Source organism: Lagopus leucura, unplaced genomic scaffold (assembly GCF_019238085.1).
Source record: "Lagopus leucura isolate 7727_CA_CO unplaced genomic scaffold, USGS_WTPT01 Super-Scaffold_54, whole genome shotgun sequence".
Lineage (NCBI taxonomy): Eukaryota > Metazoa > Chordata > Aves > Galliformes > Phasianidae > Lagopus > Lagopus leucura.
In genome coordinates, this window is record NW_024962251.1 from 1 (window position 1) to 63,725 (window position 63,725).

Sequence of the window (63,725 nt, forward strand, 5' to 3'; positions counted from 1 at the left end):
AAGCGGTGGAAGGCCACAAAGTCCCCTTCGTGGCACCTCCGGCATTTGTGTGCATGCCTCTCCAGGAAGGCAGCACACTGACAGTGAATGTTGATCTTCTGCCTCGTGGGCCACAGCTTGTAAGTTGCCTCCCACAGCAGAGGGGTGCAAAAGGCCAGGATTTTAGACTCCTGCTGCATGGTCTCCCTGCTCACAGAGGGCCTCTTCATCCCTGCAAGGCAATGAGTCCTGGCCTCAGACAAAGCTGGGGCCAGACCTCCAGGCCGCCCCAGCTGGGGCAAAGGCCACACTTTGCTGCGTGCTGCTGTCTAAGCCCAGCCTACGCTCTGCCTGCAAGCACGGTGGCAGAGGCTCTTCCAGCAGCCACTAAGAATTTCCCTCTGCACAAAGCCAGGTGAGCAGGGCCCTGTGGAGCCACACTGCTCCTGGATCCACGCTGCACCACCGCTTCTTGCCTGCCCAGAGGTGGGCAGCCTCTTTGTAGCACCTCACTTGCCTTCTGGCTTCTCGATGTCCAGTTGCTTCAGGATGTTGTCCTCCACCAGCTTGTCCAGCAGTGAATTAATCCCGTGCCTTTTGCTACTGGGAATAATGTGAACCAGCTGCTGGGTGGTAAACACCGGCCCTATGATGGCTGCAAACTTCAGAACCATCTGCTTCTCCAGATTGATCCGATCCAGCTCAGCCAGCGCAATCTCTGCCAAGAAGAAGCAACACGTCTTCGTCTTGCCTGTCCCTGAGCCTGAGGTTGGAGAAGCTGGACGGTTTCTCCAGAGGAAACGGGGAAGGCTTTGGCCTCCTCTCCCCAGGATGGAACCCGCTGGGCAACCAGAGCCCAGGATCGGTATCTTCAAGATGGCTCTGCTCCTCTCACACTCACAGGCCACAGGAGCCAGGGAAAGCAGAGACACTCAGACAAATGTTCCCGACCAACGATGGGGAAGGCACAACCAGCAGGTATGTGTGTCCCACTGTGCGACCTACTAGATCTGCACTGGGTTCGTGCCCAGCAGTGCACACAGAGAGCACAGAACATTCTCACCAGCCCAGAGCTGGACTCGGAGTTCCCCCACCCACGGTGTGCAGCGCACAGTCGGCTCAGAGCTGGTCTACTGCCCACAGAGGAAAACCACAGCCCGCAAAAGCGCAGGACTCTTCCTGCTTGGGCTGGAGTCACCTTCCTGGCAGAGCCCCGAGGCTGAGAGAGCAGCTCTGCAGCACACAGGTGCCCAGCCTCTCTTATCTGCACCCCAGGAAAGGAAGCTGGGGCACAGCCACAAACCGCTCAGCTCCTCACCTTTCAAGGCCACCGGCAGCATGGGGTTCTCCAGGCTCACGTCTGGTCTGATGGTACAGATCCTTTCGCTGTCATTCCTGGTACCCAAGCTCGAGGCAGCGGTGACAGCAGGTGACGCCTTGGCTGCAGAAGATGGGAAGAACAGGGGGAGCATGAGTAAGATCCGACAAGTCGTACCTGTTCATAGTCAGGCACACTGCCTGGCGTGCACTGAGCAGGGCCAGCAAACAAGGCAAGCCGGTCGATTCCCAATGCAAGCTTTCATTTGCATTGCCCACCCAGCTCTCTTCTGTCTTCACACCAGCTTCAGACCAAATGCCATTCAGTCAAAACTTCTGGGCTCCTCAGATGGAGAATGAACGTTGCACGACAGAATGTGGTGGTGATGCTGCCTTCAACAGCACTACCTCCAGAGCCAGGGAAGTTGCCACTGGTGCTCCAGAAGGCAAAGCCCGTGCAGGCTGCCCCTAAGCAATGATGCTCTGCTTGGCATTGCTCTTGCAGTGGCATTCCCACCGTGCTCTTCAGTTCCCAAGGCCCTTGTGAGGACTTGAGGTTTTGGAGCAGTTTCCCGCTCCCCCAGGTGGGCTTTGCTCTCACAGGAGCTGAGCTGGTGTTTTGCCAAGGGAGCAGCAAGGTGCGCAGCAGCCCACACCTCTGCCGTGGCAAGTTCTGCCCTGCTGCAGGGTCAGCCTCCGCCCACAGTCACTGGGGAGACACAGGGCACGGCTGTGTGGGAGAGGATGCGCCACAGCAAACAGCTGATCGGCAACAAGGGTGCTTACCAATCAGGCTCTGCCAGTTGTCCTGTCCTTCGTCCGGCCTCCCAGTGTGCAACAAGAGCATGTTGTTGCATCGCAGGTAGCGCAGCAGTTCCTCACAGTAATATGGGATGCCAGAGCTTCTCTGGATCAGGAACCTGGGCAGGAGCACAACCCACAGCAAGGAAGTAAGGTGCAGCACAGTTCGGATGGGCGGTGAGTCGTTCAGACCTCGCAGGCTGACCAGCCTCTTCAACATGGCTAAACCTGGCTTCTGGAAGGCGCTTGGGTGTCTGGGGCCCCCCCAAACTACAGCATTCCCAGGAATCCATCAGGAAAGGCTGATGGACAATGCCCAAAGCACAGAACAGCAAGCCACGGCAACAGCAAAGGGCTGACACCATCCAGACTCTGCTGCCTCGTGGCAGTTGCCCATTCTTAGCTCCCACCTGCTATGGCCAGGCTTGAGGAGAGACCCATACCCATCAACCCCCTTTTGGCAGGGCGCTTCCCAGCCATGGTCAGCGTAAGTGCAACCCCTCCAGAAGAGCTCCCCAGGCTTGGGCTTACCGTGCTAGCTCCCTGGGGATGCTGCTCACTCCAAGGTCCTGGCAGGCTTTCTGCACTACAGCTGAAGCTTTCAGCCCTTCCAGACGAACACAAGTGATCGTCTCAGATGTCTTGCAGTCTGCGGCAGCTTTGAAAATGCTCTCTGTTCTGTCATGGCCCGGAACTAAGCTCATGACCGTAAAGACCGTGACACTTTGAAGCAGGGGCCACATGATAGACCAGGACCTAGTGTCGAGGAAGTGGGCGTTGTCGATGAAAAATATGCCGTATTTCCCCCCAAGCACCTGAAAAAAAGGTGGTTCTGAGTGGAATCTGGTGGATTCTTGAGTGTCTTCCAGGGAGGACACACAACCTTTCTCGCTCTCGAGACAAGGGGATATTAAGCAGTCTCTCCCCAGCCACCTCCTTCTCCAGGAGTTTACCAACTTTGTTTCTGCGAGACTGCAAAGTCTCCTCTAACATCAGTTGCCCGGCAGAAGGAGAGAACTTGGGCAAAGTTCCTGGAGGGCCATGACCCAGGTGCATCGTCCTGCCGCCCTCTCTGGCAGCTCCAGCGCGGAGCCAACAGCTGGCACAGTTGTTTGCCTGCTGTGAGGCAGAAGGAAGGAGACGTGCTCACCTTCTGTAGCACTTGTGTACAAGTCAGGTGGAACGCGCTGGCCCTTTCAGCGGAACACATCTTGGAAACCTCGTCCGTGATGGGAAACTGTCCAGGAAAGACAGAGAAGAACATTGCTGCAGATCTGGGCACACCTATCTCCCAGAGCAAGACTGCAGAGCAAAATGCCTCTGCTTTTTCGTGTGGCCAGCACCAGCCCCTTTTCAGTGCCTTTTCCAGGGTGCTGAACAAGACACGGGGCACGTGCACAGCACAGGAGCGCCCCATGCACAGGGGCACAGGAATCAGACAGGTGGGGTACGGCCTTCACAAGTCCCAGCCCTGAGCTGAGCCACTCCCAGCGGAGCATCCAAGCAAGACAGCCTCTCACTCTCACCTCAACTAAGAAAACATCGTTTAGCAGGCAATAGCTGCTCTCTTCCACTGTGTCTTGGAGCACGGTCTGCAGAGTGCGCTGCCTGTCACTGGAGGTTTCATCACCCTGGAGACCCAGCGCCCTGGCCACCAGTAGACGGATGGCAGAGAAGGGCTGCTTCATGTTGTCCTCTGTCAATTCCATAGTGTTGACCCTGCGGTGCAAGAGCGGAAGGCACTGAGATCCAGAATTGCCTCCTGGTAGCTCAAGCCCGCCCAGACAGCAGTGCTCGATGGGTGAGGCGCCTGGTTCTTTCTGCAGAGGAAAGCAGGACCCTTCGGCCACCCATCTCCAAGTGCTTCCTGGAGAGGACCAAGCTTTCCACTTATAGGATGAGAAAGAGTCCTGAGGGGCGGCTGCAGGCCGATCACTGGGGGGGGTGACCACGGCCTCTAGGTCAGCCCGGGTCACACTACGCACGCCCTGCAGCGGCCCTCATTGGGCTAAGAAGGAAGGCCTCAGCAGGTGGCAGGTCTGCGTCTGCCGCTCAGCCCGCAGCAAGGCTTTTCTGCCCCAGTGCTCCTTCTGGAAAACAGGCAGAGGGCAAGCAGCGCTTCTGAGACGGGCCACCTTGCTTGCCCTCAGCTCCAGAGCTGGAGCTCTTTCCGTCCCTTTGTGCTTGGCCCAGGGACAAAGGAGAAAAGCAGTGGCTCACAAAGCCAGCTGGAACTCTCCGAGAAGGCGGGTGCTGCTCGGGAGGGTCTACAGTAGGCTTTTTTAGGAGGCTGCAGCGCAAGGGCTGGGTACAGTGGCACCCGGACTGCAGTGTTTCATAAACAGCAGGGACAGGCAGGGGAGGGGTGCCAAAGTGACAGCTCCAAAGTGCTTACTTGTACTTAGTAGCCCGGTCTAAAACGGCCAGCTCGGCAAGTAAGTGGCTCTTTCCGGAGCCTGGAATGCCCACAAATGCCAGGATCTGTGCTTCTTCCAAAAGCTCATAGGCCTCCAAGCAGCAATCAAAGGTTTCGATCTCCGCCTCACGACCTGTGCAGATCCACAAGAAAATGAGCTGCTGCAGCATGCCGAAAAGCGGGGAGCCCCTCCAGTTCTCTCCCCTATCCCGCAGCAGAGAGGGAGGGAGCGAGCAAGCGGCTGCATGGGGCTCAGCTGCATGCCAGGGCAGCACACAGCACAGCCCCTGGCACTGGGCAAAGGGAAGCAATTGGGCTTCAGATAAGTTCTCCACCTACCCAGCAAGGGACCATAGTGCGACCTCTCCCTGGCAAGGCCCATGTCATTTTGGCTAGAAGGGGGAGAAAAAAAAGTCACTTAGTTGGTCGGAAGCTATTGCACCCAGAGCCTGCTGTGGAGGGGTGGGAGAAGCCTCTCTCGAGCAGCATGTTACCCAGAGCCCATTACCCTGGCCAAAGCTCAAGGTGGCACACTAGGACAGCTTCAAGCATAAAGAAGTCCAGCAGCCACGGCAGGACAGCTGAAACTAACAGAAGTCCCTTGTTGGATGCAACAACCAAAAAAATCCAAGATGAGGAAAGAAGCCAGGCTGCACTGCTGGCTAGCTGACTGCTCTGCCAGCCTGGACAAGCAAAACAAGCCTCTTGGAAACGAGGACCTGTGTCTCTCAGTGGCTTGGGATGCCCAAGCTGCTGGCACCTTTGCCTCAAGTCTTGCAGTGCTTTCCAAGAGACGGTAGCATTCACGTTCAAAAGGCCTTCCAACAAGGAGGTCAAAGACAGGAAGGAGGAAGACAGGAGGAGGCAGAGCATGTCAGCAGCCCATCTTTCCCCAGTGGAATACGACTGACCCACAGCTTCCTGCTGGGAAGCAGCTGGGGAAAAAAACCCACCCCATGCAGCAGAATGACCTGCTGGCTTAGTCATACAGATGGTAGAAAAAAGCACAACACAGCAAGCTCAGAGGAAAGCTGCTCTGACAAAGCCCACAAGGCTAGCCTGTGTCTCCAAAGCCAAGCCAGTCTTCCCCAACCCAGTGCTATCACTTGCACTCTCTTAGCAGCAAGAGGCACAAGGGCAGAGAGGCAGAAAGCAGACCCACACCAGGGCTTCCGATCTTCTCAGCCACAGGCAAGGGAGGTCTGTGGGAGACCAGCCTGGTCTCACTGCAGAACTCCTCTCTGCCAGCCAAGGCTGTACCCTTGAGGCCCCTCTCCCCTCACTTGCACAGCTCAGAGAACACTTACTGCTCGGTGATCCCCATGTATTGATAGATGGTGACGGGATTGGTAACACCTTTCATGTCTCTCTGTGGCAACTCTTTGAAGCAGTAGCTGGGCAGGCGAGAGGCCGCGTGGGTCTCTGCATCACAGGACACCATCCCTGGGTAGGCTATCATCATGCGGGCGGCCAAATTCACCTTAAAGCCAAGGGCTGCCAAGAGAGAAGAAACAGCATACGTCAGCGCAGTTGGGAAACCTTCAAGGCCAAGGGCAACCTCCCCTCCCGGGCACCGGACTACCCAAATGCAGGGCAAGCGGACCCGAAGGGAACCACATGTCTCTGAGCCCATCCTCCCGCCCCAAGGCCCCAGCGGGCTGCACCGTGTCCTTGCCTCAGCCCATCTGCCTTGTCCAGTCTGACGGGCTGAAGCAGACCCATGCCAGCCTCACATTCCTAAGACAAAGGAGCCCTACCTGTGTGTTCACACCTCTCAGGATGGCCAGTGAGGCCGCAGAACGCCGTCCCGCTGCTGACCCCGACAGAAACTTGCCTGGCACACAGAGAGAGTAACGTGCATTCAGCAGCAGCCCTGCTGCCGTCCTGCTCGCCCTATTCCATCCCTGCCCACCTCTCCCCTCCTTGGCACTGGGACCACAAACGCACCACATGGGTCTTGGGGACGTGGAGAGCTTGCGGAGCAACACGCCCCGGTGGCAGGGGACGTAGGTAGGGCACACGCAAGACCACTGGGCCCTTTCCCAAGGCCTGATGGCTGCAACCTGTGCCAGGCCACAGGCTCTTCTCCTTAGTGGGAAGGCTAGCAGGTACGGCCTGCACACTACCTACAATGGCAGTGACTGGAGGTCGAGGGACCGGGCCCAGGCCTTGTTCCTGGCCCCATTGCCCAGAGGAGCCTGCCTCTGGCACTGAGGAGCTGTGTGCCCTGGTGAGGGCTCGCTCCGGCACGGTGACTGGCAGGCAGCGCTTGGGGGGACTGTGCCTGGCTGCCGTGGGCTAACCTGCCACCTCTGAGACGCTGCCTCCTTCCCACCAGGGGCGAAGCAGGACGAGCCAGGGGGGCACGTCTCTTGCTCATCAGTCCCCTCGTGCCATCCCAGGCAGCACACACACCCCGTCCCATGCACTCACTGGAGTTTTCTCAGCCCCGTGGAGGCCTTGTGGAAGATCTGCATAGCACATTCCAAGGTGTGGGTGCTCTCACAGGCCAATTTTTCTCCAGGAAATCCAAACACGCAGAGAAAGGTGCAGCCCTGCAAAGAAGAGGTGCAGTGCGGCTTGTTTTACAATAGTGATGGCCAGCAGCTGATGCATTCTGCCAGAGGCATCGGGGAGACCAGCGGAGCTTCAGGTCAACCCACAGCCACAGATGCCAGCAGCACGGCAGAGCTGCTTCCCATTCCCGTGCTGCCAAACAGACAGAGGCATCCTGGGGATAGGATGGCTACCATGCACTCACTTTTTCAAACAGAAGAGTTTTGTTGATTTCACCCTTGTGAGGGCTGATGATTTCTGAAATCATACTGCTGCTATCACTGAGGCTGCTGCTGAGCTCCGCTATGCTGATCGTGTCAGGAAACTGCAGCTGGACAAAGAGGGCGGTGACCGGCCGTAGCTCAGAGCACAGCTCCAGTGGCACGTCCTGACGAAGCTGCAAGAGAAGAGCGCATCAGCTTTGCCAGCCTGCTCTCCTGGGGGCTTCTCTGGGCCCAGAGCAGACACCAAGGGACAGCGGGCGTGCTGGCAACACCAGGTGCTACTGGAGGATGGGGAAGTCTTCCCAGGTACGGAGTCCTGGCACCAAGCTGCTCTGGCAACGCTGTCCTGTGACACGTGCAGGCACGAGGGGAGACTCTTTGCCATCCTCTAGGCACCTGAGCGGGATCTTGTCCCCCTTGCTCCCTCCCCCAGGCCTGTGCAACCTCCAAAACTACAGCCATGCAGAAGACAGGGAAGTCTGCCTCCCACCATCCGTGTCTCTCAGAGGAACAGCACAAAGGGACAGCTTCCGGGCACGTCTGGCCCCAGCAACCCTGGCATCTCTTTTCCTCGGGCTCTCGGCTCAGACTGCACTTTCCTCTGGCTGCCCGTTTTCCCGAGGGCTCCACACCGTCTCCTGCCCTCCCTACACGCAGCCGCCAGCAGTAGTGGCCATACCTTGTGGAGAACTGCTGTCGGTATGTGCATCTCCAGCCTCGCTGCCACTTCAGGATCACCAGAGCTCCTAAGAACCGGCCTTTGGAGGGCTAAAGAAAGGAAACACAGGCCGTCACTGGCAGGGCAGGACTACAGGGGCTTGGGAAGCTGGACACAGCAAGGGAAAGATTCTTCTGTGCTTGCTCCTGTTCCTGACTGAAGCAGGCAGGACCCAGCTTTCCAGCCAGTCTCAGGACAAGGAACTCACCCGTCCCTTTCAAATGCCAATCCCCTCTGTACATGTTCAGCTGGCCTATAGCATCTTGGTATTCTTGGCGAGCTAAGTGCATCATTCTCACAACCTGAAGACACACAGGAGGAAAGGAATGCCACTGCCCTCCCCAGAAGCCCCAGGGCACACGGCCTGCCCCTCCACTCTCACTTCCCAGACAAGGGCAAGCCCACCTCCCTGGACTTTCAGCTGTGGCGCAAGGGAAGCAGCCTTGACTCTCTGCCTAAGCTTATGGTTAGGGCTGTGGCCACATTCAGCCTCTCAGCCGCTCCCCGCCCAGGTGCAGGTCTTCCAAAGGGCTCGAGGCCACACCATTCACCCACCTTCATGGCCCTTCTGTCAGCAATAGATTCGGCCTTGATTCGTTGCTGCCCACAGAGCTCCCAGCAGGTCTGTGACATCATGATTTCATAGTCAGCCGAAAGGCTCTGGGCCTCAATAACTTCGTCCAGGGCCTGGCTGCAGATGAAGAAGTACTGATGATCCCCACCTCTGACCGATATGAAGGAGAGAATCCCGGCCGAGATCCCTGGGGAGAGAAAGACCAGCAGTGTTAACACAGGGAGCCTTTGGAACTCGGTAGCCCCCAGCTCTGCACAGAAGCTCAGCTGATGCCCAACCTGGAGACAGGCACCAGGGAGGGGAAGGGCCTTGGGCATCCTTTTCGGGGCCATACCCACACAGCTCCCAGAAACGGGCGTCTACAAAGGGGCAAACAAAGCCAACACTGACAGTGCATTGGCACTGCCGGGCGGCCTACAGCACAAGCCCAGCAGAGCAGCAGCTTTGAGCAGCGTCTGCTCTGTTTACGCGAAGGCGGGTTGCAAGTGTCTGCCTAGCAAGACAAGAGCCTTCCAGAGAGTGAGGGGAAGAGAAAGGAAGAAAAGCAAACAGGGAGACCCAGAAAGAGGAGGATAGAAGAGGTCCTGTGGATGTCTCAAGTCAAGTCCCTGCCCACAGTCTGCTGCCCAGGCATGCTGTCTGTGGTGTGAGGAGAGCCTGCAAAAGCCCGGCTCAAAGCCATTAGGCAAAGCGGCTCCCCTTTGCTGGCCATGAAAAGCAGCAACCCTTGGCTGTTCAGCTCCTGGAACTTGAGGAAGCGTCCCAGAGGTGACACATCCCTTATCCAAAGGGCAAGCGGGACAAAAGGGCCCGTCTGGGGACCGGGTCTGGGATCTACGTCCCAGTGTGGTCAGAAGTTGGGGCCCCCAGGGACAGCGCAAGCTGTGCTCTGGTACCCTCACTGGGAGCAAGGGGCCTGTGCTACAGCTGATGTGGGGCAGGCAGGGAAGGAGCCCTTGCCTCCCCTGCCCTCACTACCTCCTGCTCGCCCCCTGCAAATGCTGGCAGGGGAGGCTATCCATCGGCTCTAGAGAGTACCGGGGCTGACCCATCCATACCTATCTTCAGGTGGAGCTTGAGACCCATGTGCGTGTCATGAGTGCCGTACTTCTTCTGGATTTTCCAGGAGCACTGCAGCGCCACGTTGATGGCCATAGGCATCTGAGGCGGTGCTGCTCTCCAAAGCACCAGCACAGCATCCCCTGTGGAAAGGGAAGGGAAGGTGAAGGCTCTCCCAAGGGCTGACTCTCCCCGACTTGCACCCAGCCGCAGGGACAGCAGCAAGCAGCTGGCCGGCGTGCCGAGGAAGATGGGACTGTGGGAGGCCATCATCCTGAAGGACCTCCGGGCAGCCTGGCCTCAGCGACCCCTCCCATCCGCCGGGCCAGCCACAGCGACCACCAGGGCAGCAGAGCAAGAGGGTGGGTGGTGGGGGGCGGCAGTGAGGCTGACACCTCCCACCGCCAGTGCCCCTCGGCACTCAAAGACAGGGCTCCCTCCCCCCCACCGCTTCTCCCACGCCTCAGCGCTCCTGTAGAAGCCCTGCTCAAAGCTGGAGACAAAGCAGTTCCCCTTTGCTCTCCGCAAAAAGCAGGGTGGAATCCAGGAGGCTCCCACGGAAGACGCTGCGCATCAGCAGAGCGCTGACACTGCCTCCTCCTAAGGACCCACCTGCAAACTTCAGGATGTCTCCTCCAAAAGCCAGCACCACTGCAGACAAAGAGAAGGAAAAGCAGAGTTACGGGGATGCCTTCTTCCAGGAGCCACGGGAAGAGCCACTGTGCCCGGAGAGGACCACCGTGGCGGTGCATGGCTCCAGAAAGCCCTGCTCCCAGGGCCGCTGCGGCCACAGCCCTGGAAGCTGCACAGTCAGCAGGGAGGCAGCGCCTCGAGATACGGTGCACAGCATGGTGAGAGCAGGAGGGCACCTCTGGAGAGAGTCTGCGCACCGCTCCACTCAAGCAGAGCCACCTCTTGCCCAGGGCCACATCCCCAGGCCTTGTGAGGACCTCTGGGTGGGCAGATCGGCCGGCCTTCCTGGGCAACCTGTGCCGCAGCTCAGTCAGCCTCACCGCAGAGGCCTTCCTGCCCAGCAGAGCCTCCCGCCTTTCAGTTTGTGCCCACCACCTCTTGTCCTGGTGCCAAGCCACATCAAAGACAGCGTGGCTCCGGCTCCTTGCCCCTTCAGGGAGGCAGGGGCGGGCGGCCCAGCACAGCTCTCTCCACAGTGAGCCAGCCTCGGGGCTCGATGCCCGACAGCCCAGCAGCACGGCTCTTACCCTCCAGAATGTCCCCCATGTAGGCGTTGAGGACATGAGCCAGCTCCTCAGCTCCTCTCTCTGGTCCATTCTGCTGGACACACTTCTCTGCCAAGGCAGTGAAACCTGCCGGAAGGACACTCACAGATCAGGAGACGTCTGCGTTGCACCTGTAGCTCACCCCTTCCCCAGCCCCGGCTGAGCGCTCGTCACAACCATGGCTGACGGCGCAGGAGAAGCCGCCCGCTCTTTGGGCAGCACGGCAGCAGGCCTGCGCAGTGGCAAGATGGCCACCCTGCCTCGGGGCAGGCCTCGCGAAGGCCTGGAGTGTCCCCAGGGCTCGTGTCTGTGGGTGCTCCGCCATGCCCAGCCCACCTGAGACATCCGCCAGCAGCAGGACTCCCTCAAGCGATTTGGGGTTCAGCTCTTAGCAGTAAAGGAAATCCAGCCCTGCTTTCCACAGACGTTCTTTCTGGGTTCAGCAGGAGACGTTCACTGTTGTACCCGCATTTGTCATCAAAAAGAAAGCTAAGAACTGAAAAATAGTATTCCAAGAGTCTGCTGTTAGTTAAGTATTTTTTGGCTTTCTGTGCTTACAAACTGCATCTTAACATACATCGTCATTAGAAATTCTCACTATGAAAAGCTATTAGGGTTGTCATGCAGGCTAATAATTGCAGTATGATAATTAACCTGTTTATTACAGTGCTTCTATGCATATACATACAACCAATAATGGCACAGAAGTCTGGGAACTGTAGGTGGTTTCCAGTGCAGGTGGACATAAGAAAAGCCAGTACCTGGAGCAGGAGGTGTACGCAAAATAACTTCTTTGCTCCACGAGCTACACATGGACCCTTTGTATCCTCGAACTCTAAAGGCGTAGCTACTGTCTTCATCAAGATCAGGTATGACTTTGCTCTTGCTGCAAACTTCAACCTCCTGCCACATCACACTCTCCTCTTCTCTACTAAGCTTGCGATACTGAAGAGCGTACATATCAGCAGAGTCTGTCTTCTTGGAGGACTCCCAGCTGATCACAGCTTTGTTATACATTATGCATTGCTCCTCATTGATTTCTGGTACTTCCAGACCTGGAAGGCCACAGATTGAGGAGAAAAAATCCAGAAGTTTAGATATTTAGATATACATTGTTTTAAAGTGACTGCTTCAGAAATTTGTCATGGAACACAGAGTGTTAACACTATATTTTTACGTATAAACACATATACAAATATCAACAGTTGGAATTAGACAGAACACAGAGATATTCTGAAAATATTTTCAGGAACCAGGCTTGAATGCTGCTATCACATTTCGCACTGCAAAACAAGGTGTTCAAGTAGTTGTAGGGTTTGTTGGTCACTTGTCCTTCCTGCAACTCAGCACTCCTACTTTTGTATCTAACTTGGAGTATAAATCAAGAGAACATTTGCAGAAGAGAGCAACGAATCTGAACAGGTGCAGAAGCGTCCCACTTTTCACATTTTTACATTGGTTCATTTTCTGAAGTAGCAACTGTGGAACAGCAATAAAGCAAGGTTTTATGTTCAAAGAAAAACTTGAAGTAGTTAAGCATGAGTATTTTGCATGCAAGTATCATCCTTGTTTTGTTAGCTGAATGGCATTACACTTGTGAGAAAGAATTGCCCCGCTGAAGAATGGAAGACTTGAGGGTTCAGGTCCTGAAACGCTGCTGTGCTTTGCTATGATTTCTCAGAGGTGAGAGGGTCTAATGCTTTCTATTTTTTGGATCTACCAGCATGCAGAACTCTATGTGTGTGCAGAATTGGGCAGCCTGTGTAGCACTGCTCCTGTCTTTCCTAGGGTTCTTGTACCATTTATCACAGAAACGTTTTAGGCAGCGTAATTTAGGCTCCTTCTTACTGTTCCCCACGCACGTTGAGCAACAAGGATGCATTTCCTTGGCCTCTCTCAAGGGGTATTTTTTACTTGATCTCATGACTCTGTGCTCTGCAGCTGCCTATATGGGCAATCTTCAAAAAATAAGAATCCCTCCTGTCCCTTCTGCCATGATGAGATGTTTTCTAATAGCTTGGATTCTCATGACAACTCTCTCCCTATTTGTTTTGTTTCTTTATGCTTGTCTCCTCTAGTGTCACGTTTATAAGCGAAGTTCTGCTCCACTTTTTCTAAGTGTTTATAAAGGTTATCTCTGGATACAAGTCTATGACAGGGGAGCAGGTCCCGGGAAAAAGAAAAAAAAAAAAAAAGAAAGCGTACGAACGGTTTGCCACGGGACCCAGCCGGCTCCGGGCCACGTGCGCTCCGGGAGAGGCGGAAGGCAGAGAGCCAGCCGATAGCTTTAACAAAGAGGAAACACAACGGCAGCGATCTGAGGAGGAACGGTAATTTACTAAATTAACCAAATCAAAACGAGGGAGAGAAGAGTATGCAAAGTACAAGTCAAACCACGACAGTGCGGAGGAAGCACGGGCTTTTCTCCGCGGCCGAGCCGGGGCTAGAGGGGGAGGCAGACGCTCCGGGTCTTATCCGAAGCTCCTCCCCACTTTCTTTTCCCGCCAGGTCCTCCGCGGATGCCATCGCCCCTCCCCCCCCATCAGGATACTCAAAGTGCCCAAAAAAGGCAATAAACGGGACCAGAACATTAACTCTTTAACTCCCCTTGGGCCACATGATGTTCTGATGTGGGAGACTGACAACAAAAAATCACAAAACCACAACAACAAGCTCCTATTTGCCACCCAGATTACCTCTCCAGAGAGGTGTGCTGTCTTCCAGGAGCCTGTGTTATAGACATTAGGAAGGCTTGTCCACAGCTCATCAAACTGGAAAATTACTATCCTTTCATCGTCATTCAGGATGGGTCCTAGGATGCTGTGATGGAGGAACTGAGGAATGCTAAAAGGGACTTTGCATCCCTTGGAAAGATGTTGAAGTGATCAGGGGTGCAAGCAGTATTCTCCTCTGTCCTCCCAGCGCATAGCTGGGACCTGGAAAGAAGGAGGAAAACGTGACAAGTAAATGACCAGCTGAGGGGTAATGTCTGGATCAAGGCTTTGGGAATTCCGGTCTTAAGCAGGCCTTTGAGATATCGGGTGTGTGGGCTTATGATGGACTCCAACTGAGCAAGTGGGGCCCATGTGTTCAGGGGAGCAAACTGTCTGGATTGATTACCAGGGCTTAAAACTAGTTTTGATGGGCAGAGGGGAGTAGGATGTGACAGAGAAGGGCTAGGGGATGTTGTCACTGTTAGAGATAGCAGAGAAAAACCTCTGAGTTCTCCCATAGGATCATGCGAGGGCTCCTCAGGGAAGGTAATATTGCCAGTACTCCATCCAAAATCTTGCATCCTGCACCTGCTGCTTCCCTAAAGTGCCTGTATACCAATATGGAAAATAAACTGGAAGAGTTGGAGATCTATGTACAGTCACAGGGCGATGATCTCATTGCAGTCACAGAGACATAGTGGGACAGCTTGCATGACTGGTATGCTGTCATGGAAGGCCATGTTTGGGGACATAGGCTGGGGAAGCAAGGTGGAGGAGTTGCTCTTTATGTGCGAGAGCAACTAGAATGTATCTGGCTCCACCTGGGGAAGGGTGAAGAATACGTGGAGAGCTTGTGGGTGAGAATGAAGGGACAGGCTGGTATGGGTGACACGGTTGTGGGGGGTGTAGTACAGGTCAGCAGATCAGGAAGATGGAAGTTGATGAGGCCTCTACAAGCAGCTGGAAGTAACCTCTCAACTGTGGGCACTGGTTCTTGTGGGGAACTTTAATCGTCCAGGCATCTGTTGGGGAAGCAACATGGCCAGGCACATGCAGTCTAGGTAGTTTCTACAGTGTGTTGAAGATAATTTTCTGACACAGGTGGTAGAGGAGCCAACAAGGTGGGTGATACTTCTGGACCTTGTTCTTACCAACAGGAATGGACTTGTTAGGGATGTGAAGGATGGGGGTAGCTTGGGATGGTTGAGTTCCAGATCTTGAGTGGAAGAAGTAAGGCAAAAAGCAGGATTGTTACTCTGGACTTTTGGAGAGACAACTTGGACCTTTTTTGGGACCTACTTGGAGGTATCTCATGGGCTACAGTGCTAGAAGGTAAGGGAGCCTGTGAGAACTGGGCAACATTTAAACAGCACTTCTTCCAACCTCAGCATGAATGCAGTAGGAAATCTTGGAAAGGAAGTAGGAGATCTGTGTGGATAAGCTCATGGATAAGATCAAAGGGAAGAAGAAGCTCTATGAAATGTGGAAAAGGGCCTGTGCTCCTGGGAGGAGTTTAGGAATGTTGTTGTGATCAATCAAGCTTGTACCCTTCTGGCATTACTGTCTGGGTAGATGGGGAGAGAGCAGTGGAAGTCATCTATCTTGACTTCAGCAGGGCTTTCAAAACAGTCTCCCATGAGACATCCTGGTAGTGAAACTGATAAAGTATGGGATAGATGAGTGGATGGTGAGGTGGGTTGAGAGCTGGCTGGCTGAGCTCAGAGAGTGGTGATCAGCAGCGCAGAGTCTGGTTAGAGACCTGTGACTAGAGTGTTCCCCATGTGTTGGTGCTGGATCTGGTTTTGTTCAGTATCTTCATCAACAACCTTGATGAGGGGATATGTCCATGCTCAGGAGGTATGCTGATATACAAAACTGGGAGGAGTCGCTGACACACCTGAAGTCTGTGCTGCCATTCAGCACGTCCTGGACAGGCTGGAGAGATGCAAGCTTTGCTCCTGGGAAAGAATAACTGCATGTATCAGTGCGAACTGGAGGAGAAAGGAGCTCTATAGAGAGGGACCTGAGTGTCCTGGTGGACAACAGGTTGGCAATGAGCCTTTAGTGTGCAATGGTGGCCAAGAAGGCCAATGGGATCCTGGGGTACATTAAAATGAGCATGGCCAGTGGGTCAAAGGTGGTGATCCTTCCCTTCTACTCTGCCCCGGTGAGGCCTCACCTGGAATTCTGTGTCCAGTTCTGGACTCCCTGGAGAATGTCCGCCGGAGGACCACGAAGGTGATAAAGGGCCTGGAGCAACCTCTCTTGTGAGGAAAGGCTAAGTGACCAGAGTCCTTCAGCCTTGAGAAAAGAAGGCTGAGAGGGGATCTTATTAATATTTACAAACATCTTAAGTGTGGAAGTCAAAGGAATGAGGCCAGACTCTTTTCTGTGATGTGTGGTGATAGGACAAGGGGAAACAGTTACAAACTGTAGCATAGGAAGTTCTGCACAAATATGCATAAAAACTTCTTCACAGTAAGTATTGCGGAGCACTGGAACAGGCTGCCCAGAGAGGTTGTGGAGTCTCCTATGGAGATGTTCAAGATCTGCCTGCATGCCTACCTGTGCAATCTCATCCAGGAGCCTGCTTTGGCAGGGGGGTTGAACTAGATGATCTCCAGATGTCCCTTCCAGCCCCTACAATTCTGATTCTTCATAGTGAGGGTGATGGAGCACGGGAACAGGTTGCCCAGGGAGGCTGTGGATTCTGCTTCTCTGGAGATACTCAAGACCCACCCAGTTGCCTACCTGTGCAGCCTGCTGTAGGGAGCCTGCTTTACAGGAAGGTTGGACTCAATGATCTCTAGAGGTCCTTTCCAACCGCTACAGTTCTGTGATTCTGTGATTGATTCTCTGATTCTGTGACTCTCACACTGACGTGTGTGGAATGCACCAAATGTTTGTTTACAAGAGATTGTAGACACAGTGGCTCAAAGATATCTACTATGAGTAAGACTCTTCCGGTCAGTTTGTACCACCATTGGAGTTGAAAATATGAAAGAGATTGAAGCAAATTGGGCCTCCAACCTGTGTATTTCCTTATCCAATTGGCATATCCAGCTAATTGACTGGATCTGATATCCATTAATCCTTATTACACACCCCTCATAGCCATCGTCTCCTCGAAATCTTAACACAGTTCAGGGTGCAGTCAGTCCTATCCTGAGAAATTTTCAATAGACACTTTCGCAAGATTCTTCAGGTTTGTCATTTGTCCTTGTGAAAAGGCCCTGCATATTGGGAAAACAGCATGAGTTTACACATCCAAAGGTGAGAAGACTTGCCTTTTAGGATGTGCTGTAGATCAGTAGGAATGTAAGATCATTAAATAAAAGAAGTAAGACCCCATCAGATTTCATTTCTCTCAGCTCTTGATTACACACTATTTGCACCTTACTTCTTCACTGAACTTGAATCTTAAGATTTTATAGCACTGCCAGGCCACTTTGACTTACTACTGTCCATACACATTCCTTCTGACTGAAGTAGTCATGAATTTCTGACTTATTAAAAGTTGATTTTTCTTTAAGTATTAGATGTTGTCTCCTCTTCACTCTATATATCATCTTGTTGCTTTCAGAAAAACTCGTTTAATTACAAATACCACAGCAATCACACCCCTGGAAACCTTTCTTTCTCCAGAGATGAAAATGATGTTGATGGTTGTGGTGATAGTATTAATAATAAAAATCTACTTTATTATAAAAGAGTAATGGAGAGAGTGGAGCAGACTAGAATAGTAATTAATGTCTGTAAAATAATTATTCTTTACAACAAAATACATGACAAACTGGTAGCAGACTTGAAAATCCCAATTGTTAGAATTCAAATGACTGGAAGTAAGTGGTCTAAATACCCTCCTGCACATAGCTGATGCTTTTATTCATGTGGCCATCCTTCCTGTAACAGCCTTACCTTTAACTTCCAGGACAATCCAGTAAACTGTGCATGTTACTTGGGAGTAACATGAACCATTCCTGCTTCTCTGTGCAACATGAAAGCAAAAGCATACAAAGTCATTTCCAGTGAAGGTAAGTCAAGCAGCAATGGTGATGATGAGGCCCTGGTATGATACATCTTATTGCATGCTGTAAGGCTACAGGGAGAACACTGAGGAGCATCTCCCACACTGAAGTCAAAAGTGAAGCTCTCTGCAAGCCTTATTAGGAACAGAGGTCATGTTTATTTAGCCAGTGTAAATTCTCTTCACCAGTTAAACCATTGCAAGATTATCAGAGGTAAGTGACAGATGCTGGTAATGGATTGAGATAGTGCTTAAATTTGGACATACAAGACATCACAGTATCACTTTAGACAGAACTGTGAGAAAGAACAGAATTTCATTTTTTTCTGTACTTTGAAAGAGAACTGCGAAATCTAGAAAGGATACCATTGTCTGAACTGCAGGTCTGTCAGGCAGCGAGCACAGAGTCATCAACAAAATAAGGCCATGTTCACTTACATAACAGTGTGCTATGCACACACCATTCTGTATCTGCAAATCCTCATTCACTCAGCACAGCGAGGTTGTATTCCGTGATGTTGTGCTCCTCCCTACCCCGACCTCCTCCTTTGGCCTGGCTGTTAGGCCCAAGGCTTTCCTCAGGACTAGTCTGACTAAATACTGCAGTTAAGCCAATCATTTGCTACAGAGTCTAGCTTTGAGCAGGTAAAATTGTGGTGGGCAAGGGAGCTGGAGTGAAGAAAAGCGACCAAAAAAACTCTTTTCTAGACTTTTTTGGAGCCAGCAACAGTACTGTGCCTGGGCTAGCAGCTGGCAGCTTATGGACGGGCTCCTGGCTCACCAGGGGCAGAGCTGACACTCCCTGCTCTTTATCTCTGTAGACTGACCTTGACCCATTTGTTGTGTGGATAAAAGAGACCAGGGTGGGCAGTACGCAACATAACACAGAAGGTGTGGAAAGCTGCTCTGACCATCTGGGGTGGAGGTAGTCAGTGTGTGAGGTCCACTAGCACTGCACTGCCCATTCATTAAGGCAGCAGTGGGAGCAGAGGCTGTGTCTTGTGTCAGCACGGGTGAGTGCTTCTGTCTTTTTCTCAGGTGACTGGCTCTCCTGTTGACAGGCCCTGACACCACCTCTTCAGTCATGGTCCTCACCAGGAAACATGCTTCCCATGCAAAGACTGTGGCAACCCAGACAGAGGGTCTGCTTAATAATGTTCAGATCTCTGGCTGCCGGGAGTGCCTCAGCCTGCTGCTGCCGGGGGAGGATGGGAAGGATGCTACTTGTGTGCGGTGTGAGCAGCTGGATGAGCTGCTCAACCTGGTGGTGGAGCTTAGGGAGGAGGTAGGTAGACTGCGGACCATCAGAGAGTGCAAGCAAGAGATTGACTGGTGGAGAAAGGTGCAGAGATTGCACTTCCCAGACTGAGGGAATAATGGACCCTCTCTCTCATTGTAGTCAAACAGGGAGAGACAGCTTGAGAGAAGATGAGGAATGGCAGCTGGTCTCATCCCGGCGTCGCAGGCAACCCCCAAGTTCTCAACCTACCTCGGTTCCCCTGATCCCTCTCTGTAATAGGTATGAAACCCTGAAACCAGAGGGAGTGGTGACTGATGATAATGTGGGAGCACTGCTGCCAAGGCCTAAGGTGAGGCGGTCAGCTCCACGTTTAAAGACTGCCTCCTCCAAGAAAGAAAGGAGGGTGATAGTTGTAGGTGACTCTCTTCTGAGAGGAACAGAGGGTCCAATATGTCGGCCTGACCCTACCCGTAGGGAGGTGTGCTGCCTTCCTGCAGCCCAGGTCAGGGATATTTCTAGAAAACTCCCCAGCCTTATCTGCCCCTCTGATTATTACCCTCTATTGATAGTTCAGGCTGGCAGTGATGAGATCCCTGTTAGAAGCCTGAGGATTATAAAAAATGATTTTAGGAGACTGGGGAAGTTAGTTGATGGAGCGGGCATACAAGTAGTGTTTGCCAGTATCCTTGGTGGCAGGGATGAGCGCTGAGATGACCAGGAAAAGCCATCTTATAAATGCATGGCTGAGAGGCTGGTGCAAGCGCAAAAATTTTGGATTCTTTGATCATGGGGCGGTCTACTCGGCACCTGGCCTAAGGTCTGCTGATGGGAATTGCCTGTCTCCAAAAGGGAGACAGATACTTGCCCAGGAGCTGGCGGGACTTGTAGAGAGAGCTTTAAACTAGATAGGAAGGGGGAAGGGGATAAAGCCAGGCCTGCTAGAGAGCAGCCTGGGGAAGTGGTATTGGGATTAGGTGAGAGGCGAGGGGCTCAGCTGAGGTGAGTCTACACTAATGCACGCAGCATGGGCAACAAACAAGAAGAGTTGGAAGCCATTGTGCAGCAGGCAAACTATGACCTAGTTGCCATAATGGAAACGTGGTGGGATTGCTCCCACGATTGGAGCGCTGCAATGGATGGCTACAAACTCTTCAGGAAGGATAGGCAAGGAAGGCGGGGTGGCGGTGTGGTTCTCTACGTTAGGGAATGCTTTTATGCTACTGAGATTAGCTGGGGACGATAACGTTGAATCCATATGGGTAAAGATCAGAGGAAGGGCTGACAAGACAGGCACATTAGTGGGCGTCTGTTATAGACCTCCAAATCAGGATGAAGAGATAGACGAGGTATTCTATAAGCAGCTGGCACAAGCTGCACAGTCGCCTGCCCTTGTCCTCATGGGGGACTTTAACTTCTCTGACATAGCTGGGAGTACAGCACAGCACAGAGGAAGCAGTCTAGGAGGTTTCTGGAATGCGTAGAGGACAACTTCCTGATACAGCTGGTCAGAGAGCCCACGAGAGGAACTGCCCCACTAGACCTGCTGTTCACAAACAGGGAAGGTCTGGTGGGAGATGTGGAGGTTGGAGGCTGTCTTGGACAGAGTGATCATGAAATGATAGACTTCGTGATTCATGGTGGAGCCTGGAGGGGGAATAGTAATACTGCTACCTTGGACTTCAGGAGGGCGGACTTTGAATTGTTCAAGGGACTAATAGGGGGAGTCCCCTGGCATTCAGTCTTAGTGAGTAAAGGGGTCCAAGAGAGCTGGTTGCTCTTGAAGAAGGAAGTCTTAAGGGCGCAGGAGCAGGCAGTCCCCCTGAGCTGCAAAATGAGCCGGCGGGGAAGAAGACCGGTGTGGATGAATAGGGAGCTATTCTTGAGGCTCTGGGAGAAAAAGAGAATCTACTACCTGTAGAAAGAGGGACAGGCCACTCAGAATGAATACAAGGAAGTCGTTAGGATGTGTAGAGGTGAAATCAGAAAGGCAAAAGCCTTTCTTTCTTCAGCTTGAATTTAACCTAGTCGCTGGGGTGAAAAGGAGTAAGAAACTCTTTTATAAATACATTAACAGTAAGAGGAGGACAAAGGAGAATATCCACTCTTTGCTGGATGAGGCTGGGAATGCGACCACTGAGGATAAGGAAAAGGCAGAGGTTCTGAATGCCTTCTTTACGTCTGTCTTTAAAAGTCAGACCAGTTATCCTCAGGATACTCCTCTCTCTGACCTGGTAATCTCGGCTGGGGAGCACACTAACCCCCCTGTGATTCTGAAAGAAACAGTCAGAGACCTACTGCTCCAACTGGACTGTCACAAGTCGATGGGGCCAGATGAGATCCACCCGAGAGTGCTGAGGGAACTGGTGGAGGTGATAGCCGAGCCGCTTTCCATCATCTGTCAGCACTCCTTGTTGACTGGTGAGGTCCCAGAAGACTGGAGGCTTGCCAATGTGACTCCCATTGACAAGAAAGGTCGTAAGGAGGATCCGGGGAACTACAGGCCTGTCAGCCTGACCTCGGTGCCAGGGAAGGTTATGGAGCAGATTGTCTTGAGGGAGATCATGCGGCATGTGCAGGGTGACCGGGGGATCAGGCCTAGCCAGCATGGGTTCGTGAAGGGCAGGTCCTGTTTGACCAACCTGATCTCCTTCTATGATCTAGTGACCCATCTGGTGGATGAGGGAAAGGCTGTTGATGTGGTCTACCTAGACTTCAGCAAAGCCTTTGACACTGTCTCCCACAGCATTCTCCTGCAGAAGCTGGCAGCCAGAGGCTTGGATGGGTACACTCTTGGCTGGGTAAGGAGCTGGCTGGAGGGCCGGGCACAGAGAGTGGTGGTGAATGGAGTCAAATCCAGCTGGCGACCGGTCGTGAGTGGTGTTCCCCAGGGGTCGGTGCTGGGGCCTGTCCTCTTCAATATCTTTATTGATGACCTCGATGAAGGCATCGAGCGCACCCTCAGTAAATTCGCAGATGACACCAAATTGGCTGGAAGTGTGGATCTGCCTGGGGGTAGCGAGGCCCTACAGAGGGATCTGGACAGGCTGGAGAGCTGGGCTGGAGCCAATGGGATGAGTTTCAACAAGGCCAAATGCCGGGTCCTGCACTTCGGCCACAACAACCCCAGGCGACGCTACAGGCTTGGGGCGGTGTGGCTGGAGGACTGCGTAGAGGAAATGGACCTGGGGGTATTGATTGATGCTCGGCTGAACATGAGCCCACAGTGTGCCCAGGTGGCCAAGAAGGCCAATGGCATCCTGGCATGCATCAGAAACAGTGGTGCAAACAGGAGCAGAGAGGTGATTGTTCCCCTATATTCAGCACTAGTGAGGCCGCACCTCGAGTACTGTGTCCAGTTTTGGGCCCCTCACTGCAAGAAAGATATTGAGGCCCTGGAACGTGTTCAAAGGAGGGCAACAAAGCTGGTGAGGGGTCTGGAACACAGGCCATATGAGAAGAGGCTGAAGGAGCTGGGAATGTTCAGCCTGGAGAAAAGGAGGCTCAGGGGAGACCTTATTGCTCTCTATAACTTCCTGAAGGGAGGTTGTAGTGAGCTGGGGGTCGGCCTCTTCTCTCGTGTCATTAGTGATAGGACCAGGGGGAATGGTTTCAAGCTACGGCAGGGGAGATTCAGGCTGGACATGAGGAAGTATTACTTTTCAGAAAGGGTGGTCAGGCACTGGAATGGATGCCCAGGGAGGTGGTGGAATCACCGAGCCTGGGGGTGTTCAAGGAAAGGCTGGATGTTGTGTTGAGGGACATGGTTTAGTAGGAGCTATTGGGAATAGGTGAACGGTTGGACTGGGTGATCTTTTAGGTCTTTTCCAACCTTGGTGATTCTATGACTCTATGATTTAATGCAACAAACAGTGAGCATCTCAAGAGTTCCTTGAGCTCAAATTCTCATAACAAAACTGCATGTGGCTTCCCAGATTCCTACTAAATATTCTAAAGTTTAACTGACCATAGTCTCAGGGTGGATTATTGAAAACAATTGATTGGAGAATTCCCCTCTTAGAAGAAAAACACTGAAGAAACCTCCAGGGTGGAACATGATGAATATGTGTGGAGTCTGTGCCATCATGTTTCCTGAAGAAACATAGGACCTGCAATACTTAGAATGTTAGTAGCACCAGGTGAGCTTGGTGTGCTGACTTTTGGAGATGCAGCATGGAGAGTAGAGTGAGTTGTAAAACTCTGTGGTTAGTCTCTGTGATATGATTGCAGGAATGGGAACTGGGTGGTACTATGGAACTGATGAATTGCATTGTAGTCATCAGCAACTTTTCAATTTTCTGTCGCACCAACTAGAACAAAGATAGGTGTGATTAGAATCATTCAAGATCCACCTGAAAATAAAAAAAGTATAAAAATGGCTTAAAAGAGGAGGAATTTTGGGAAATTTCTATTGCAGACAAGCTGGGAGGACACTGCTTGATTCTGAGACCAGTCAGCAAGCTAAGCCACTCTTCCCGCACCCCCGGAGAGATCCTGCTGGGTCAGACTGACGTGTTAGGAGGTTATAGTGAGTGATCCCTGTGGGAAGCTTAGAAATCTCTATTGAGTTATTCCATGACTCATAGATTGGCTTGGGTTGGAAGGGACCTCTAGGATCGTCCAGTTGCAAATCCCCTGCCACAGGCAGGGCTGCTAGCTGCTAGATCAAGATCTAGATCAGTCTGCCCAGGAACCCATCCAACCTGGTCTTAAACACATCCAGGGACAGGGCATCCACAGCCCCTCTTGGGCAACCTGTTCCAGCAACCTCACCATCTGCTCAGTAACAAACTTTCCCCTGCATCAGCTGTATTATTCACATTGTTGGCACACACATACTCTGCAGATAGTACATATATGCACCAGCAATTCAAAATAATGTATAATCTCATGCTCCAATAAAGAGTAACAGATTTAATAAGCCATTTTAAGAGTTCTCATTGGTGTGGCCGAACCCCTTAAGGACAGTAGTACAAGTCCATCTGAATACAGCTAGATGAAGGTGCTCTGCATTATGGGTTAACCCATGGATGTCAGAGTGCTCAATGGGAGCAGTCAAATTCTGTAAGGTTGGATGTACAAGTCCATTTGAACACGGCCAGGTCTGTAGCACCAAAGTGAGTATAAACCTTTTAATGCAGCACATGCTCAGCATCGTGGACAAATAGCTCACAAAATCACCATTCCCTCCAGAACTCATGTGTGTGTTAATTATCAGAACATAATCAAAGTTACAAAACCAGACCCCTCCTCAAACACGAATGCTGTCATCCATCAGTGTGTCTGAAGAGGTCTGCCTCCTCTGATAGGAGTGTTAATCCCAGTCCTTCGGTATGACCACCTCGTCTAACTTCTTGTCGATTGGTCTAGCACTGGAGCAGGTAGATCTGAGCTTGCTGGGACTCTGTTGCTAAGTTGAGAGCAAAAGAATGTGCTCCCTGTCCTCACTACACTACTCGCCACTTCTTTGTGAAAATTTCAACTTACTAACAAAGGAAAAAAAAAAAAAAGAAAAGAAAAAAAGAGCATCAGAAAGAAACCAGGCAAGGCAGCTACTCTATCACTAGTTTGATTTGTTTTATTTTTTTTGGTCCTTATGACTGGGGGTACTGAATCCAAACCTCGAAAGCATGTTCTGATCTTCATAGAAATCCAGATAAGCCTAAAGACTGAGGGAACTGTCAGAAGAGCTGCATGTAAGACACAAGTACATGTTGCATTATAGTGTAAAGTAGATAGTAATACAAAAGAAGAGGGAGTTTACATCACCTTCACTGCCCAGGGAATGATGTCACAGGACACCCAAAGGTTGAGGGCCTGAAGCACAAGCATAAATATGAAAGCACAATATTTTCCATCATTCCTCATGCGTTAGTTATGGCTAGGATGACCAACAAGGAACTCATTATCTGAGTTGAATATATAAAATGATAAAAAACATACTGGGGGGTGGGAGTAACAGCCAGTTGCTGGAGGTGGTGTAGTCAGAAACATCTCCCACCAGCTCTGTGGTTGAAAAATCACAACAGGAACTACACTGTTATTCTCTGTAACAAATATGACTTAGCAGCCTTGACCTAACACAGATCCCTTTTTTGCTTATTCATATCACAGTGCTGACAGCGTAGTCATTAAATGACACAGACATTCCAGAGAAATGAGCATGCATGTGTCAAAAAGGAAGCGATGACTGCGACAGCCTGAAGTTCTCTCTCCTAAAATTTCCTTGAGAACATGAACTCAGCCAGTGCATGGTCACTGCAGGTGAGGCTGCCTCTGATTTTAACAGCTTTTATGATCTCTTGCATGTTGGTGTGCACCATGTCCAGCAATACTGCACCTCTGATGGGTCTGTCCAGTATCTGAACCAGAAAGTTGTCAGTGGACTCCAGGAATCTCCTGGACTTCTTTGGAACCTTATCTCGTTTTCCCAGTAGATATCTTTGTGGTCGAAATCCTCCATCAGAATGAGAATGAGCCTATGAGTGTGATGCCTCTTGCAGCTGAATCAAGAAGGCCTTGTCAACAGGTTCCCCTTGATCAGGTAGCCTGTAGTAGACCCTGGCTAGCAAATACCCTTTATTGGTCCAGTTCCTGATTTTAACCCACAAGCTATCAACTGATTCATGTTTCTCAGGGGCAGCTGTGCACAGTCTATCCACTTCTTAACATAGAAGGCTGCTCCCCCACCTCTCCTACCTCACCTGTCTCTTCTAAAAAGCTCACTGCCCTCAATCATGGTATTCCACTTAAGTCATCCCACCATGTTTCTGTGATAGCATTAAGTTCAGTTTTCAAATTGCACCATGGTTTCCAATTCCTCCTGCTCATTTCCCATGCTGCATGCATGCATACAGAGGGACTTAAGTTGGAATTTTGGTCAAATTGCCTTCTTGAAGGAGCCTTCCCTCTGGGAAAAATCTGAGTCTTTCTCCTGCTGTTTCCTAAAGTGATTGTGTTCCCTGACTCTTCTCTGTTCATCAGCAGTACATACCCTTCCCCCACCAAATCTAGCTTAAAGCCCTGGTAATGAGCCACACCATCTTGCTGCTCAATACATTCATCATATGCAGCAGGTTGAGGGCCCCTACTAGCACCTTGTCTGTCTAACTTAGATATGCTATCCCACACTTTGTCGTGGGCAGGCTTGCTACCACCCCTTCAAACCTAATTTAAAGTCCTGTCAATGAAACCAGACAGCTCCTTGGCCAGAATTCTTTTCCCCATATGACTTTGGTGGACCCCATCATCAGCCATAAGGTAAGGTCCCCCATGGCTAAAGAAGCCAAAATTCCTGTGGTGCCACTGGCCTCTCAGCAACATATTTAGCAGATGGGTTTGCGTGGTCCTCTCAGTATCCCTACTGCCATTGAAGAGATAGACAAAAATACCATCTGTACTCCCACTAAGTTATAACATAAATTACATTATAAATAGATACATAAATATATCAACTAAATTACAGTTACAGTGAAATTCTCTTCTTAAGAAGGATTGATGGACACCCGTGCTATGATTCACACAACACTTTTTCATCTGAGATAGGCATCATGTGTCACTTAGAGAAGCTGCGAATGCCTCGTCCTTGGAAATGTTCAAGGTCATGTTGAATGGGCTTAAGAGCAATTTAGTGTAGAGGAAGGTGATACTGCCCATAGCAGAGGAGTTGATGGGGTCTTTAAAGTCTCTTGCAACCCAAGCCATTCTATGATTCTGTGATTCCGTCATTTAAATCAGCTGGCCATATAGTCTTCCTATGTTATTCCGTATACAAAGAAACCGTGTGGAAGAAGTCACAGTGGGTTACCAACCCCAGAAATACCCATGCTGTGGGATGTACATTTTTATCAGCACTGTTGGGAAATTAATCTGCCTGCCCTGCTTGACCATCCATGTAGAAGAGAAGCTGAGGTACTGAATAAGCTCTTTGCCTCGGTCTTCACTGGCAGCCAGGATTCCAGTATTTCTCATGTCCCTGAGCCCTGCATCCCTAAACCTCTAGGTGGGGACTGAGGCAGTAAATCCCCCCCACTGTAAGGGCAGAGCAAGTCCGAGACCGCCTCATGAGACTGAATGTGTACAGGTCTATGGGGCGGGATGGTGTGCATGCCAGGGCTCTGAAGGAGCTGGCTGAGGGGGTTGCTGAGATGCTCTCCATCATATTTGGAAAGTCGTGGCTGTCAGGTGAGGTCCCGGATGACTGGAGGAAGGGTCACATCACTCCCATTTATAAGAAGGGGAGCAAGGAGGACCCAGGGAACTGCAGGTCGGTGAGTCTCACCTCTGTGCCTGGGAAGATCATGGAACGGATCCTCTTGGACGTCATGCTTGACTGCATGAGGAATGAGCTGTGATTTGAGACAGCCAGCATGGCTTCACCAGGGGAAGGTCATGCTTAACCTATCTGGTGGCTTCTATGATGGAGTGACGACACTGATGGACAAGGGAAAGTGACCAATGTCATTTACCTGGACTTGAGCAAGGCCTTTGACACGGTCCCCCACCACATCGTTATCTCCAAATTGGAGGAATGTAGATTTGATGGGTGGACGACCCGATGGATAAGCAATTGGTTGAAAAGCCACAGACAGAGGGTGGTGATTAGTGGTTCTATGACAGGTGGAGGCTGGTAATGAGCGGCGTCCCACAGGGGTCTGTCTTGGGACCGGTGCTCTGTAACATCTTTATCAGTGACATCGATGATGGAATTGAGTGCACCTTCAGCAAGTTTGCTGATGACATCAAGCTGAGTGGTGTGGTTGACACAGTTGAATGATGGGATGCCATTCAGAGGGGCCTCAGCAGACTAGAAAAGTTGGTCTGGAAGAATCTAATGAGGTTCAACACAGCAAAGTGTGAGGTTTTGCACTTGGGCTGGAGGAATTCCAGGCATCCGTACAGACTGGAAGGCGCAGTCCTTGAGACCAGCCCTGCAGAGAAGGACCTGGGGGTCCTGACATGAAAAACTTACCATGAGCCAGCAGTGTGCTCCTGCAGCTCAGAAAGCAAATGGCATCCTGGGCTCCATCAGCAGAGGGGTGGCCAGCAGGGACAGGGAGGTGATTGTCCCCCTCTACTCTGCTCTTGGGAGGCCCTATTTTGAGTACTGTGTCCAGGTCTGGAGCCCCAGATACAAGAAAGACAGAGAGCTGTTGGAGAGGGTCCAGAGGAGAGCCACAAAGATGATCAGGGGACTGGAGCACCTCCCCTACAAAGACAAGCTGAGGGAGCTGGGCTTGTTCAGCCTGGAGAAAAGAAGGCTGTGGGGTGACCTCATTGCAGCCTTTCAGTACCTAAAAGGAGCCTGCAAACAGGAGGGGAATCAACTCTTTGAAAGGGTCGATAACTGCAGGACAAGGGGAAATAGTTTTAAGTTGAGGGAGGGAAGATTAAGTTGGATGTCAGGAGGTAGTTCTTTAATGGTGAGGTGCTGGAACAGCTGCCCAGAGAGGTTGTGGATGCCCCGTCCCTGGAGGTGTTCAAGGCCAGGTTGGATGGGGCTCTGGGCAGCCTGGTTTAGCATTAAACATGGAGGTTGGTGGCTCTGCCTGTGGCAGGGGGTTGGAGCTTCATGATCCTTGAGGTGCCTTCCAACCCTGGCCATTCTGTGATCCTGTGATTCTGTAAAATGGTCAGTCAGCCCCTGAGGAAGAAAATATTTGTTTTTCATCTCTTCTGAAACCTTTAACTGTATGAAAGTTTTCTGTCTACACAGGGCAGTTTCTCTCCATCTCCTTCTGCAAGGTCTAAGGATAGCTCTGTATTTTATTTTATTTTTTACTTTCCCCACCAGTTACACTGCATGGAGGAGCAGAGACTGCTGCTGTAGTTGCTTCCAACTTTGTGTGAAACCCAGAAAATGAACCCTACCTAAGACAGTATGATTGCTACTGAGTGGGAAAAATGAGGGTCAAAATTGAATGGACAGGAAAATAAAAAACAGAGAAAAACATTCTCTTAAACTATGTCAGCCGCCCATTTCTTCCTTACAACAGTCATATGGGAAATGGGGCAGGAGAAATAAAAGGGTTAAGAACAAGGACTGAGCCCGTAAAACCAAGCAGGCTTGCTGAAACAAACCAACCCTTTCATACTAAGTTGAATTTGCTGGGTGCAATATTTATACTTGGGCAATAAATACACAAAAAGCCTTATTATTTTGCCAACGAGCTAAAAATACCCTTCAGGTGAAGTCAAAGCCCTTTCTTTCTAATTTGAGACTCCAGTGCAAAGTGGAGTTCTCTCTCATGCAGACATGGTTTGTTTTTGTGAACCTTAAAAATAAGCTTCCAGAAAGCTGTTGCTGACTAAGTGCTAAGCCACAGACCTTGCACCATCTTAGTCTACCACTCAGCACTTCAGGAAGTGCTGGTAAATTGTGCATTCATAACGATGTGACTCCTAGAATATTCCTCAGCCCACATCTTTTTTCAAGTTTCCCTATCCACCCTTCTTGTCTTCTCTGTGTCAGTTTTGCTTAGCTTAAAGCAATGAACCAACCTGTCACTTATACCCTAGAAAAACAGCTGGAAGTTGAGGATGACTGTCATGCCAGAAAGCTGGGAAGAGTCAATAGAATGTCAGAATGTGTTTTCAATACTCCTGCTACCTCAGCCTTTCTCTCTCTCTCTCTCACACACACACACACACAAGCAGTGCCTTTTTTTCCGCAATTCACCATTTTCCATCTATCACAAAAAACATTACTTCAACTGGCACACTTTAGAGATGGGTGGTAATAATGCAAACGACAAAGCTACAGTATTCTCAGCTTTTATTTAGAAAAAAAGAAAAAAACTGACATCACATTTACATTTCAGAGTATTTTTAAATAAGGCCTTTTTGTTAAAGCTTTAGATACTTAAAAAGGGTCTACATGATTCACACCTGAACGGAGCTTTGCAAATCACACAGTAGTCACCAGACAGCTATATTGCACAGAGATCCACACAATATCACACCATTCTTAGCTTAGTCCACATTGTAAAGTGCTGTTTTGTAGGAAGAAAATTGTTTTGGAAAAGTAAGTGTCAGTGTAGGCATGTACTACTGAACTGTATCTCTGACAGGTGGAAAAAATCATTTGCCTCTGACAGTCAGCTTCTATTTAATAAACTGGAGCAAGCGCCATATAGCACTGCGATGAAAACCCTTACATCAAGGCATTCTACACCAAAAGCCATACCAATTTTAAAATGATGAATGAGATACTTACAAACTGACATACCAAAAGGCAGGTAAGTGTTTTCAGTAATATCAGCCTGTGTCCAGTAGAATAAGTAATTGCATAGCAGAGCACATCTTCAATGAATGTCAGGCAAAGATACAGTAGGAAAAAAACTGAATTCTTCTTCCTTTACTTCTGTTTTCTTAAATCACTACCTTTTTTTTGCCCCCTTCTTTTAAAAGATAGTCCTTCAGAATGACTTATCTTCACATTTAAGATGCTGTGGCTATTTTATGACAATTTTCATAAAGTAATGAAAAGCTAAAGCCTGGTCATACTGGTCCAGATGCTTCTAAAGATGTAAGTGTGGAACTGTAGAGTGGTAACTGAGACATAAAACCTGTAATTTATAATAACTTCTAAAACAGAAGAATTAAAAATGAGATACTTACCTGTAGAAAGAGATTTGATCTGGGAATAACAGATTAGGAAATTCGACTCTACAATCTGTAGCTTTAAACCAATATTTGGTAGATATGTGGAAGAAGGAAAATTGCACATTGGGATAAGCCATAGCTAAAGAAAAGGGAATCCTGACTTCTGAGTCTGACTGATAACTTGAGTAACAAGGAGCACTTGTAATCTAGTCAACAGAGCATACAGAAATGTAAGGATTTTCAGTGGCAGAATAACAAAAAAACAGATTGAAGGAATGGTACATTTTGTCAGCGGGAATAAAACTGCTCTGTCTCACTATAACTGAAGCTGCTGCAAGAGTAGGTAAAGATTTGTGTTCACTATGCAGGAAGGCCTCAGTACCAAGTGACTAGGTAAGATGGCAGAACAGACTCAATCTTATTAAATGCAAAATAAGACATCAGATGGGGAAGCCTTGTACGTGTGCAGCTTGTTCAGAGCTAACCATCAGGATCATGTGGAAAATTCTACGGAAGATTTGTCCTTTGATCAGTTTAATATCTGGTATGGACCAAAAAGATAAGTTTTAAGATTAAAGAAAGAAGCGAATCCCAGATCTTTCATCATCCTTCACAGCTAGAGAGCCAGTCTCATAAGATAAGAGGACCAAAGAATCGTAACATTTGGAAAAGACCTCTAAGACCAAGACAAGTGGTCAATCCACCACCAGTGGTGCCCACTTGCAATTTTCAGGTCATTCATTGCTCTACAGCTATACACAGGTATTTAGTAAACATACTTCACATTCATCAAGATGCAACATTATATCCCCAAATTCATAAAAAATTGAGTGTATTTTAGAAACGTCCTTCACTTCAGAACCTTGTTTTTCAGTAATTAAAATTAACAGTAGAAGTACTCAAACGTTTGATTTCTGCTTGTGTAAATTTCTTCCAAACAGATGCAAGCACTACAACATGTTAGTGTTTAACATGAGCGGAACAGAAATCTGAACAGAGATGCCTTGTAAGGCAGAAATTGAGTCTCAAAACTGAATCAGTAAATAAGTACTTATTTACTTTTGCCTAAAACCAGGTACTGCTTGCTACTCATACATGCAAAAACTTCAGATATCAGACTTGGAAGTCTGACATTTAGGGTCAAATTGCACTTTATATATTTTATGTCTACACTAAAAGCCTGGAACAGTACAGGAACTTACAATTATACCATCAACTCTACATCAGGCGTTAGAACTAGTTTCAGCTTACAGTTACATTACACTTACATGAAATTAAGTTTCTAGTTTAACCTCCTCCTTCCAAACACAGCCTAAATGTTCACCTGCAGTTTTCATTTCTCACTGCTTTTTATTCTATTAGTGCAATTTTGATCCTGCAGATGCATGAAGACAGGTATCTCAAAGAATAATGGCAATCATACGCTGTCAGTTTGGTCTGTTAAACTCAAAACTGACTACATGAGAATCTATGTTACATAAAAGGCAGATTTCTATCCCTGAAAAGTAATTTTGGTTGTTAGTCAAACTTCCTCCCCACCTTCCCTAGGAGGAAAGTTTGTGGAGATCATCATCACACAGATCACAAGAAAGGCAGGGGAGTTCCTGGAAGAACATTTCCTTTTGTTGGAAATGTCTGAACTATTCAACAAACAAACAAAGAAACAAACAAACAAACAAAGCAACACAGAAGTGTGACCCAAAGTCTCGTATACAGCTCTTAGGTATACTGTATTTGAATCAGGACTGAAAACAAAGGTGAAATGCTTCTGCTCTTATTTTTAATTTCAGAACAGCAACAGGAGAGCACTAACCTACAGGTCATCTTGGTATTCCACGTACTTTGCTGGGATGGCTTCCTTGAGATGAACTGCTGCACCACCCATTAAGGCAAATGTTGGGTACATTATGCCTGAGCATTCCACCTCGCACTCATACAGGCATTTCATGCGGCTGGCATCATAAAAGCCCACCTTGCCATTGTCACAGTCAAGGCAGATCCCCAAGCAGGAGGGCAGGGGAAGGATTCTTCTTGCTGCATCCTTGGGGTCAGCAGCTTCCTTTGGGTCAGCAGCTGCCTTGGGGATGAAAAACTTCTTCATGCCCACAGTGACCAGTGTGAAAGGCTGTGATGAATCCAAACAGGCATCTTCACTCCCACTGTCATGACCACTGTCTTGTTCAGATCTAGAACAGAAGAACAACCATTTGCTCTTGTCAGATTCACAAATACTGTCTGCAATGTGAGCTAGAGAAAACATTTCTGTAAGACGGGTAACACTATACAAACACCAAAAGCTTGTAGGGTAAAAATGCAACAGTGCTGGAAGGAAAGATATGTTTCATAAGTGAACAGCCACTTGGGCTGCTTGAAACAGCTGACAGGAGCTGAATTAACGAAGGTTTTGTTAAGGAGCTGTTAAGTTCCAAGTTTATCTAAACCTACTTATGCTAGGTAATGATTAATGAACCTACCAGGTACAGTAAATTAGGTAACTGGACAGATAGTTCTGCAAATATGATTTATCATTACAGGCAGGATATGTTTAACTTTATTTACATAATATTAAATAACACCAATAAATACATCTAACATTACTCTTGTTCTAAGAGGTTTCCATGCAACTGCCATATTACACTGACTACACTAAGCAACTTAAGATAGGAGCATTTTTTTCAGTTTTATTACATTGCGTAGGAAGAAGCCAGCACACCTGTTAAGATATGAAGCTACAGTCTTCAGACAATAACTTCCCAGCCTTCCATTTCTAGATATACCTGAGTTTACTGTAGCTGTAATTGAGAACTGGAAACCTTTGTACTGGTTTCTTCACAGTATTCTGACTTCTGCTCAGCAGCAATCCAAAACCGATATGCAAGCAACTTGGAATCCATCATGATGCAAGCTACTACACAGACAACTCTGTGAACTTTGTACCTTTGAGCAGATGACAATCTGCCACGCTAATGGTCTACCTAATGACAACCAAGAATTGCTTCAGTCTCACAGCTGATGGACTTCTTTCCACCTTCTTGCTTTAACTGATGTATCTCAATATTTGTACAAACCTGACTTCCTTCCAAAAAAGAAAGATGATGGGCTCTCTACTGAAAGCAGGGAACAAGAAAAGCAATAGGACAACCTGCATCTATCATTTGCTTCAAGCTACTTTCCACTGGTTAGGTTCAAGTTTGTTAATTGAGACTACATTTGCTTTTAAATTATTAGAATAAAATAAAACAAAACAAAACAAAATAAAATAAACCCAACCATCTTCTTGTACAAAACACATTTCATGCATATGCCTGGAATTTACCTTGGGCTTGTCACATCATGTGTATTGTGGAAAAATTTCTGTATCCTGGTGCTAGAAACAACTCCCACTTTTACCAGGTAAGAATAAGCTTCCACATGAAAAGCCCAGAAGTGCTTCCCTTTGGCAATACCAGTGTCACCAATGATGTAATTCAGGGTTGTGTAGCATCCAAACTGCATGCGTTCAGCTCTTAGCAGTAAAGGAAATCCAGCCCTGCTTTCCACAGACGTTCTTTCTGGGTTCAGCAGGAGACGTTCACTGTTGTACCCGCATTTGTCATCAAAAAGAAAGCTAAGAACTGAAAAATAGTATTCCAAGAGTCTGCTGTTAGTTAAGTATTTTTTGGCTTTCTGTGCTTACAAACTGCATCTTAACATACATCGGCATTAGAAATTCTCACTATGAAAAGCTATTAGGGTTGTCATGCAGGCTAATAATTGCAGTATGATAATTAACCTGTTTATTACAGTGCTTCTATGCATATACATACAACCAATAATGGCACAGAAGTCTGGGAACTGTAGGTGGTTTCCAGTGCAGGTGGACATAAGAAAAGCCAGTACCTGGAGCAGGAGGTGTACGCAAAATAACTTCTTTGCTCCACGAGCTACACATGGACCCTTTGTATCCTCGAACTCTAAAGGCGTAGCTACTGTCTTCATCAAGATCAGGTATGACTTTGCTCTTGCTGCAAACTTCAACCTCCTGCCACATCACACTCTCCTCTTCTCTACTAAGCTTGCGATACTGAAGAGCGTACATATCAGCAGAGTCTGTCTTCTTGGAGGACTCCCAGCTGATCACAGCTTTGTTATACATTCTGCATTGCTCCTCATTGATTTCTGGTACTTCCAGACCTGGAAGGCCACAGATTGAGGAGAAAAAATCCAGAAGTTTAGATGTTTAGATATACATTGTTTTAAAGTGATCTATACCTTCTCCACTCAGGAGCTTAGCAGCGTGGAAAATAATTTGATTTGCACAGTTAAAGGTGACACTGCCTGTGTTCCTGCACACAAATGAATTCTTTAGTTTCTGCTTTTAATTTGGAATTTGTGCAAGCTGCTGGGAAAAAAAAAAAACGGCAAAATGCCCACTTTTTTTCTGCGCACACAACAAGCTTCCACTAAGATTTAACTGTCATTAACTACAGTATTTTAGAAGCCATTGTAAACTGGTACTGAAGTTGATGACATCCCAGCTTGCCTGTCAGAGCAAATAGGTAATGCTGATAGGTAATGCTGTGTGGATCATGAAGACAGAAGGATCAGTGCAAGTCAGGGTACCTCACTGAGATGTGCAACTGCAGCCCTGCATAAATTCTAACCCTTTCTAGAGAAGCTCTTAAAGCTGTAACTCAACAAAGACTTGATGTTCTCACAACTTACCACTGGAATAGAAGGATAAGTCATCAAGGATCACTTCTTGCTTGGTTGTGTCCACCACAAAACCTTCAAAAGAGCTTTCAGCTGCTGGCTGGAAGCTCTTCAGAGATTCAGTAGCTTTTTGGATTCTAAAAGCACAGGAGTGGAGGGATGGCAGACAAAAGAAAAGGGAATGTATAAATGTACATTTCTGAAAACAAAAATGCTAGCTTTTACTTACTGAAGTCTCATTTTCTTTACTAGGCAGAATTTAAATTCAAAGATTAAAATCGTTATGCACATCAAGGTAAGAACAGTGAACAAATAAAAGTTCAAATAGCAGATTATCTTCAAAGTTTTTTGCATTCTGTTCAAAGAACAAAACAGATGTGAAGTGCTAATGGAGACCAACTATTAAATCAGAAGTGTAAAGTCGGAAGAGACCTGTTAGATTAACTTGCAAATAGCTGATATAATCACAGTGCAAAGGAATGTGTCAGTGAGCTGAACAGACTGCTGTTCCACTGCAGTTCTACTAAGCAGGGCTAGATGCTTTAGAAGGACAGAATCCCTTTGGTGCGCTACTTCTGAACACACACTGTACCACAGTAATCTCTTCTGAACTGCAGCTGGACTGGTTATGAGGTTCTGCAATAAAAGGTACTACACCCAGAACTCTGCTAGCAAGTGTTAAGATAACCTACTTGACCAGACATCGTGCAGCAGCAGAACCTGTACCTAACCCAGACAATAACCAAGATACCTGACGTGAAGTTGTTTTGCTGTTTGAACAAAACAGGACTGATCAGTTTCTTTAAGCACTTCTTGAGCATATCCTACAAGGCCATTATTTTCCAGGAGACCTTGATATTCTTCTGCTTGGGTTCGCAATTTGTCCAGCCTTATATTCTTAGACACTTCAATTGCCCTAAGAGCTGCAGACTTCTTCTCCTCCAGGATATTAATTAATTTCTCAAAACTCTGAGATGCCTCTTCTTTAGCTCTTTCCCCATTGCACTAGGAAAGAACAAAATACATTTTAAACCAATCTCATTGCTCTGTGTCTGTGTAAGGAAACACAAAGGTTTTTTTTATGAACTGTAACAGCAATTCAATCATCTGCTTGGAAGATTTACAGCTTTGTTATACTGTTAAAGAATGAAAAGAGAAGCAACACTGCAAGTCAGTATATATTCACTTTCTTAACACTGAGAACGAAGAGCAGGAAATTATTTCTCAGATTATGCCCTGAATTATGCAGGACATTTCTCTGCCTAAACAGCTCACGGCAGAGCACTGTAGAAGGTGGGTCTGAAGCCTTCATGCCCAAGAGACTTCTCACTGTAAGAGGCTGAGAAGCAAATGGCTTAATGTCCCAAACACTTGGTAGGAGAAAAGGAGATGCTGGAGGAGGAGACCTTAACAAGGCAAGACACTACTTCTCCAGATGGATTTCCTTATCTTCTGAGACTATGAAGACCTGTTCAGCAACATCAGAAGAACTTACTGGGGGGAGGGAGAGATGCTCAACAAGGAGTCTTTTGGGCAGTGGGAAAGTGAGACACCTGAAGACCCTCCAACCCATGGACCAATTTCCAGTGTATTCTAAACCCCAAACTGCACTTGAGCAGCTGTAGTGTCATATCTCAGTCTGACAACCACTTGAGACCCCAGCTCATTTCTGGCACATTCTGAAGGACTGTACATGCTCAGTGGAACTGCACATATTGTGACTTGAGCTCCGCTTTAGTGGGGGGGACTGTGAGCACATGAAAGTCAAAAGACTGCAAAAGGCACGTGTGCTCAGCAACACAGAAACAATCCTGACTGCTGTGACACTGCTGGATCCAAGGGCTGTAATGCAAGGCCTATCATCATAGCTCACAGCCAATAAGATACAGACATATAAATCTAAGTATCATAGTGAGATCCAAGCAAATATTTAACTGAGTGCTTGGTGTTGTTTCATCTTAATTTACCACAGGGGATCTCAAACCTTGTGACCTCTGTATGTTTCCCAGGGTAGCCCAGTGTCACGTCGCAACACCCAACTCCCTCGGAGCAACAGGACCACTCTTGACTGCTACCTCAGATAGATGCACAGATATGATCTGCATCCAGGAAAGGGCAGGGCCAGGAGCTCCTGCAATTTCTGTCAGTTTTGCATTTTGCATGCAAAGAATATCCCCACCTCTGTCTTCTATGCAGAGTTTTTTATCTTAACTCTGACTTCACAGCAACATCCTCAAAACAATGTAAAAACATAAGCAGTGCATTGCCTTTGATACAGAGAGCTTTAAGTCCAACTCATTTATCTTTGACTGGAGTATCAAATAAGCCTTATTTCAAATTTACACTGGAAACCAAAACGTCCCCTTCCTCTGTACACTGCCTAAATTTCCCACACTGTTCGAATTGCTTTAAAGTGAGAAGACTAACACAACTTTTACAGAAATTGTTTCAAATTAACCCTCCAGCCCTCAATATAGCCAGTGCAACACTGTGCCGGAAACAGCTCCAGCCCTTGCTGTGTCCCTTCGAGGACTACCCCTTCAAAACAGCAAATCATTATTACCTCTGTTTCTTTCAGCAGAAGACCCAGCTGTGAGATGTGAGCTTTTACTTGGCTCTCCTTACTGATGAGATACTCTATATCTTTTGAAAGCTTCTCCTATTAAAATAGAATAGCAAACAATCAGATCAAGGACTTCCAAACCAAACACATCAACAGCAGGAATAAGTCACTCAGTAAATATTCAGTTTACCTTGTAGCAAGGCTGGCAGCCTACTATCAGTGAAAGTCATAGAATCAGGGAATCACCAAGGTTAGAAAGATCTTATCTAGTCCAACCATCCACCTACCACCAGAATTTCCCACTAAAGCATGTCCCTCAGTACAGCATCTAAACATTTCTTCAACGTTTCCAGGGATGGTGACTCCATCACCTCCCTAGGCAGCCTAGGTCAGTGTCTGACCTCACTCTTAGAGAACAAGTATTTCCTAACACTCAACCTGAATCCCCCCTGGCACAACTTGAGGCCATTCCCTCTCATCCTATTGCTAGTTATATGGCAGAAGAGGCCAACCCCCCCCTCACCACAACCTCCTTTTAGGTAGTTACGGAAAGCAATAATTTCACCCATGAGCCTCCTCTCATCCAGACTGAACAATCCCAGCTCCCTCAGACACTCCTTGTAAGACTTTTGCTTCAGACCCCTCACCAGCTTCATTGCCCTTCTCTGAACACACTCCAGGGCCTCACTGTCTTTCTTATATGAGAGCCCCAAACCAAACACCATACTAAAGGTGCACCCTCAATGCTGACTACAAAGGGATGATCACTTCCATGCTTCTGTTGTCAGCAGTGTTTCTGATACAAGCCAGGATGCCAGTGGTCTTCTTGGCCACCTGGGCACAATACTGGCTCATGTTTACCCAAGCACTGATCAACACCCCTAGGTCTGTTTCTTCTATGCAGTCTTCCAGCCACTCCGCCCCAAGCCTGTACCATTGCCTGGGGCTGTTGTGGCCAAAGGCAGGACCCAGCACTTGGTCTTGTTGAACTTCATCCACTGGCCTCAGCCCAGCGATCCAGCCTGTCCAGATCCTACCCCCAGGCAGAGCAACACTTTCTCGGAACTTGCTGTCATCTGCAAACTTACCAAGCGAGTACTCAATGCCCTCATCGAGGTCATCAGTAAAGATATTGAAGAGGACAGGCCCCAGTACTGACTCCTGGGGAACACCAACTCATGACTGGTCACCAGCTGGATTTAACACCACCAGTCTCTGCGCCTGGCCATCCAGCCAGTTCTTTACCCAGCAAAGAGTGTATCAGTCCAAGCCATGGGCTGTCAGCTTCCCCAGGGGAATACTGCAGGACACAGTGTCAAAGCCTTTGTAAGTCAACGCTGTAAAGAACTGTTGAGTTTCCCAAAATGACCACACTGACAGATTCTTTTGAGCAAGCAACACAAAGCAACTGAAGAAGGCTCATTCCTTCCCAGAGATGTCATCTTCTCTTCAGCTGAGGAACCAGAAGCTCAAGAACATTGTTACAACTTACAGAAAAGCCCTGCCTGTTACAAATTCATTTCTAGTAAGATTTATTAAAGAAATGAGTGGCTCGAAGCAGAGCTTATGTGTGTCTCTGCACTTCCCTATCTTCAAAAGCTAACATCAGTACAGCTTTGCAAATAAGCAAGGAGGTCAAAAAGCAGAAAGGAAAAATATTTCTCTCTTTTTTTCCTTTTCTCTTCTTTTTTTTCCCCATTCTTTCCCTCTTTCCCCCCCCTTTTTTTTTTGTGGATAAGAGCTAGAGAAGAAGAAAGGGGAAAAGATAGCAGCAGTCATTTTGTAGTAACAAAACAATGTTTGCAAGTCTTCTTTATTGTACCGTACTTAGTCAATTAACAACCATGCAGCTTCAGCAACACGCAAGGTCACACAAGACACTTCAGTTTCAAATTGTTTTGACGTGCTTTTGAAATGTCAGTTCACCCAAGATACAAGGGAACCAGCCTGAAACTACCCAGTGGTACCAGCCAAACTGCCAACTATTAGTGGTTTAAACTTTCTGGAAGGGTCAGTACTGCTGCACAAATGGCTAAATTAAGGGGAAGCACTTTGAAAGGTTCACAGAAAAATTATTTTCTCAGATATGCTAAGTCACATTAATAATGTACACTAACAGAGCTTGCACAACAGCATGCCTCATGACCCATGTCCTCCAAGGACATGTGCAGGCTTCCTGCCAGAGAGAGTTTGCCCTTACTACAGAAGCTCAGTGTACTTTCTCTTCTTAAGTTCAGCTCAAACAACGCTTACTGTTACCTTCAGAGTTTTATAGGCAGTGCTCATTGCTGTTATCCTGTGGTTTGCATGAGATCCACCCAGTTTACAGAGATGGCAGACGGGCCTTCTGCAGATTTCACAGTACATGTTCACTTTCTCCATTTCATGTTCTGGACACATCAAAACCTAAAAAAGAGAGCAAAGAATGAAAGACTATTTCCAAAAAGAAACCATTAAAGCAAACAGCCGTCCCAAGGCAGCATCTAATTCCTCTAATGGATTTTTCATATATTCCACTTACAGGCCATATGTTTATGTTTGCCCACAATTTTATGTCTATGTACACACCAAGTAGCCTCCATATTGCAGTTAATCATCTTGCTAATCTCTCAAGTTCTTTGCATGCTGTAAAATACCTGTAGCCATGTTCAGAACTGTGAATGTAATATATACAACACACTCACCCTCTCAAATTCTACTGGCTCCAGGTCAACACCTCAATTCTCTCTCAAAAGAGCTACGATTTGTCTCTTAAAGCAAGAGTTGGCATAATACAGGAGCGATTTAAATCTAAACTAGGCTCAGAACAGCTACATAGCTACAGCTCTTGGAGCGAAATACAGCCTCTAACATCACTCACAGTTTAAAGATAAAAAGCTCTGTTTCATTTACTGTTTCCCATCTGATTCCAATTACAATTGTTCACTCAAATATCAGCCTCAATATTCTGAAAAGTCTGGCACTCGCTAACAATCATCTTTCAAAAACTGAACATGTATGATGGAGTAACTGCTAAATGAGGGAGAACAATGTCCAATTCCAAGCTCAAAGAGCAGACATACACACCGAAAAAGGGGGTGGGGAGAAAAACAAAAGAGCCAAAATAAAGACAAAATTCCAGTAGCATAAATATGGACACACAAAATGAAAACTGCTGGCCATCCTTGAAACCAGCTCTCAAGACCATATTTTATCTCGGCCTATGGTGAGAGGCAAAAGATACTAGTCTCACTAGCACCCTGGTATACAGTATTATCATTAAGCAGAACACATGATAAGCTACCCAACTGTCACCCTCTGGTTGATTTAATAAAAAAAAAAAAAAAAAAAAAAAAACAGGAAGAAGAAACTTTCAGCAAAATCAGCTGTGGCAAAAGGCATCTCCAAAGAACTGCAATCATCTCCTATCCCACGGAAGCCATTTTTTCCACAGCACTGTCTGGCCACACTTAACAGAAACCAAATATTTTTATTTACCTCTTGCGTAAATCGTAAGTGTAGCCTGCAAACTAGAGACAGAAAAAGCAGATTATCTTGTCTAGCTCTCTAAAAATTCAAGAACAATCAGTCTACTGTGTGCTTCTCACATCCCCACCACACACATTACAAAGTGCTCTGCAGTCTAGTTTCAAATTAATGATACAACCAGGAACATTATTTAGGAGACTCACAAATACTCTTTCATTCATTTCTGATCTTAACAACGTACTGTAATTAAAAATGCACTTTTCTTTCCTCATACTAAACTCAGTCCTCAAAAATATAATGAGAGATTTACTATTGATAAATACACTTAAAGCCTTCCCCACGCTTCTGTACAAGGCACAGAAGCAACACACTAGGCCTACTTTTAATCAAGTTTTCTCCCACACTCTGGCCCCAAATACATGGAGTGATTCACCATGATACCACCTGCATGGGATCAAAACCTAGCAACATCCAAGCACTTCTGTTGTGCTTCATCAAGTGAGCACTGCTGCTACTAGGAAATTCACAAAAGTCAGCCCACAGCACAATTCTTGTCACCAAACGCATGTAGCTAATGCTGGGACACTAAGACTTACTGTGGGTTTTTGCTAGAGAGAGGGCAGTTGTGACAATTCCTCCTGTTGTGTAACTTGAATTTAATTAGGTACACCCGTGTCCTGCATCACACTTAGCAAGAGAAACAAAAGTGACAGCAGCTTGCAGGCACTGTGTTTTGTCTGAACATAGCAGTAGTTGGCAAAGTAGAACATTTGCAATTGCATTGTTGTCTTTAGCTACAAAGAAGGACTAGAAGGGTGCACCTAAAAGCAGCAGAGGCCTGAGCTCTCACCTCCAGTTATTATTCAGTGCAAGGAGGAATAAGACAAAAAAGATGCTCTGCATAGGATTACGCTCAGGCTCAAAACATGCAAAGGGAACTATCTTCATGCGTAGGGTTTTGTTTGGTTGTGTTCTATTGGTTTTTCTGTTTGCCATACACAGGCATGCTCCTTGACATGACATTTAGAATCACTGCCTATTCTGAGTTGAAAGGAACCCGCAAGGATCACCGAGATCAACTCATGCCTCCACACACGACCACCTAAAATTCAAACCCTGTATCTGATAGATTTGCTCAAACACCCCTTGAACTCCAGCAGCTCACAGCCATGCCCATTGCCCTGGGGAACCTGTTCCATACCACCACCCTCTGGTGAAGAATCTTTTCCTAACACCCAGTCTGACCCTGCCCTGATGCAGCTCCTTGCTGTTCCCTAGGCTTCTGTTGCTGTCACCAGAGAGCACAAATCAGCACCCGCTCACATTCAGCCAGCCATCAGCCACCGGATCCCTTTCTCTGGGGCTTCTCTCCAGCCTCTTATCCCTCACTCTGTACACAAACCAGGCTTATCCTGCTCCACATGCAGAATCCAGCACTTGCTCTTGTTAAACTTCATGCAGTTGGTGATTGCCCAGACCTCCAATTTGTCAAGATCCCTCTGCAAGGCTCTCGAGGGAATCAACATCTCCTCCTAATTTAGTGTTGTTTACAAACTCCAGTACCTATGGACCATAATGCCTTCTAAAACAGTTTCCCATGAGACTTTGCCAACTAATTCCATGAGATGCCTGAAGTCTATTCTCCCCACATCCAGGGTTGAAGTTTTGGTGGCAGTTTTCCTCCTTGCACCAAAGATTTTTAACTCAATACTTCATGGTCAGTGTGGACAAGACAGCCCCCAGCTGCCAATTCACTCAGAAAACCCTTTCTGTTTACAAGCACCAAATCAACAAGGTTGTGTTTCCTAGAAAACTCCCTTAAGACAATTGTGGGTGCTCAAAATCATTATGTCTTAAGGGAAATTAATAAGTATATAAAAACAATCCATTAACTGAAGTAAAACAAAATGCTTAGAGTCCCCTTCAAACATGTTCAAGCCACTTTGGCATCAACAAACAAAAGCTTATCATTTACTCAAACGACAGCAGAATAAAACAACAGTGGTCCTAAAAATCAACTGCCAGAGCACGAACATGTCTGCAGCTATATATGAACACAGCAATCAAAATCCCCTAAGATCCGGTGTACTTACTTTAAGTCTGGTGTTAGTGGTTGGTCCAACGTACTCATGCTGAGCTTTTACAGTTCCCCAGGGATGGTGCACCTTGAAACATTCATTGCAATAGCTTGCACTGCAGTCCATGCAGCTCTTTGTGGATTCTTGAGGCGGAGGTTTGCAGAAGTCACACATAATAGCTATGGCTGCCCTGGCTGCCTGTCGGTGTCGCTCCACAATTGTTTCCAAAGTGAAATTTCGAAATAAGCCATTGACACCACGTTCTCCAAGATCAATATCATGCAGGCAGCCAGGACAAGGAAACATAGTTGTTCTAGGAGTCAAAGAGTTGTGTTTTCTGCCTGTGTAGACAGCAAATCTGGATTAGTAGGAGCATAAACAGAAGAGTTTCAGACAGTAAAAAGAGAAGCGCAAGAATTTATGAACCAATCACAGATTATCATGGGATGTCACCAAACTAATACAATGCTAATTCATAAACACTCTGCCAAGCCAAAGAGAATAGATTTGCCATGACAAGGTACTATCATGTTTGAGACTAGAGAACATTACGAACTATTCCAAAACTTAATTGTGTCAATATGAAGTTAACTGTTCCAATTCTATCTTCTGCTTCCTGCAGCTGTGCTTTTTGTGTCAACTTTGCCAACAATACTGTTTTTCCTCAGAGCAAGTCCTGCACTGCCAGGCATAAATAAAAACAATTTCTCTACTACTCTACTGCTCAGAACTCCTCAGCATCCCTGCATGAAGCACAGGAGGCTGGCTGCCCCAGCTTGTGGCCACCTGCTTCAATGAGACTGAGGGTTCACTCAGGAACAAATGTATACCTTCCTAAGCCTAATAACCTCCTATGTTAGTTACGCATCATGGGGAACTTAAAAATGGCACTCCTTTCAAAGATGATGCAGCAGTTTGTAGTCTAGTTTGGGATGCATCCAAACGTTGCCTTTTGAAACACTACATGTGTACCTCTCAGGAACCAGCCAGCATCAGGCTAACTGGCTGTCTAAAGAGAGACTAACAGCTTGTAACGCATTCCAGTGAAAGACACTTATTCTCACTGAGAGCAGCTAATCCCAGTTCAGAGCTCCCTGAAGTTTTCTTCAGCTGACTTATCTGGGTTATCCCAAGAGAAGCCATAAAAAGAGGAAAACAAGAACTAGCTATTTCCAGTATGAACTATCAGCCAGAACTGTTAGTCAAAATGTGCAGAGGATGACAAAGCTTTTCTCTAGCTGAACAGCCTTCATAAAGGAATAATGCTTAGAAACCCCAAATATAAAGGCTTTTACTATGATGATCAAGTTTGAGAGCTTCCTCCACTCTGAATCAGGGAGCCACAGATAGTGTGTAACTATCTCTTATGTCTAGCTCATCTTATTTTGAAAGGGGACTGTGGAGAAGCTCCAAATAGCTGCCTACAATTTTCTCCTCCTCTCTAAAAGAAAAAGACTGAAGGCTCAAATAAAACTGCAAGCTAGAAGAGCCTCTGGAGCATGTGCCAAACACAGCTCAAAAGCTGTGAACAGCACAGTGTTCTTAAAGCTAGCAAGCAGGAGTGCATCCCTATCTCACTTTTGAACAAGGAAGAAAAATGATCACAAAGTAGTCGTTTATGTACCTCTGCAGCAGGCAGAGCCAGCATGTCAGCCTAATGCATATTCCCTCTACAAAGAAAAAAATCCAACACCCTCTGCAGCTAGACCATGGTTTTAAAATCCCTTAGAGAGGATTTCATTCTGCTGTAGTTAACAAGTTCATAAAGGATGTATAATTTTAAACCTGAATTCTTAGTCCTGAAATAAATGAATTCTCCAGAAAGAGAAGTTTGTTCTTAGGTGTATTTAGTCATTTTCTTCCTTTCAAAGGTACTGATGTATCATTTATTTTTGAGCACTCCTTTTACACCAGCTAAAAACGTTTGGCTTCCACTGCTCTTCGGTGGCTGCTTCACCCAACACCTCACAACTCACCTTCCTACCATGCCTCTTTCAGCCTCTCACCATCTCTCTCAAAGAAGCAACCCAAACAACACTAGCATAGGAAGGTGGTTGTTTTGCAAACCTTTGAAACCCCATGATAGTCATGTATGACCATCAGCTAAGAAGCCCAAACCAAAAGGTAAGTAAGTTTGTGCAAGCTGGCAGCCTCAGTTTCTCAGTCTCGGTTAGTCTGAAGCCCTCCTGTACCTACCAACCACGGTACGGCTGACTCAAGTCACCATACACAGCTTTATGGCTAAAGGAAGCAGAGGTTTGGTGTGGATTTTGTGTGTGTGAGATTTGGGTTTTGCTTTTTTTGTTTTCTTTTGTTTTGTTTTGTTTTTCCTTTTGGTTGGTTGGTTTCTTTGTTTTTAACATTTGAAATTTTCCTAGTACTTACTGGAAGCAAATTAATTACCCAAACTGCATGTGCTGTAGTACCTGTAACTTGGCATACACAGCAACACACACATGCAAGGACAGGAGCAGCAGTGAGACACAAACTTTATCTCAAATGTAAGCTCTAAGCTTACAACATTGCACACAGACACCTTTCACACAGATACCTGCAATGGCCTAAAAGAAAAAGAGAATTCTGCATACAGCACCATGCAGTCAGCAGCTACAGAAAGGGACTTGAACTATTTATTAAAACTAAAAGAGTAACAGCACAGCGTTGCATGAATGCCTACAAGCAATTCACTACAGCAGAGAGCAAGCAATGGCAAAACACGGAAGAAGGAAAAAAAAGACAAGACGGTGCAGTGGTCAAGTTTAAAAATACAATTTGAAATTCTCGTCCAGGAGCATGCTTTTGAAGTCTGGGCAAAGCAGCTCACAGGTGGGACTGGTAACACAGAGGTGAGCTCTGCTGCAGTCCAATTGAGGCCTTTCATTCTGCCCATCATGGGACAAAATTACTGCCATCACAGGCCATGCTCGGCAGTGACTGGTGACACTGCTGGCAGGAAGCCATCCAGCATCAGGCAAGCCCTGCTTTTCTTAAGATGTCTCATCCCTTTTCCCACACTGTACTCTAAGAGCCTGGCCTGATTTTTCCCTGTTTTAAAACCTACAGGAGTACTTAGCAGCACTGCATGCTATGGAACATCAATATTTAGAGGAACTCTCTTTTTGCCTCTTTTAAAACAATGTTAAGATAGCAATACACAACAGGAACTAGCCCGATTTCCTGATTCCTGCTTATGAGGTTTGTATGCTTGCATTCTAAAAAGAAAGCACTCATCAAGTGATAAATTACTTGGAGCACTGTCATTCCTAGCTGTCTTGAAGTTTGCTAAAACTGAAGTGCAAGCATTCAATGCAGCAAAGCAAAAAACAAACAAAAAAACCTACAAAGAAACAAAAACCTGCACATTTTGTAGTCACCATTAGATGTGTGGCCAAGAGGAACTTTGATCCATTCCACACTGTCTTCTACAGTTTGCCAATCCAGTTTCCAAAGAACAACTATACACTCTCTATATATTCTGTGAAATACTAGGAATCACTACAAGGAACAAATAGGACCACGTGACCTGTAATGAATAACTCTACCAGTAACTAAAGAATAGACACAGCCCGTGCTCATACTCAGTCTCCGACTCACAAATATCAGAATAGAGACTGATGTAGAATAGAGACTTCAGGAGACTGTGATGACTCAACGCAAAGAGCAACCTTGGGTAGGTCTTATACAGACACTGTTATATTCCCAAGAAGAGATGCCAGCATTTCAGAAGTAGAAGAGCCCAACCTACAGCTGCGGGTTTGCAAAGGGATAAGATATCTTAAAGATAAAAACTGTTATCCAAGTAAACTATCACCAGCATTCTGTGATTATGGAGACATGAAAATTAAATGTGTGAGTTTAAAAAGAAAAAAGAAAAAAATGAATATTTTAAAAGTCAACTGGATTCTCCTAAAAGTTTTTAAAAATGTAAATGTCTGTTGCCAGCTCCGAACTCAGCTTTTGGACGGATGCTTAGGAAGAAAGAAAAAGCTGAGAGATGTGGCTACAAAACAGTACTTTAATCTCAGCCAAATGAAGACTGTTTTCTGCAAAACGAGCAGATGAGGACAGGCTTTCTGAGAACTCAGGTGGAGTCCTGTGCTGTTGCTTTCTTTTCTGGCACCTTCGGTCTCTACCTGCTGCAGATGAATGCCCACATTCTCCTAACTGCTGCGTTCCTCACGCTGAGTGTGAAATGCAGGTTAATGTTTGCTTCGGCTCATTCCTTCCTTGAAAGGAACATTATCTTTAATGGCTGCTCACGTGCCTATCAATACTACAGCAGTGTTTCACATAATTTTATTCTGACAAAGCATTGCACAAAAATAAAAACAACACATTAAATTGCCAGATCCAGAAACACCTATTCAGTTAAAGGTGTAAATTTCAGTCTGCTTCTTTATCAGGCATAACTAAGAGGGCTCAGAGAAAATGAAGAACTCTGTTTCTGTTCACAAGTTCTGTGAAAAGGTGACCTATAATTGTTAAAAAGATCAGTGTAATAACTCCACTTCTAGTAAAAAAGCAGCTTTACTAAAAATGGAGCGTGTAAGCTCCTGAAAATTAAAAAGCCTGAACATAGACTCTTGGGGCTTTTTCTGTTTGTTTTAAGCAGAAGAGTGAATTTACATTATTTGAACCTATCAAGTATGTCCAGCAGTGCACAGACACAAAAAAATAGCTCTCACCTTAAACCCAATGCCAGTCCAGTCGACCTTTAAGTCAGAATGAAAAGCTTTCTTAAGAGCTTTGCTGTACCTTTGCTTGCTGCAAAAGCCACTTTGTGGACTTGACCACTGACAAATCTATATGCTAGCCAGCAATACTTGAGATCTGAAGACCTCACTATCTAGAGCCAAAACAAGATGTGAAGCATTTCTACCTCTCCAACCAAAAGACCTCCTCTGTGAGGCTGCAAACAATGAACAGAAAGTTGTTTAGAAATCAAAAAGTGAGATATACCATTGGTTTACAATGGTTCAAATGAAGAGTGTCGGCTGTTGTCTCTCCTGGATCTGCTAAAATACTGCAGGACTGAAACGAAAGAATATTTAATTCCCAGCACATGGTGACACAACCGTAATATTCAAGCAGAAACACAAAGGGAGAAAAAAATATTTTAAATACTCAAGTTCTGCATCATCCAGCAATGCTACAGAAATGGTAACACAGCCACACTACATGCCTCCTCCTAATTACACCGACATAATAATTACTCTAATATTACAGAAGATGCATTGGAATAACAAATTGATTTTATTCCCATTCAATATGCAACAATTTATGCAAGCAATACTTTATAAAATGCAGTTAAGTTTTTTTTGAAAACATTGTGTTGGATTTTAACAAGAACATGCACTCCCACTTCAACTGAAAAGCAGAGTTCTACTGGTTCTGGCCTTTTCACATTAAAGCAAATTGTTTTTATAAATGCAAGCTGTGTATGCACAACAAATAAAGAGTTCAGACCCATTCTTTCCAGCATCTCAAACATCTAAATACCCAAAACTTTTCTAGCACCCAGCACTCCTTGTGGAGACAGCAAGGATTCAATAAGGACAGTAAGTGAAAAAATAAAGAAAACCTAAAGCACAGCAGAAGGAAGAGGTCATCTATCTAAGTTGCTCCATAAGTAATGCCTCCCATTTACTTCCACAGAAACAGCAGAGACACAAAGAACACAGTAACACTACTTGATGGAGCACATTCTCTGCTACAAAACACAATTTTTCAACACAGTCATCACCATTAGCCACGCATTTTCATCAGCACTGAACAGGAGCCTGCACGCTGCACTCACTGAAATCTGCAGCAGCAGAGGCGATTCTCTGCTTCACAGCTGCTATGATGGAGTTGCTGCTAGAAAAACATTGCCCATGCAGTCAAACTTTCACTGTGCTAGCATCCGCTGTTTGGTCTCCATTAACATTCAGCAAGCATCAATGAATGCCAACAGGCGCATTTTCCACGTGGAGGAATTCAATTAGAGAGCTTTGCTTCATATGCATTTCCATGTCAGACTGCCCTGTCCCGCCACCTGTCACAGAGCAACAAAGTGTGACACGTACTGGTGGGAAGGGTCAGCCTCTCCTGCCATACCACCAACCTCTGCTGTTGTGGGCCAACTGACAGAATAGGAGGCACTGCTGATGGAGCAGCACTCATACATTTTCACACACAGCGGTCTGACAGCTGACGTGCCCTGCACTCAGTGACATGAAATACCTGTGTTTCTTTCTTTGATAAGTGAAGCTTCACTTAGGTTGCTGTCTTGTGTCTTTTCACTCTCACTAAGTTGTTTTATTACAAACCCCACTGAAGGTCACAGAATAAATTAAGTCAGGGGATGCCCTGTACAGTTCATTCAGCTGCAGAACAGTGATGCACACTGAATACTAGCAGCACCAAACTTCTGACAGCCAAAAGCTCACACCTCAGAGAGCAACGTGACCACGGTATCTGTGACATCAGAAGCAAAGAAAGCAAAGACAGCATAACCTGAACATTCAAATGTGTTCTTTAAAGCTCCCATTTCCATATGATTTTCATTTTGCAATTCCAAAGTGTCTGGGAAGACAATTTGCCTATGATGTGCCCCTGCCCAACAGTCATTAGGGAGAATGGAGGGAAAACAACTCTTTCCCAGCCTCAGCACTCTCCAGTTCATGGGAAGGGTACGAAGACATTAGCAAAGCATTTATCTCTTCCGGCTAACAAGTCAGATCAGGAGATAACACATGATACTCTATCTGCTGGAAGGGTGGCAGACTACTGTGAAGATGACAGCATCTGCAATAAGCTTATGGCATAGATCTCAACAGCGCAGGAACATCACAAATGGGTCTTTCCTGTCCTGCTGTCAGGGGTGTCAACAAAACAGTACATCTAAACCCTGTGAAAAAAAACCAGCCAGCTACTACTGCAGAACTGGGAACTGAACCCTAGAAACGCTGGCCACTGAGTCTCTGAAATCCTCCTTCCCCCCAAAACATTCACGTAAGGGGATGTGAGAGCATTTGGTTTCTTACAGTCATCCAGCGCTAGCTCCTCAGAGGAGCCTCTGCCTCCTTCAGCATGCAGGGTGGATTGTGCCACACATTAAGATGGGCTGCATCACATCAGGTCCTTGTTTCTACTAGTGATGGAGAGCAAGATGAAGGTGGGTTAACAGGACAGAGAGGAAGCGCAGCACAAGAAGGCTGCTCCCCATGTACAGCCTCTTCACACTTCCTATGCTGTCTCTCACAAGGAGGTCACCCACGGTGCGTTCACTACCTTCCAGGCACCCAGCCTGGGGCTACGATACCCACCTTGTCAAAGATGACAGCTGCAAAGCCATGGAGGCTCTCAGTCCATGCATGCAAAGCAATGCCAGAACACCAGGTTTACTGTGGGGGGGGGAAAGTGAGCAGACCTCCACTTGGAATAACACAGTTACCAGTGGGCTCCTGTGAAACTGCAGCTGAGGAAGGCAATTGACTGTGCATAGAGATCAGTCACCTCAAGGCTGTCCACACCACATCCTGGAACAGGGCTGGAATGAAGATAACTAGCAGTTTGATTCCTTCAAGCAACAGTCAGCCAAGCTATGGCAAGCACAGCATTTACTTATCAGACTCATTTCAGGGAACAGCTGAATAAATCAAAGCGTCACATAAGTGAAGGCAGTGGCATCTGGACTTTGAAAACTGGCAAGGGGACAACTGTGAACATGAAATGCAAATAGACTCAGGGTGTGTCTTGCAAATGACCCTTCTGGAGCACTGTGGAATGTGGTTTTATAGAGGGCAATTTTTCCAGCATGAAGTCTAAAAGCAGAGATGAGGTTTCTTTTAAGATGCATGGCATGCATAAAATACTTCCAGTGTATCTGCGTAAAATCTGATCACCTCATCCCTGAATTACAGAGGCAGCTGAGTACAGTCAGAGTAAGAATCTGTATAGCATGACACCACAAAGAGTTACGAGTCCTCAAGCTAAGTGCACCTTAAAGCCTTGAGCAAAACACTGAAAGAGACTGCTAGCACAATCTCCTAATAGCCACATCCTCCAGTTCTTCAATCACCCAATAGTCGCCATCTACGGAAAACAATTTACTGCAAACATCATGGAATGGGCAGGACAACAGTGTCGTTTGAGAAGTCCTCAAAGACTTAGAAGGAATTCCAAACTACAGAATTCTGCTGGTTGAAATCTGGGAGGACAACAAAACTGCTGACATCTATACCTTGGTGCCCAACAGTATTTGAAATAAAGAGGCAGTGGCTACAAATACTGACAGGATGCCACAAAGACAGATGTGTTCTGTGTGAAATGCCTTGTCTTTAAAATTAAAACCTTCCCACTGTTCTTATCACAGAATGAATGAGATCGTGCTATCCTAAGTCATCTAATTAACCACATCAGAAGAACTGAGATGACATTTTAGCCATGCAGATACCATTCAGCTCAAGTCAACCTAATACATAACATTAGAAAAACACGCAAAGCTGTGACACGTACCTGATCTACTAATTCTGTCAATCTTGTCCATGCTAGCAGAAGAGATTCGGAACCGCGGGCTGCTCTGATTTGAGGATTCAGAACCTGCATCAGCGAATAAGTCTTCAACTGTGAATAGTATATCTTTCACACATTTGTGACACAAGTTGTGTTGACAAGGAAGGATCAGCGGGTGGGTGAACAACTCCTTGCATGCTGGGCAGATGAGTTCTCTTTCAATACTTTTGGTAGCAACCTTTCACAGAAAGAGGAGAAAACTAAGCAGAAAGCACAAGCTGTAAGATACTGCATGTTCACAGTGATAGAATCATAGAATGGCCTGAAAGGGACCGCAGCAATCACCTAGATTCAACATTCTATGTTGCCAACCATCAGACCAGGCTGCCCAGAGCCACATCCAGCCTGGCCTTGCATGCCTCCAGGAATGGGGCAACCACAACCTCCTTGGGCAACTTGTTCCGGTGCATCACCACCCTCTGTGTGATGTTGTCCCTGCTCATGTCAGCAAACCCCAGCTCTGCAGAATGATGGTTGGTTTTAGCTGTCTTGAGGCAGTGCTCCACTTAGCACTGCAAACAGATCTTTACTAACATTTATCAGAGTGCTCCTTGCAGCTGAAAAGCACGCGGCTTCTATGCGAACTTGGTTCATCTTTAGGTTATGTCTGCATTGCAGGGAAGGAAAGAAGACATGTACGATTAATTGCACCTACGGACGTAGTGGAAAGGAAGCAACCATGCTCCTTAACAATAGCAAGCCACACATTTAAATCGGCTTGCTTGCTTTTCGCGAAGGGAAAAATGAACAAACAAGTGTCCAATTGGCCAGACAGCCGGTTTCCTCGCCGTGCAGCTCGCTGGCGGGCAGCGGCGCTGCCGTGGTTTGCCCAGCGCAGCAGCTGGAGCGGAACACGTCCGGGACGTGCGGGCGGCAGCGCAGCCCCGACGCGCGACAGGCGAGCCGATCCCCGCCGCCCATCACCGGCAGCACTGCGCTGCCCGCCGCCGCCCCGCTTTCAGATCTATTCGCAAATAACCTCCGAGCCGTCAAACAGGTAAAGGAAAAAAAAAAAAAGAAGAAGAAAAAAGACAGCAAAATACAAATATCCCAAGCGCGGCTCAGCCGACGGCCCCCGCACAAAGCCGCTCCCCCGAGCCCCGCGCTCACCTCCGGCTCTGTCCCGTCGCCCTCCATGCCGGCCCCTCCTCCTGCCCCGGACTCAGGGACGGGACGGACAGCTGCGCTCCGCGCCGCCGCGCCGGCCGCAGCCGCGGCAGCCCACAATGGCGGGCGGTGGGACGCGGTACCTGGCAACCGCTGCGCGCCGCGGGGGGCGGCCACGCCCAGAGACTGCGGGGCAACGGCTGGCCGGCAGGGGGCGCCGCGGAGTCGGGCTGCTGCGGGGCCAGCAGCGGCGCGCGCCGGCTTTAGAGCGGGACGTCAATTACCGTCTGCTCCGCGTCAAAATGCGACAGGGATGAGAGGCTTTTGGAGCCCTGCAAGGGTCTAAGCTGCCCTCCTGCATTCATACCTTTTTACCTCGGTCCGCCCTAGCCTCGAACTACTGCAGCCACCGCGCCAAAATCCATATTAGCTCCAGGTTACCGGGGAAATAGAACAGTTAGGGTTCTCTGCCACGTTAGGGAAGTAACAGCAGGAGCCATGGCCAGAAAGGACTCCTGCTGCCCCTCCTGTTGGCACCTGGAGGGGTTGGTATGAGCAGGGTGGCTGCAGCAAGCTGTTGTCAGCTGTTTCCAGGTGCACAAATGTCCCACCTCTTCTGCTAATCTTTGACATCAGCAAATCCCTGGGAGGAGTCGAGGTGGTTCAACCATCCTGTGCAGCCCATTCCTGCTTGCATCAGGTCTGGCTGGGAGCAAAGTCACACCAGGTAGCTGTGAAACTAGCAAACCGGCACACTTCTGAGCCTGGAGAGAGCAGGGCCTGTCACTGTTTGCTCTCCTCCCTAGGGTTAGATGGTACTCATTAATTCCAACAGTAATACGGAGCAGTCCCCTAAGTGCTCATCTGTATTAATTACCAGTGCAATCCAAACAAGGATGAGATACTGGGTTTCAATTAGCTGCAAGAATCCTACACTTGTACTTGGTCACTGACGAGGATTCTGCTGTATGAAGCAGCACAGTGCTGCCCTAAATAGCTCAGGACATCCTGGCAGCACCTCCATTGCCTTCTGCATCCACTTTCAAGGCTGCTATCAAGCCCTTGTATCCGAATTTTCCAAGACTGTTTTTCTTTCATGATTTTCCAACCAGGGTTCCTCTCCTGAGCTGCATGCTGGCTGGCAGCAGAACCAGTGTGTACACGGCAGGAATAGAATAGGGGATGCCTGTGAGGTTTGTTCCTGACCTGTTGGACAGAGTAGGCACTGTCCTGGGAACTGAGCCACCAGAGAGACCCTTTTCCTTCTGAGCGATGGAAGTAAGCTATGTTGGGATGGATGCAATGGGGTTGTAGCACACATTCATCTAACTGTAAGTTGTCTGCAGTGGGATCTTCTCAGCCCTGAGGAGCCCAGCCTTGAAGATCACTGTTTTCCCTAGGGTTTTCTCAGTCATGTAGGCTGAATGACACACAGCTCAGCAGTAGGACTGGGTTTGATGCTGCCTTAGAGAAATGTGCCTGCTTTGCCTTGCAAAGGCAAGCTCACCTTTGCCTTCTTGATGATTGTCCTTCAGCTGTATCTCACTGACATGGGTGTATGAAAATGAGAGTAAGGATAGCGTGAGGATTTCTGGCCTTAAATATAAAACTATCAAGCCATGGTGCTCTGGCTTGAGTTGTTTATCTGCCCTGCAGAGATATGCTACAAGCCCATGATCTTCATGGTTCACTGAATTTTCTATTGAATCCCATAACCTGATCAGCTGGACAGAGCAATTTTGGAAGGTCACATTGCTGCTGCACACAGAGTGCTCAACCAATAAAGACTGTGCTCATCAAACTGCCACAGTAGTAAGATAATGCTCAGCCTTGGAAAGTATTCACCTTTGGTTTATGTATCTTTGCTTTGTCACTGTGTGCTGTGTGCACTGCATTCTGCTTCATGTCTAGGACACCTGGCAGGCAAAAGCATCAGGCATACAAGGTGCAGCTACAGGCAATAGCCTACAGAGCAGACGCTGCTGTGCCCCTCCATCCTTTGTAATCACTTGCTGAGCAAATGAAAGAAATGCCATGAAAAGGCCTCCCAGAATTGTATGAAATTCAGACCAAATGCCCTACAGTTCTGCGCAGAACTTGTATTGTATCTCCTAACAAATATTACTGTTCAGCAGAAATGAAATGTAATAGTTATTTTTAAAGGGCTTGAAATTGAAAAGGTGGATGTGTTTTAGAAGTTCAAATTACAGGAAGTTCATGCATGGACTCATTTTCTGACCCCAGAGGAGACATGGTGTTAAGATTATGAGCAGTACAGACATGAAAGATGGCAGGGCTCTCAGAGCTGCTGACAAGGAAGGGGACAGGCAAAGTTGGGCTCCCCGTGGTGACAGTGATGGGACCAGAAAGAAAGGAGGGAAGGCAGAAGGGCAGACCAGCAGCCTTCAGCAGGTTAAGAGTGGAGAACAGGCAGAATTTCAAATGTTCCTATTATTTTCAGTAGGTTCTTGTGTCCATATCATGTGGAGTTTCGGGCTTGTTTCTGGTAGCATCCATTTTTCTAGATGTATTTTTTTTCTGGAGAAATATCATTTAAACTGTTTGTTATAAATCACAAACCACAATGAGAGTAGGAAGAGACAGCAGAGCGGTGTGAATGAATGGGAAAATAGCAGAAGACAGAAAGACAACAAGTTTGTGAAGCAGCGTTCCCCTGGGGAATGGCACTATGCAATGATTTGCCCTGGTTGGGATGCTGACAAGTCAAGTGGAAAAACAGTATGACTGCCAGAAGAGATCATGTTCCCAGCCTCCAGGATCTGACATATGGGGAACCGTAGCCCTGGGACATCACTGCAGAGAGCAGAGTGTGGCTGCAAGGTGCTGCCAGCACATCCTCTTTCTTCAGCAGGAGTACCTTGCATGAAAACCAGCCGTTCAGCAGTTAATGCACAGCGCATTAATCCTGTAAAGTTGTGTTTCAACAACTTGATTGATGTGAGAGGATGGGAAGGGGAAAACTGGAGCAGTGCGGTCTCTAAGCAATACCCTGCCCCCATGCACATATGGTTTACTGTGCAAAAGTGTCCTTTTGCTGGCATGATTTATGTCACCTGAGAAAGAAGCTTCATTGTCCCAGCAGAGTATCTCTGAGCTCCTGGTCACATCAATAAACTACAAAGGATCTGTAATCTAAAACCCCAGTCTGCAGATAGTGACATGCAAAAGGAAATGCAGCAGGTGAGAGGCCTCTGCACAGGGCCTCACAGAGCCTCACACACAGCACCCGTTGCTATGGAAAGTCTGCTAAGGCCAAGCAGCTGCTGCGACTCCTCTTTCCTTCATGAATGTCAAGAATCTCGGGGGATGAGGCTTGGCAGGGTGATGCTCTGTGTGCAAAGCACCGAGCTGTTTTCAATAAACACACACATTTCACTCTGATGTGCTAACTCGGCTGTCTATCGCAGCATATGTTCTTATGGAGGGAAGCCTGACTCAAGCTGCCAGCACAGGCTGCACAGCTGCAAGAGACAGGGAAGCATGCTACTTCCTCACAGGGAAATCAGGGGAAAAAGGAGTTTCTTGCCTGAAACCCTTTATAATTTTGTGTGCTGTTGCCCTGATATCAGGACAACACTGATAACTGTCACAGTGCCTGGTATGATGCTATGGCTTGGTTTTAAGAAAAAACTAATGCTGATGGCACACGGAGGTTTTAGTTGCTGCTGAGTAGTGCTGCACAGAGCCAAGGATGTTTCAGCTGCCCACACTGGCCTTCCTCTGAGGGCATTGTGAAGGCACAAGGAGTTGGAGGAAACAGAACCAACACAGCTGCCCTTAACTGGCCAAAGCGATATTGCGTACCATATGACAGTGAGCAAAGACATTGCTGCCCAGGCAGAGAATACAGTGGTAGAAATACATCACATAGATGCCCATTTACCCCAGAACTGGGCCAGCAAAGAACATCAGAACAACAAGCATGTGAATCAGGCTGCTCGGATTGAAGTGGCTCAGATAGATCTGGACTGGCAACGTAAAGGCTGTCACCCTAAAAAATCCATCCATAAAGTAGATGAGATAGGAGCAAGACCTGGCTGTCCAAACTGGCCCTGGAGCCTCAGGCAGAACTGCTCCCAGCTAAGGAGAAGCAGAGAATTGTGGAGGAAACCCCTCTGTCACCTAGCTCCAAGGGTGCACACAATGCTTGGGAGAGGGGCAGGGTGGGCATAAACAATTGCATGCAAAGACATCTTTGGAGGTGATGCAGTCTGCCTCTGGAATGCATCCAGAACAAACAGAATCTTCCCAACACCTTTGTTTATCGCACAAGCTAAAAAACGCAGTGCCCGCTTCATATTTTTTAAACCCATCACGGTAGAACCTCTGAATGAGCAGAGAAGTATTTCCTCTTGTTTTTGTTTTTTTCTTTCTTTTCTCTTTTATTTTTTTATATGCAGCAGCAGATATGAGAAGCTGTTTTTTTCTTCCCCCTTTCTGTAAGAAATGCACATGTCAGTTTCCCTCAAAATGTTTTCAAACTTCGAATCATTTCCTGCTGGTGACATTCTCTTCTCCAGCACTGCCTACACCCCAGTTGTGACTGACAGAAAAAGCACCCAGTACCATGCTGACATGGTGTGGTCAGTGGCACTCACTGGTTAGCATGGGGACAAACTGCCAGCGCAGAGGGCTGCTGAAACGCCTGGTGCCAACTCAGCACCATTAGCTCTGCTGGGGTTTAGCTGACAGCCTCACAAGAGTGCTGCGAGGGTTAAGTGAGCCAACAAAATACAAGTACTCAAAAATAGAACGGAATGGAACAACAGAGGGAACAGGGAAAAGGCTGCAGTGAGAAGGAAGCCCCCATGCACCAACCGACCCTCTGCCAGGGAGCCCTGGTCCCTACCTTGCCCCACTCCAACATTTCCACGAGGTACTCGAAGTGGCCATGTCCAGCCATCCCCAGCATGGCACAGCTCTCACCGAGAGCAGCGGGGGCCCGGCAGGCATCTCTGGCACCCACAGCCTGGTCTGGGCTGAGGGCGGGCTCGGTGGCTGGCTGGGTGCTGCCATGGCAGCCAAGTGCTGTTGTGCAGGTGGGCTCGGTGCTGCCTGCAGCCCACAGCTTGTGACCAGCGGTGGGCATGCTGCTGGGCAAAGGGACGGCTCGGATGTGCATCCCAGAGCACGGCGCATGGCGAGGTGCACAGCGGTGCACGGCGGTGCGCTTGTCCTGAGGCACCACCTGGTCTGATGAAATTCCAGATTTTGTTTTGAAAATGCATGTGGGCATACATTTGCACATGAGAACCTCTGCTAATGAAAGGCACGCAGCTGTGTGTGCAGTCTCCCTGGCTGGTGGCGTGTCTGTGGGGCAGTTAGGCAGGAAGAAAACTTCCACTATCTGTTTCTGTGTCTCAGGCTTGGTGCTGCCTCTGGAGATGGGATGCACACAGCATGCCTGCATGCTGCTGAGGCAGCTCAGTACCTGCTGCTGGAGGAGAGCAGCCCTCAGGAAGCTGCTGGGAAACACTAGGATGCTCCATCCAGACATGGTGGGCAAAGACCATGCGGGATGGCTGGTGAACGATGCTGGAGACTTGGCAGATGTCACACCCCTGCTCCACACCTCCCTCCACTGCAGCTGCCTGCACGATGCCATTTCAGCGTGCCATGACTTGTTTCTTCCTCTTGCAGTCTTAGGTTGCCGCAGCAGCAGCTGCCTGAGGTCTGGTGGTGAAGGACAGAGCACCCAACCCACTGGTCTCCAAGAGTGGGCGGGTAAGGGGCACGCCGTGCTTCAGTTCTGATATCAGGTGGCCTGTGGAGCACATCACCCCTGCACAGTGAAAACATGTCAAAGGGTGTTTTGTAACAGTATAGCATATCCCTTTGAGGCTGAATTTCCTGAGCTTATGGATATGGTAGTAATGCTACACCAGATTCTCTCTGCAGGTTGCTCACTGAAACAATACACCCTTTCTTTCTCAAGAATTGAACTCATGAATAGCTAGCGGACCTTTCTGCTACTAGATACTGTAGAATTACATATATCAGATGGCTCATTAATCACATAGCTTGTTATTGGCACAGAGGCAGGCTTTCAGCATTTCCCACACTGCTTTTCTGCAAATGGACTAGGAGTAAAGAGACACACAGGGGACCATCACTTCCTAGCCCATCATTCATAGTTTAACTCCATGCAAGGTATTTTCTTGCTCTAATTCCATCTCAGTAAATGGCACTTGTGCAAGACACTGTAATTTTGGGGGTTATAAGTGTAGCCAGAGGCAGGGAGGCTTGCAGGGCCCACATCAGCTGTGGCCCAGGCAGCTGCGGCCCAGGCAGCTGCTGTACAATGGCAGTACGGCAGTATTGATGTGAACTTCCTGATAATAACCAGAACTTGGCAGCAAATAAACCTGGATTATTCTGATCAATAATGAGAGGCTGTGAAAAATCTGAGAAATTCACAGCCCTTCCTGCTCACCATTGCAGCCTTTCATTCAGTGGCCCTCTGCACTAGAGCCTGCTCGGCCAGAGACAGGGCTGCAGCTTGAGATAAGCAGCGCCAGTACTCCATCAGGCTGCCATGTGCTTCTGTCAGGCCATGAATCGCACCAGCATGGTGAGATTCCTGCCGTGGGTGTCTGCTGCTCACTCAAGGTTTTCTGCCATACCACAGTGGTTTCTGTTTTTCTGCTACACAATGCAGTTGATGGCTAGCCTGGGCTGACCTGCAGGAGCTTTAGAGAGAAGGGGAGATTCCTGTTTTCCCTCCTTCCACCTGCCCATGCCTTGTTCTGACAGACTGGCCAATGTCACAGCCTCCACCAAACTGTTCTTAGAGCAGGAGCATGCTGGAGTCCTGTCCAAGGTCGTTGCAGGGAGATGTAAATGCAGCCCTGGTCATGAAGTCAACCAAGGGCAATGAGACCACAGAGAGAGTCAGAGGTAATGGTCTGCCCGCCCGGGATGAAGGAAAGCCTGTGCTCACCTTCCCTCACCCAACAGCATGCTGAGAGGGGAAGGTGCATCTGGAGGTCCAGAGAGAGATGGGCACCTTTGTGTCACAGCTGGCAGCCTGTGGGCCGTGATCCCTTCTGGCTACTGCTGCTGCCTTTCATGCTCTAAACAAACTTTGCAAACTTTGTGAGGTGATGCTGAGGGACAGAAACAGCTGGGAAACTCTCCTCACTTCCACATAAATCACAGATAGGAATGTGCTTTTTATTCTTCTGTCCCTTGGTTTCATCTCTCAGGTTGGTTCTCTTCCATGGAACCTAGATATGTGAAAATTAATTCAAAACTTTGGTTATCAGGAAATTATCAAACATGTTTTGCTGAACTGAAACAGCAGAGAGATTTAATTTCCTTCATTTCTTAGACAGGGAGCATCTCCAAAAAAGCAAGGATCCTGGGCCCTATTATCCACGCAAGTAAATGAATGTGTATAGTTTTATACAACATCACACAGCACAACACTTACCTTGACACACTGATATGGAAAGCAAATTATAAAGGAAATGAATGTTTCTTGGCTTGTGAGTTGCATTGGTTCTCCCACGGCAACAGTGACAGCTCTAGCTTTTCTGGTTGATCTCTTCCATCTAAGTTTGTTCTTCTGAGTTCGTCTGTGCAGCAAAGCCTGATATGTTTTTGTTGTTGTTTTCCCCTCCGCTGGGATTATGCAGTATTTTCCGATTTCCATAATACAGATGATCCACTCAAACATGCATCTTCAGTAGCAGTCCTCAGAAGGGCCTTTTTCCACCATACACCTGCGCACTACACCAGTTCATTGGTCACCATGCCCTGAGGAAATCTGCCCAACATGGGCACTACCATAGATTGCCATGCAGAAAGAGCTGATAGCAGCAATTCAGTGCTGAGGAGAGAAGGGGCGTTTCTTTTATGGTAGCCATAGAACCACCAGGATTGGAAGAAATTGCCAAGATCATCTAGTCCAACCATCCACCTACCACTAGTATTTCCCACTGAACCATGCCACTTAGTACCACATCTAAAAGTGTCTTCTACACCTCCCTGGGCAGACCATTCCAGTACTTGATGACATTTCTGGAGAGGAAATTTTTCCTAATATCCAACCTGAAGCTCCCCAGGTGCAACTTGAAGCCATTCTCTCTCATTCTATCAGTAGTTACACGGGAGAAGAGCCCAGCCCCACCTGACCACAACTTCCCTTCAGGTAGTTATAGAGCCATAAGCTCACCCCTGAGCCTCCTCTTCTCCAGACTGAATGGTCCCAGTTCCCCCAGCTGCTGCCCGTAAGACTTGTGCCCCAAACCCCTCACAGCTTCATTGCCTGTCTCTGGACATGCTCCAGAGCCTTGATGTCTTTCTCATACTGAGTGTCCCAAAATTGAACACAATACACGAGGCGCAGCTTTACCAAAGCTGAGTACAGAGGGATGATCATCTCTATTAGGCCTTGTGTTAACACCTTCCCCCTTCATACCTAGTCTAAAGCCCTTTCAGTGAGCCCTACCAGCTCCTGGGCTAGGATCTATTTCCCTCTTTAAGATAAGTGAAACCCATCCACAGACATCAGGCCGGACACTGAGTTAAGCTGCTCCATCAGCTAACCGTCCCAGTGCCCTGATGTCGCTTTTGATAGTTCTCAGGCTTCTCTTAGCAATTTCATCCTAGGGAGTCTCCTGATAACGTCCCTAAGTAATGAACTCATGGGTGAAATGCAGATGCACTGCCATCTCACAGGGCAGTTTGTGAATTGTATGAAAATAGCTTTCTTTCGTGCAGTGGTAATGATGGGAACTGTCACTAGCAGAAGAAAAACTGCCATGCACGACACCTTCTGATGGTTGGAATGATTTTTGACTGATTTTTGCATTCGTCGTTCTGATGGATACTGACAAAACCAAATAGATAATTAAACATGTAACACTGAATACAGCTTACCAACAGCAATAAGCCACACTGCATACTGAAGCATCTCCAAGGCTACGTCTCACGGAAGAGTCAGTCTCACCCTGCAGTGCAAAAGCATCTGGGCTTCTGCGTAAGGTTTGTTGATCCCAAGGAAAGGCAAGTTAATGTTCATCAGTTTAACAGAGAGGTACTCACATTACTGGAGATGGCACGCTGGTAGAGTCTCTGCCAAGCGCTCACTGCCAGTGGCAGCTGGCCAGCAGACTGCCTCATTGGTGCTGTGGCCATATACGTAACAGAAGGAAGCAATAAAGCATCACCTATCAAGATAAGCAAGATCACTCACGGAGGATAAGGGTACCTGGTTAGAGCTGCAGAGCACTTTCTCACAGATGAGTTTCTTCCAGCTACATGCAGATGTTAGAAGCAGCTTGCTTGTTTTCTCAGGTTAACGTGAACCCCTCCTCATGGGTTAGCTGCCTGTGCAGGCTGTGGTCTGTATTTTTGCATGTGCATCCTTAGCCTTTGCTTCACATTTCCTGTTACTTTTGGCTGCAGGTGCTCTGGTTAAGGCAAATGCAGTAACATTAAAAGGAGAATTTCAAGTTCACAGTATTTTGGAGGAAGACTTTTTGGTCTGTATTCAGCAAAGGGCAGCTCTGACTTGTCTTCAGCCCTTTTGTCATTTTCAAGTATCCGCAGGTATCTATCTATATCTGTATCTAAATAATCTGTAAATATCCCTGTATCTACCTGTATAGATACGTTGATATAGTTACAGAGCTAGAACTGCATCTGTGTTACATGAAAAATTGTCTGGTGCTTTCTTCTCCACTGTCCCACATGACACTGGTACAGCCCCACACGCTCCTAAGAAGCTCTTTAAGGAATATGGGTCAAGTATCCAGACTACTATAAATATTTAATGTATTGAGTATGCTATTACATATTTATACAGAATCAGCTAAAGTATGTAATGATGCATACTATGAATAAATAATATAATTGGCATTTCTGCTACTACATTTAATCACATTTGACAACGTAATTTCAGGTATCTACGATTTTAACAAAAATTAAAACACCTGAGTACTAATTACTGGTCTTATTGGTTTAGATAATTCATCTAATTAAATCAGAGACAAGGAAATTGGGTGAAGACAAGGGAAAGATGAGCCCTACTGACATCTGTCTCTGTGGTGCAGCAGCCTGGCAGGGGCACGTTTCCCCTCTGATGCAGCTACAGTGCACTGCTCCCACCAAGTCACAGCTGCTTTCCTTTGCTGGAAAGGAAAGTCCAACAAGGCACGTGCATGTTGCTCTGCAGGGGGAGGATGCTTCCAGAGGCTTCCTCGAGACAAACGCTTCTCCCACCTGTTAGAAACGTTGCATTATTTTCTGCCTACTATTTTAATCTAGAGCTGGGACGGATGAAAAAAACTGTGAAAAAAAAAGAGGACGTTAATCAGCTTGTGACTAAGGCCTTCTCTTGCCAGCATTTGCAGCACACAGATCTTCAGCAGAGCAGCTGACATCACAGCACATTTTACAGACAGAAAATAAAAGGCTTCCTTTACTACATCCCTGCTTGCTCCAGATAAGGCTAGTGTCAGGAAGCTCCTTCAGCCAACCACACGCAGAAGCATGGGAAAGCCCAGTGCCTGTACTGGAAAGCCTTGCAGCTGAACAGCCCAGCAAAACCATCCTTCACGTGAGCTTACAGACAGAAGGGGAGAAACAAAGAACGATTAGGTAGAATGAAAGAACTTTCATTGGTAAAAACACTGGCTACAAGGGCTCTGTAGAATCTGCCAAACTGCCCCACGGCAGCATAACCTGCGTGTCTGCACGTTATTCTTGGCTGCTAGTCCAATCCAACATGAAACAACAGCCCTGCTCAAAACCATGTACTTTCCCTGGGCA

At 47.4% G+C, this 63,725-nt stretch overlaps 2 protein-coding genes across 2 annotated transcripts; both read right to left on the reverse strand.

The window, feature by feature from the left end:
- Nucleotides 1–8: 8 nt before the first annotated feature.
- ADCY10 (adenylate cyclase 10) lies at nucleotides 9–11,270 on the reverse strand (the record flags this gene model as incomplete). Its single annotated transcript, XM_042874338.1, is given in 20 exon segments — nucleotides 9–211; nucleotides 446–697; nucleotides 1,298–1,420; nucleotides 2,083–2,216; nucleotides 2,629–2,912; nucleotides 3,248–3,334; nucleotides 3,624–3,816; nucleotides 4,493–4,646; nucleotides 4,853–4,905; nucleotides 5,821–6,007; nucleotides 6,271–6,347; nucleotides 6,947–7,068; nucleotides 7,275–7,466; nucleotides 7,973–8,061; nucleotides 8,220–8,313; nucleotides 8,567–8,772; nucleotides 9,644–9,787; nucleotides 10,257–10,295; nucleotides 10,865–10,969; nucleotides 11,219–11,270. Coding segments are annotated over 20 exon segments (2,790 nt in total), but the record flags the coding sequence as incomplete, so codon positions are not given.
- A 20,372-nt stretch (nucleotides 11,271–31,642) lies between these two features.
- Nucleotides 31,643–43,606, reverse strand: TRIM36 (tripartite motif containing 36). Its single transcript, XM_042873870.1, has 8 exons — nucleotides 43,281–43,606; nucleotides 39,979–40,125; nucleotides 37,720–37,815; nucleotides 35,908–36,161; nucleotides 35,169–35,293; nucleotides 34,344–34,637; nucleotides 33,781–34,078; nucleotides 31,643–32,650 (listed from the first exon to the last, which is right to left on the reverse strand). Exons 1-8 carry the CDS (start codon nucleotides 43,569–43,571, stop codon nucleotides 32,278–32,280), a joined length of 1,878 nt encoding a protein of 625 aa, XP_042729804.1. The 5' UTR covers nucleotides 43,572–43,606; the 3' UTR covers nucleotides 31,643–32,277.
- Nucleotides 43,607–63,725: the final 20,119 nt, after the last annotated feature.

Bases quoted from the DNA above. Each gene is read 5' to 3' on its own strand.
- TRIM36 (XM_042873870.1), bottom strand. From the start codon at position 43,571: ATGTTTCCTTGTCCTGGCTGCCTGCATGATATTGATCTTGGAGAACGT. The intron at 34,638-35,168 runs GTAAGTTGTGAG...GTGGCCTTCCAG, and splicing joins CTTATCCTTCTATTCCAGTG to GTCTGGAAGTACCAGAAATC. The intron at 32,651-33,780 runs GTAAATTCCAGG...CTTCTGTTCTAG, and splicing joins CATGATGTGACAAGCCCAAG to ATCTGAACAAGACAGTGGTC.